A 72,089-nucleotide genomic window follows, 5' to 3' on the forward strand; every position below is an offset into this window, starting at 1 on the left:
CACTTATCTTATCTTCTGTCCTCATCTGAATTGCATATGCACAATGTAAGTGAGAAAAGGTTGTCCCAAACCCAGTATGGGCAGAGTAAGTACTTTTTTCTATCAGAGTACATGGAGGGCTTAATTTTTAAGTGATGTGTGGCCTTTCATGAGGCTATTGTATTAATTTTTCGCATGAGCTACAGGTTTAAGATATCTGTAATCATTGTATGCATTGAAAAGCATACAGTGACCAAATTATGCTGAATTCAAATCCTGGTGACAAACAATCTTGAACATGTGAACAGTCATTACAAATATATCATAGTTATCTCTATGAAGGAGATGTAGTCAAACATGATGTTTAAAGTATCATCTGCAGGCCACTATTCACAAAGATAATCCTGGATTCCATGGGCTGTTCATGGGCACAAAGCTGAATTCCTCTCACCTCGAACCATAAATGTTTGACAGCATGCTATTACGTGCAATGCTGCCTTTCTTGGGTGTTGTTGAGTGCAAACCTTCAGTAATTCAATCAAACTAACAATCTGCCATTGCATTTATATGGCATGACTTGTGCTGCATGTACTGCAGTAAGATCCCCTTCATCAAATATCCATATATAGACATTCCAAGTGCCTCCGTATAGCAATTGTCCATGTTCCTCTCGATCAAGCTGTCATTTGTGTATGAAGCAAATACTGACAGCGTATGTTACTGAAGATACGTTCTGTTCCTAACATTCTCCACATAGATTCATTGGAATTGTGACCAATGGTTCCAAATGCAGCAGGAGTTATCTTTGCTGTGGCAAGGCATCAAAGGCCCAAAGAAATTGAGAAAGACCAAATGTATCAGCAATCCCAGGACTAGCAGCTGCTGAACAGCCTCCACATGGAAAACTCACAGTTAACATAGGATGCAGAGGCGATATTGTGTGCAATCCTAGTCTCCCTCCTATAGGATGTTATGAAACTTGAAAGGGATCAGAAAAGATTTACAAGGATGTTGCCAGGATTGGAGGATTTGAGGTGCAGGGAGAGACTCAATAGGTTGGGGTTGTTTTCCTTGGAGCATCGGAGGCTGAGGGCTGACCTTCTAGAGGTTTATAAAATCATGAGGGGCATGGATAGGATAAATAGACAGGTCTTTTCCCTGGGATGAGTCCAGAACTAGAGGGCATAGGTTTAGGGTGAGAGGGGAAAAATTTAAAAAAGGACCCAAGAGACAACTGCTTCATGCAGAGGGTGGTGCATGCATGGCATGAGCTCGCAGATGAAGTGGTGGAGGCTGGTACAATTACAACATTTAAAAGTCATCTGGATGGGTATATGAATAGGAAGGATTTAGAAGGATATGGGCCAAGTGCTGGCAAATGGGGCTAGATTAGGTTAAGATATCTGGTCGGCATGGGTAAGTGGACTGAAGGGTCTGTTTTCATGCTGTACATCTCTATGACTCTATACTAGGAGGATTAGACTCTATTATCCTCCATGCTACTTTCTCGAGGTGAAAGAGGCACAGAGCTGCCGCAGACTGCGCATGTCCCAGGACACCATGAGAGAAATGTGTTATCTGCTGGAGCAGAGCTGTAGAGGTGGTTAGCCAACCTATCCCAGAAACTATCTGGGTGACAGCCGTGCTACATTTTTACGTAACTGCTGCTTCTAAGGATCCACTGAGGACCTTGGATTCAGCGTGGGATCGCTCAATCCATTCCCTACAAATGTATCAAGGCTGTTACTAATGCAGTTTGGGCCAGATCACACCACTTCATCTTGTTTCCCTGTGATGAGGTCAGTGCTGTCAACTGGGCAGTTGGCTTTGCCAACATGGCTGCATTCTCCAAGGTGCAGAACACCATAGACTATACGCATCATATTGAGAACATATGTCATAACCCAGCAGAGCTTGTGAACAGAAAAGCTTCCATCCATTCCATCAATGTACAAGTTACCTTGATCATCAGTGCCATATCTTGTACAGTTGCACATGTACCCTGGAAACTGTTATAATGCCTATATCCATGAGAATTGTCAAATTCATGCTTCCGATGCCTTAGAAGGAGACCAGATCTACCTTCTATTCCTAATGCCATCAATGTGCCCTACGAAGATTTTCTTTTTTGTTTCCTTTTCATTACACTATTATGAAGGGCTACTCCTAGTTGGCAGCATTTGACCTGGTGACCTGGGTCCCAGCAGAATTGAGTACATTGGCCATTTGGGAATGCATGTCATTGGGATGTGGTGTATCTAAAATGAGAAGAGTTGCAGCAAACTGAATGAGATAACTCACTACAGCTCACTGAGAGAAACCTTCCATGAAGGTCCCCAAGCTGGTATTTAGTTGAGGTTTGATAAATTTCAATTCATTGTTTCTCGTAAAATAATAGGAAAGTAAGAATTTGGAGCAAGAGGAGAAGGCCATGGGCTCCATTGAGTTTGCTCTGCAAATTGATATTACTGTGGCTGATTGTTCATCTCAAATCACCATTTCTTACATTGTCAATGTAGCTCTTGATTTTTTGGTTTACCAAAATCTATCATTTGCGGTCTTGAATATACTTAAGACAGAAAAAGCCAAACAGCCAAAATCTCTGAATGAAGAAATTTCTTCTCATCTATGTCAGTTGATCCCTTATGCTGAGGCAAGGGTCTTTCATTCTGGTGTCTCCAGCTAGTTTAATAGCACCAGTGATTCATGAATAAAATTCTTCACACCTTATTGCCATTGTTAGACATTATCCTATATTAGTGATTTTTGAGAAGATTTATAGGTCAGGTTAACGATAAGTATTTCAGTTAGCTCGCTGAGCTGCAAGATCTATTTTCACACGTTTCGTCATCATACTAGGTAATATCATTAGTGAGAATTTCCGATGACGCACTGGTGGTATGTCCCGCCTCTCTATTTATAGATGTTGGTTTCTTAAGGTGGGTGATGTAATTTCCAGTTCTTTACTCAGACTCCTTGGCATCATGGTAGCACACAAACCTACCATCACACCTAAACAGCGACTAATGAAACTAAAGGATCCATTAGATACTATCAGCAAAACTAAGGTCATTTACAAGATATCATGCAAGTATAAAAAACACATCGGAGAAACAAGCAGGAAACTTGCCACAAGGATACACAAACACCAATCAACCAGCCACAAAAGACATGACCCACTACAACTAGTTTCCATACACACAGACAAGAAGGACACCACTTTGGTCTGGGACAACACACACATCCTAGAACAAGTGAAACAAAGACACGGACAAGAATTTCTAGAGGCATGGCATTCTAACCAGAACTCCATCAAGCAACACATCAATTCAGATCCTATTTACTTTCCCTTGAAAAAAAGAAACGGAAATGAATTCATCCACCTTAAGAAACCAATAGAAAGCAGGAATTTTCAGCATTGCTTCACATAAGGCCCACTGAAGATGTTACCTAGTAAGGTAACGATACGTCTGGAAATGAACCTTGCAGCTCAGCGAGCAAACCTACATCCAAAACCAAGACCTTTCAACAGAGAGGCGGGACTTACCACCAGTGCTTCAGCAGATATTCTCACTGATGATGTTACCTAGTATGATGACAAAATGTCTGAAAACAAATCTTCCAGCTCATTGAGCTAACTTACATACTTATTATCTTATATTTATTAGAATACATTCTTATCCAGAATTCAAGCATATCGCACCATTAGCGGTCTCGTAAGTGTACACACCAAAATTTACTTTCTACTCATCCTAAATTATAAAGGGCCACTCCTCTCTGATATGCACCCACAACTTTTATCTAATTTTTACTGAGTTGCTTTTCTAATTTTAATTAGTTGGTAGAATAACTGGCCTTTTCAACGTAGTACAACATTTAAAATATGTACAATATGTTCACACCTGAACTATACTTAAACAATTTTCTCACTATTCATGGTTCACATTTCAGCATTTTCATTTGCATACCAAAAATCTACCAATCACAAGTTTAAAATTAAGAAATGACACAGCATCGACTGTCATTTGCCCTCACTAATTATCTGTCTCCATGTTATTTGGATCAAAATAACACACACTTACAAAACTGCAATTATATTGCAATTTTGATGTCTTGCTTGTGTAATGCCTGAGTAATCTGTAAAAGTCCTTATTCTTATAATATGTTCTCTTAATACCCAAAAAAATTTTATCATTTCATGCAAAATTTCATGTTATACATGTAATGTCCAACTATATGTAGGATGCCTCAGATCAATGAATTACATGCTCAATTTCCTCTGAAACATTCCAATTTCAGAATGTTCTGTGCAAACAGAGGTCCAATACCTGTTGCTACAGGACTACCACAATTTCAATTTGTCATAAACAATTACAATCAGTTCAACATAAACCTCTCCAAGGAAATAAAATTATACTAAAATTGTGTCATCTAATATTTTGTCTCAACTCGAATATAGTCCAAAACTATCACCAAGTTTCAGACAATTGCCAATAAGAATAATGGAATCAGATCCCCAGATTCCCAGTTTTACACTGGTGTTTGTTTTATTGCTATTCCGCAATTATGAATAGTTGTAAAGAGTCCTGCATAGGACTGGCCATCAGGAATATTAAGATATTGTTAGGTACTGCAAGAATAGTTCTGAAATGCTGTTTATTAACTTTTTTTGTATATAACTACCCCAAAAATTCTCCAAGTCTGCACTTATGTTGCAACTATTTAAGGTTCCACTTAACTGACTCCTTACAGGCTCTTTTTGGACAGTGGAAACAATTCTGTGACTCCTTTCCAATTCTGCTATCATGGACCTCTCACAAATCTGACAGCTTAAGCCTTCTCCATTTCAATAACATGCAAATATTTGACCAACGTCTCCTGGTATGGAATATCACAAATTAAGACACTCTAATGAGGTGACATGTTCCTTGAACTTCTACTCAAACAGAAACATGCTCCTAAACTCAAGTCTGATGTCTCCCGAACTGAATTAAAAAACAATGCTCAATCCTCAACTCTTCTGGACTGAAATCAAACATTCGATGTTTGTCTCACCTATCATAAACTCAGTAATGTTACATCTTTCTATTAACACTACAGTTATCTGCAGTCACTTGTTTTATGACACATGCTGGGTATAAATACCATTCTAGAAGGTCTCTCTGACCTGGTTTTCCTTTAAAGAAAACCTTTCACAGAATTAACTAAGACCAAACTGCCTCTATTTAAAAATCCAAATATAAAAAATACTAATATATATAAATTACATATTCCTCATCACACTTGCCTTCCCATAAAAGAATGAAAATATATCCTGATAGGCATTTCATTTCTGACCAAGAAAAGTCTCAAGAACATTATTTCCATGTTGCATTCTTACATAAAACATATAGCAAGTTAAATAACAACTTTATTCTGCATAATTCTTTTTCCATTTAGGTTCTTTCACACGTACACTTGACAAAGCATCCCCTCCAAGATTTTCTTTGCCAGCCAAATGAATGGTTTTTAAGTTGTACTCTCAGTTCTCATTCTGAAAGACCACTAAAAAAAAATCAAATTTTCGTAGTCTGTTTAAACAAGTAGCTTCCAGGTTGCTGTATTCATAAATTCATAGGGGTGGCATGGTGGCTCAGTGCTTAGCACTGCTGCCTCACAGCACCAGGGTCCCGGGTTCAATTCCAGCCTTCGGTGACTGTGTGGAGTTTGCACATTCTCCCTGTGTCTGCGTGGGTTTCCTCCCATGGTCCAAAGATGTACAGGTCAGGTGAATTGGTCATGCTAAATTTCCCACAGTGTTAGGTGCATTAGTCAGAGGGAAAATGGGTCTGGGTGGGTTACTCTTTGGAGGGTTGGTTGGACTGAAGGGCCTGTTTCCACACTGTAGGGAATCTAAATTACAAAGTGATGCAGATGAATGCAAGACTCATAATCTCTTTCTCCACCAAATATTTCTGTTGACAGGCATTCAATTTCTTCATTCAGCTAGGCTGTTCGATTACCTTTTTTTTGCAGTAAAACAGCATCCACCCCAATGTTTCTGGCATCAACAGTTTGAATGGCTTCTCATAATTCAGTGCTGATAAAACTGATTTGGTTTTCAGCACAATTTACAAGTTGTCAAAGGAATGCTAATATTCTTTGGCCATTCAAATGTCTTGCCTTTTCTTAATCAAATGTTTGTAAAACGAGTGACTGCAGTACTAAAGTTCACAGCAAACTTCAAAGTAAATCCACTCACGTTAACATAATACAAAATAACACTCATTTCCATTTCTCTAGATACTACTTGGCCTTATCTCATTGTATGGCCTAAATAAGCCACTTTTGCTTTGGCAAATTTATTTTTATCAAGACTGAGAACCAAACAGTATCTTAGTCAACAGTCAGGCAATTGTGTAACAATCAAGTAATGTAAATGAATCACAGAATTACAGATTTAATCATACATCAAAGGCCATTTGACCCATCATGTCTGAACTGGCATTTGAGTTAGTGCCAAATCCCTCCTTTTTACCCAAACAGCACATATTACAGGGGAGGCAATGACCTCGTAGTATTATCACCAGTCTATTAGTCCAGTAACTTCGGTAATGTCCTGGTGACCCAGGTTCAAATCCCACCATGGCAAGTGGAGGAATGTGAATTCAATAAAAATCTTGGATTAAGATTCTAATGATAACCATGAAACCATTGCTGACTGTCATTTTTTAAAAATTACAGTTCATTAATGTCCTTTAGGAAAAGAAAATCAGCCATCCTACTCAGTCTGACCTTCATGTGATTGCACACCCACTGCAATGTGGGTGGCTTTCAATTGCCCTCTGGCAATCAGGGATGGGCAAAGAATACTGGCCTCTGGATTAGTGGTTCTGGAAGAGCACAGCAGTTCAGGCAGCATCCAAGGAGCTTCAAAATTGACGTTTTGGGCAAAAGCCCTTCTGTAATTATGGAAGATCAACTGCTCTATGTAGCCAACAAAGAGACAGGCATAGCTGGGGCCCATCCATGTGCCCACGGCTACCCCTTTGGTCTGGTGGAAGTGGGAGGATTCGAAGGAGAAATTGTTAAGGGTGAGGACCAATTCAGCCAAACGAATGAGAGTGTCAGTGGAAGGGTACTGTTGGGGACATCTGGAGAGGAAAAAACAGAAGGCTTGGAGACCCTGGTCATGGCGGATGGAGGTGTAGAGGGATTGGATATCCATGGTGAAGATGAGGCGTTGGGGCTGGGGAAACGGAAGTCTTGGAGGAGGTGGAGGGCGTGGGTGGTGTCTCGAACGTATGTGGGGAGTTCCTGGACTAGGGGGGATAGGACAGTGTCGAGATAGGTAGAGGTGAGTTCAGTGGGGCAGGAGCATGCTGAGACAATGGGTCAGCCAGGGTGGTCAGGCTTGTGGATCTTGGGAAGGAGGTAGAACCGGGCAGTGCAGGGTTCCTGGACTATGAGGTTGGAAGCTGTGGGTGGGAGATCTCCATCTCCCAGACCATACAGAACCTCATCACCCCTCTTCCTACTGCCCCCTCGACCATGACCCCATCCCCCATCACCAAACCATCATCTCCCAGACCATACAGAACCTCATCACCCAAACAGTATCTCAAGAATACTGGCCTGGCCAGTGATGTCCATATCCCACAAATCAATACAAAATGTATATTTAAAAAGTCATCTGATGCTTTCTTGAGTGTCTCAACAGAACCTGTTTCCCCAAACCTCCGGGCAATGCATTCCAGACTCAAACCATTCACTGAGTCATTAAAAAATCCTCACCTCTCATTTGTTTGTTTTGCAAAATAATTCTAAATCCTTTTATAAGTTGTAACAGTCTACTCTGTCTAGACCTTTCAATTTTGAAAATTTCTATCAAAAAATCCCTAGAGCCTTCTCCTATCCAAGGAGAAGTCCCAACCTCTCCAATCTATCCTCATAATTGTACTTTTTCATCCTTAGAACTATTTTGTAAATCTCTTCTGTACTCTCTCCAATGTGTTCACTTCCTTCCTATAGTTTAATGCCCAGAGCTGGACACAATACTCTAGCTGATGTTTCACCAGTGTTTGCATATCCTGCCTGTTCTCATACTTATGCCCCCTTTAATGAAGTCGAGAATACTGAATGTTTTTAACAGCTTTCTCCAAATAATCTGCCACCTTTAATGACTTCTGCATATAATCACCTAGGACTGTGTGCTTCTACACATCCTTTATTTTGTATTGTCTTAGCATTTTCTTCGTAGCAAAATATAGCACCTCATTTATCTATACTGAGCTTCAATGGCCACCTATCTGCTTATTCCAATTCGTCAATGCCCTCTTGATATTCTATGCTGTCTTTCTCATACTTTACAATTCTTCCAAGCTTTGTGTCATCCCCAAACTTTGGCATTGTTCAATATAACAAGATCAAGGCCATTTATTATATCAGGAAAGCAAGGATCCCAATACTGACCCTTGGGAAAGTCCACTACAAACCTTCCTCCAGCTTGAAAAATATTTATCAACCATTACTCTATTTCCCACCATTTAACTAATTTTGGATCCATGCTGTCCCTTTTGTGAAATACTTTCTTGAATATCTTTTGGAAGACATATCAACAGTCTTGCCCTCATCAACTCGGTCACCTCTTCAAGGAACTCCAACAAATTAGTGAGGCATAATTATACTTAACAAATTCACTGACACTTCTGAATTAACCCATGTTTTACTGTGACTAGGATTTTATCCCAAGTAATTGTTTTTAAAAGATTCCCCACCAGTAAAATTACAGTGACTGGTCTGGCCCTACCTTTACAACATTTTCAACATGGGTGTAATATTACCAATTCTTCACGCCTCGGGCACCATCCTAGGGAAACTTAAAATTATTGTCAGTGCCTCTGTAAATTCCTCTCTCAATTCCTTCAATATACTTCGAGGCATCTCACCCAGTCCAGGCCTTCACTTTAAGAGCTGACAAACAATCTTCACAATCAATTTTAAACCCTTTTCGTGGCTGAATTTTCTCTTCTGTTAAAATGGTCTGATTTGACTGAACAACGTAAAATTGTTGACAGAGACAAGTGATTCAATTACATTTTTGTTTAGTCTTTGGAAAGTTCCTGGTGCACTTTTTGTTCCATGACTGCAATGATATAGTCCATGCAGTGCAACAAAAGCTGAAATTTATTTCACTCCTGCAGTCAATGGAACTTGATAAAATCATTTTAGCAGGTCAATCTTAGTAACAAATCAAAAATGTGCAATTCTTCTGATGCAGTCGTCTAAACTTGGAACATGATATGAGCTTGCCTTTGTTACCAAATTGATTTTGTGGTAATCAGTATGGAATCTTTGAGACGTATCCTATTTTGCATCATCATGATAAGTATCAGCTACTATGACTAGGTTTAATAATGTCATTTTCCATTATGAACTTAATCCCTTCCCTCACTAGAGCTAATTTCTCTACATTGATACTGTAAAGTGGTTGCTTTATGGTAACACATCTCCTGTCAAGAATAGTCAAAAACATTTTCCCTGGCCTATTCACACAGATCAATTCATGAGTTTGTAATAGCTCTTGAAAGTTAATTTTATTGCTTTTTCACAGATAGCAAAGTATTTCATCTAACATTTAAGCGCCATATCACACATTATCCAACCTGAATACTGGAGGATCAACTTTAGAATTTTCAATTTGATTCAATCTCCAATTGTTCTGACATTTTTATTTCACTCCCCAGCTCTCTCCCTACCCAATACACTTCTCTCATAACTATCCTCTCAGTCATAATATTTCTGTAACACATTAACATGATATTTATTTTTCCTCCTGTCTGGAGTACTGACTACATGATTCACTTTTTTTTAGTGATGTGGTAAGCTTCAGTGAACAACACTACCTTACTTTTAATGGTTGCCCAGAGGCAATCAATAGTGCTAATTCTTCGTCTCCAGAAACAGAATTTCGCATTTTTTATCTTCTAGTTTTCATTATTTGTTGAACATCTTTCAAATGCTTTTCAGCCAATTCTCAGGTTTTGATTATTTTCATTCTAAAACATAAAACATGAGTTGATAGCATAATATCTGAACTTTATATTATAAGGTTTTCTTTAATTGTTCGTATATGAATGCAAAAGTGCTGTGTCATGGATAACGAGGGAATGGGTAAATTTAATGTATGATTGCTTTTCCCTCTTAAATCTGAGACAGTAACATACTGTTTGATTTACTCTTCTTTTTTACTCCTGTCCTATACATGGTAGGTTGAAGTTGTTCCCCAAACACTAGCTTCTGGACTTAAATTTTGAAATAAACTCACAGCAAAAATCTTTAAGATGAAATCAGTGATAGGGTTTATTAACTAAACATTAAAACATGGAAAGAAACACAGAGAATGCTGGAGAAACTCAACGGGTCTGGCAGCATCCATGGAAAGAAAATGAATTAGTATTTCAAATCTCGTATGATTCTTCTTTGGAATGGAAGAATGTTCTTCTTTTGTTCAGAAACAGAGTGATATTAGACTCAAAATATTAACTCTATTTCTCTCCACAGATGCTGCCAGACCTGTTGAGTTTCTCCAACATTCTATGTGTTGTTTCAGATTTCCAGTGTCTGCAATATTTTGCTTTTATTCAAAATACTGGGCATTGTTGCACGACTTTAGTCACACACACAGGCAAACAAGGTGGAAAGAGAAAAGGAAGGAAAGAGGTTACAACATATAAACTTCTTAAAAGATCAAAGATGTTGGTACTAGGTTAAATAGCTTAGTCCATTGAGTCAGTGAACAATTGGGAGTCTATCATTGGCTGACCTTGCATCAATTACAACATTTAAAAAACATTTGGAAAGTTACATGGATAGGAAAGGCTTAGAAGAATATGGGCCAAATGCAGGTAAATGGGACTAGTTCAGTTTAGGAAACCTGTTTGACATGGATGAGTTGTGCCTAACTGACTATTTCCATGCTATATGATTCTGACTTTAATTCTTGCCAAGATACAGCAGTATCTCTTGTATTCATATAATTAATTCAGTTTGGCAGGCAAAATCCAAGATTCTTTCTGTAGATCAAACTTTCTGAGTGAGATGCAGAGCAGGGCCTTTTAGTTGCTAAGTCTTTGAGTTGTTCTTCTGATAATGTTAAAATAGCAAGTGATGTCAGGACCTAAACCTATATGTTTAAACAATTCAACAAGCACAAATTCCAATCATGTGACAGGCATATTTCTGCTAAACCATTCAGAGAACAAGGTACTTTGAGCACCATCAGTAAAATGTCCATTCAGACTTGACGAGGTGTTGCTTGGAATGCCATTAGCATCTTGTTATCAAGCAGTAGTGGTTTGAACTTTTTTTATGTCATAATATTCATAGGGTCTCAACATCTCTGGTCAGCTTACAGTCACAAAGCAAGCCATAGACTCCAGGAGTTAAAACAGATGTTAATCGACTATCTGGTTTTGATTGCAGAGAGTTGTAGTGTGTTTTGTCAAAATACAAGAGATGTTATTTGGGCAATCCAGCAATTGTGACCATCTGTTTTAACAAAAGATTTAAACAAAAGGATAGCGAAGAAGGTATTTGGTCTGCTTGCCTTTATTTGTCAGTGTATTGAGTATAGGAGTTGGAAGGTCATACTGCAGCTGTAAAAGACATTGGTTGGGCTACTTTTGAAACATTTCATTAAATTCTGGTCTCCCTGCTATAGGAAAGATGTTGTGAAACTTGAAAGGGTCCAGAAAAGATTTCAGAAAACCAGGATGTTGCCAGGGTTGGAGGATTTGAGCTGTAGAGAGAGGCTGAATAGGCTGGGGCTATTTTCCCTAGAGCATCAGAGGCTAAGGGATGTCCTTATAGAAGTTTATAAAATCATAAGGGGCATAGGTAGAGTGAATAGCCGAGGTCCTTTCCCCAGCATAGCAGAGTCCAAAACTAGAGGGCATGGTTTTAAGAGTCTAGATTAGAGTGGTGCTGGAAAAGCACAGCAGATCAGGCAGCATCCGAGGAGCAGGAAAGTTGATGTTTCTGGGAAAAGAGGAATAGAGGCAGGGTGCCTGCAGACTGGACAGATGAATGAGGGGGATGGGGGTGGGGAGAAAGTAGCATAGAGTACAATAGGTGAATGGGGGTGGGGATGGAGGTGATAGGTCAGAGAGGAGGGTGGAGTGGATAGGTGGAAAGGAAAATAGGCAGGTAGGACAGGTCATGGGGACGGTGCTGAGCTGGAATGTTGGAAGTGGGGAAAGTGGAAATGAGGAAACTGGTGAAATCTACATTGATGCCATGGGGTTGAATTGTTCCGAGGCGGAAGATTAGGCATTCTTCCTCCAGGCATTGGGTGGTGAGGGATGGGCGGAGGAGACCCAAGACCTGGATGTCCTCGGCAGAGTTGAAATGTTGGGCCACAGGGCGGTGGGGTTGATTGGTGCGGGTGTCCCGGAAATGTTCCCTAAAGCGCTCTGCTAGGAGGCGTCCACAATGTAGAGGAGACCACATTGGGAGCAACAGATACAACAAATTATATTGGTGGATGTGCAGGTAAAATTTTGATGGATGTGGAAGGCTCCTTTGGGGCCTTGGATGGAGGTGAGGGAGGAGGTGTGGGCACTGGTTTTGCAATTCCTGCAGTGGCAGGGGAGGGTGTCAGGAAGGGAGTGTGAGTTGTTGGGGGGTGTGGACTTGACCAGTTAGTCACGGAGGGAACGGTCTTTGCGGAAAGCGGAAACTGGTGGGGAGGGAAATATATCCCCGGTGTTGAGGTCTGTTTGGAGGTGGCAGAGGTGTCGTCGGATGATGTGGTTTGTGCAAAGGTTGGTAGGGTAGAAGGTGAGCACCAGGGGGATTCTGTCCTTGTTACAGTTGGAGGGATGGGGTTTGAGGGCGGTGGAGGGGGGATGTGGACGAGATGTGTTGGAGGGCATCTTTAACCAGGTGGGAAGGGAAATTGCAGTCTCTAAAGAAGGAGGCCATCTGGTGTGTTCTGTGGTGGAACTGGTCCTACTGGAAGCAGATACGGCAGAGGCAGAGGAATTGGGAATACGGGATGGCATTTTTGCAGGAGGTAGGGTGGGAAGAGGTGTAATCCAGGCAGCTGTGGGAGTCCGTGGGTTTGTAAAAAAATGGCAGTGTCAAGTCAGTCGTCATTAATGGAGATGGAGAGGTCCAGGAAGGGGAGGGACATGTCAGAGATGGTCCAGGTAGAATGTGTTGGTGACATTGATGAATTGCACAACCTCTACCCCTTTGGTCTGGAGGAAGTGGTAGGATGCAAAGGAGAAATTGTTAAGGGTGAGGACCAGTTCAGCCAAACGAATGAGAATGTCGGTGGAAGGGTACTGTTGGGGATGTTGGGAGAGGAAGAAACGGAGGGCTTGGAGGCCCTGGTCATGGAGGATGGAGGTGTAGAGGGATTGGATATCCATGGTGAAGAAGAGGCATTGGAAACGGAAGTCTTGGAGAAGGTGGAGGGCGTGGGTGGTGTCTCAAACTTATGTGGGGAGTTCCTGGACTAGCGGGGATAGAACATGTCGAGGTAGGTAGAGATGAGTTCGGTGGGGCAGAAGCATGCTGAGACAATGGGTCAGCCAGGGTGGTCAGGCTTGTGGATCTTGGGAAGGAGGTAGAATCGGGCGGTGCAGGGTTCCCGGACCATGAGTTTGGAAGCTGTGGGTGGGAGATCTCCTGAGGTGATGAGGTTCTGTATGGTCTGGGAGATGACGGTTTGGTGATGGGGGGGTGGGGTCATGGCCGAGGGGGCGGTAGGAGGAGGTGTCTTCGAGTTGGCGTCTGGCTTCAGCGGTGTAGAGATCAGTACACCAAACTATCACTGCACCCCCGTTATCTGCTGGTTTGATGGTAAGGTTGGGATTGGACCAGAGGGAGTGGAGGGCTGCACGTTGTTAGGGTGAGAGGTTGGAGTGAGGTAAGGGGGTAGACATGTTGAGGCGGTTAATGTCTCGGCAGCAGTTGGAAATGAAGAGATTGAGGGCAGGTAATAGGCCAGCACGGGGTGTCCAGGTGGATGGAGTGTGCTGGAGGCAAGCAAAGGGGTCCTCGGAAGGTGGGCAGTGGTCCTGATTGTAAAAGTAAGCACGGAGGCGGAGACGGCGGAAGAAGTGTTCAACATCACAGCGTATATTAAATTTTTATTGATGCGTGGACGGAGGAGGATAAAGGTGAGGCCTTTGCTGAGGACTGATCGTTCATCCTCAGTGAGGGGGAGGTCAGGGGGAATGGTGAAAACTCGGCAGGGCTGGGAGCTAGGACCTGGTGTAGGTGTGGAGCTTGGAGTGGGGGTGGAGCCTGTAACTGGAGTGGGTGTGGTGGTAGGAAAAATGGGGGTGAAGTCATGAGCAGGGGTGATATTCCCCTCGGGGTTCTTACCTTGGCATAAGCAGGGGTTTTTACCTTGGCATAGTTTTAAGGTGAGAGAGGAAAGATTTAAAATGGACCTCAGGGACAACTTTTTCACACAAACGGTGATGCCTGTATGGAATGAGCTGCCAAAGGAAGTGGTGGAGGCTGATACAATTACAACTTTTAAAAGGCATCTGGAGGGATATATGAATAGGAAGGGTTTGAGGGATATGAGCCAAATGCTGTCAAATTGCACTAATTAATTTAGGTGATCTAGTCTGCAATTGGACTGAAGGGTCCGTTTCCATGCTGTACAGTTCTATAACTGTAAAAGAACCATAAAGACAGAGTCAAACCTTTCCTATTCATGAATTTATCCAAATGCCCTTTAGATATAGTAAATGTACCTGCATCCACCACTTTCTCTGGCACGTGTCAAGAGTGTGGTGCTGGAAAAGCACAGCAGGTCAGGCAGCATCTGAGAAGCAGGAGAATCGATGTTCCAGGCATAAATCCTTCATTTAGGAATAAGGTTTCTGGGCCGGGAGGCTGAGAGATAAATGGGAGGAGAGGATAGGGTTGAGGGTAAGATAACTGAGAATGCGACAGGTAGATAAAGGTGGGGGAGAATGTCATAGATCGGAGAGGAGGGTGAAGAGGATCGATGGGAAAGGTGATGGACGGATCAAGAGGGCAATGCCGAATTGGAGGCTTGGGATAATGTGGGGGGAAAGGAAATGAGGAAACTGGTGAAATCCACATTGACCCCTAGAGGCGTCAGGTGGTAAGGGTTTGGAGATGGAGGAGGCCCAGGACTTGCAAGTCCTTGGTGGAGTGGGAGGGGAAATTCAATGTTATCCCACAAACTAACCAGTCTGTATAAAGATGTTGCCCTCATGTCCTTTTTAAATTTTTCTGCTGTCACCTTCAAAAATATGCCCCCTAGTTTTGAACTTCCCCATCCAAGGGAAAGTCATTCACCTTATCTATGCCTCTCATGATTTTATACACCATACTAAGGTTGCCCCTCAATCTCCTATATGCCAGTGAAAAACGTCCCCGCCTTTCCAATCTACTTTTATATCTCAAATGCTCAATCTCTTCTGAACCCTCCCGATTTAATAATATCCTTCCTATAACAGGGTGACCAGACTGAACACAGTACTCCAGAAGAGGCCTCATCAACATTCTGTACAACCTCAACATCACGTCCTAATTCATATTTCAAAGGTCTCAGCATGCTAAACACCTTCTTAATCACTCTGTCTACTTGTTATGCAATTTCAAAGAATTATGTTCCTGAACTCCCAGGACTCTCTGTTCTATAACACTACCTAGGGCCCTACCATTAACTGTATAAGTCCCGTCCTGGTTAGTATTGCCAAAATATAATGTCTCACATTTATTCAAATTAAACTCCATCTGCCAATCCTCAGACCATTGACCCAATTTATCAAAATTTCCTTTTACTCTTTGATAACCTTCTCCACTCAAGGTTTGGGAGAAGATTTGTAGCTCGGGTGCTCGTTGTTGTAGTTCTGTTCGCCGAGCTGGGAATTTGTCTTGCAAACGTTTCGTCCCCTGTCTAGGTGACATCCTCAGTGCTTGGGAGCCTCCTGTGAAGCGCTTCTGTGCTGTTTCCTCCGGCATTTATAGTGGCCTGTCTCTGCCGCTCCGGTTGTCAGTTCCACCTGTCCGCTGTAGTGGCCAGTATATTATAGACAATAGACAATAGACAATAGATGCAGGAGTAGGCCATTCTGCCCTTCGAGCCTGCACCGCCATTCAATATGATCATGGCTGATCATTCCTAATTAGTATCCTGTTCCAGCCTTATCTCCGTACCCCTTGACTCCACTATCTTTAAGAGCTCTATCCAATTCTTTCTTAAAAGAATCCAGAGACTGGGCCTCCACTGCCCTCTGGGGCAGAGCATTCCACACAGCCACCACTCTCTGGGTGAAGTAGTTTCTCCTCATCTCTGTCCTAAATGGTCTACCCCGTATTTTTAAGTTGTGTCCTCTGGTTCGGCACTCCCCCATCAACGGAAATATGTTCCCTCCTGCCAGAGTGTCCAATCCTTTCATAAGCCTATACGTTTCAATCAGATCCCCTCTCAGTCTTCTAAACTCAAGGGTATACAAGCCCAGTCGCTTCAGTCTTTCCGTGTAAGGCAATCCTGCCATTCCAGGAATTGACCTTGTTGACCTACGCTGCACTCCCTCAATAGCCAGAATGTCTTTCCTCAAATTTGGAGACCAGAACTGTACACAGTACTCCAGGTGTGGTCTCACCAGGGCCCTGTACAGCTGCAGAAGCACCTCTTTGCTTCTATACTCAATCCCTCTTGTTATGAAGGCCAGCATGCTATTAGCCTTCTTCACGACCTGCTGTACCTGCATGCTTGCCTTCATTGACTGGTGGACAAGAACACCCAGATCTCTCTGAACAGCCCCTTTACCTAATTTGATACCATTGAGGTAGTAATCTGCCTTCCTGTTCTTGCCACCAAAGTGGATAACCAGACATTTATCCACATTAAACTGCATCTGCCATGCATCTGCCCACTCACCTAACTTGTCCAGGTCACCCTGTAATCCCCTAACATCCTCATCACATTTTACCCTACCACCTAGCTTTGTGTCATCAGCAAATTTGTTAATGTTATTGCTGATACCATCTTCTATATCATTTACATATATTGTAAAAAGCTGCGGTCCCAGCACGGATCCCTGCGGTACCCCACTGGTCACTGCCTGCCATTTCGAAATGGAGCCGTTAATCACTACCCTTTGTTTCCTATTAGCCAACCAATTCTCTATCCAATCTAGTACTTTGCCCCCAATCCCGTGCGCCCTAATTTTACTCACTAACCTCTTGTGTGGGACTTTATCAAAAGCTTTCTGAAAGTCCAGGTACACTACATCCACTGGATCTCCCTCGTCCATCTTCCGAGTTACATCCTCAAAAAATTCAAGAAGATTAGTCAAGCATGATTTCCCCTTCATAAATCCATGCTGACTCTGTCCTATCCTGTTACTATTATCCAGATGTGCCGTAATTTCATCCTTTATAATAGACTCCAGCATCTTTCCCACCACTGAGGTCAGACTAACTGGTGTATAATTTCCTGCTTTCTCCCGCCCACCCTTCTTAAAAAGTGGCACAACATTAGCCGCCCTCCAATCCTCAGGAACCAACCCCGATTCTATTGAACTCTGGAAAATAATCACCAGCGCATCCACGATTTCCCGAGCCACCTCCTTCAGTACCCTGGGATGCAGGCCATCAGGTCCCGGAGACTTATCAACCTTCAGACCTAACAGTCTCTCCAACACCAAATCCTGGCAAATAGAAATTCCCTTAAGTTCAGGTCCTTCAGCCACTGTTACCTCAGGGAGATTGCTTGTGTCTTCCCCAGTGAACACAGATCTGAAGTACTCATTTAATTCCTCTGCCATTTCTTCGTTCCCAGTAATATATTCCCCTGCTTCTGTCTTCAAGGGCCCAATTTTTGTCCTAACCATTTTTTTGCCTTGGACATACCTAAAAAAGCTTTTACTATCCTCCTTTATATTCTTGGCCAGTTTACCTTCGTACCTCATTTTTTCTCTGCGTATTTCCTTCTTACTAATCCTCTGTTGTTCTTTAAAAGCTTCCCAGTCCTCCGTTTTCCCGCTTATCTTCGCTAAGTTATACTTTTTCTCTTTTAACCTTATATGCTTCTTTACTTCCCTTGTCAGCCACGGCCGCCCATGTCTCCTCCTGGGATCTTTCTTCCTTTTAGGAATGAACTGATCCTGCATCTTCTGCATTATACACAGAAATATCTGCCATTGTTCCTCCACGGTCTTCCCTGTTAAGGTATTATACCATTGAACTTTGGCCAGTTGCTCCCTCATAGCTCCATATTTCCCTTTATTCAACTGGAATATTGTCACTTCAGATTGTACCCACTCCCTCTCAAATTGCAGATTGAAGCTTATTGTATTATGGTCACTACTTCCCAACGGCTCCTTCACTTCGAGGTCACTGACCAATTCTGGTTCGTTACACAATACCAGATCCAGAATCGCCTTATCCCTGGTCGGCTCCAGCACCAGCTGCACTAAAAATCCATCTCTGAGGCACTCCACAAAGTCTCTTTCTTGAGGCCCGATACCATCCTGATTCTCCCAGTCTACCTGCATGTTAAAATCCCCCATAACAACTGTAGTAACATCTTTGCGACAAGCCAATTTCAGCTCCTGATTCAACTTACCTCCAACATCCAGACTACTGTTTGGGGGCCTGTAGATGACTCCCATGAGGGTCTTTTTACCCTTAGTGTTTCGAAGCTCTATCCACACTGACTCTACATCCCCTGACTCTAGGTCCGCCCGCGCAAGGGACTGAATATCCTCCCTTACCAACAAGGCCACCCCACCCCCTCTGCCCGTCAGTCTATCCTTACGATAACACATGTAGCCTTGAATATTCATTTCCCAGGCCCTGTCCCCATGAAGCCACGTCTCAGTTATCCCCACAATATCGTATCTGCCAATTTCCAAAAGAGCCTCAAGCTCATCCACCTTGTGTCTAATGCTTCGTGCATTCATATATAGAATTTTTAATTTGTTACTGCTCTCACCCTTCCCCTCAACCCTTATTTCACTCAACTTTACAGCATGATGCCTTTTCCAGTTTTCTGCCTCCTTGATACAGTTGTCTTTCTTGACTTCTCTTGTTCTAACTACCCCTTCAATTTCCTTTTTAAACATCCAGCTTGTCCCCTCCCCCCCGCTACTTAGTTTAAATGTAGCGGTGTTGCAGCAGAAAACCTGCCTGCCAGAATGCCGATCCCTGTTCTATTAAGGTGCAAGCCATCTCTCTTGTAGAATTTATGGTTACCATAAAATATACCCCAGTGATCCAAGAACTTGAAACCTTGCTTCCTGCACCAGTTCCCCAACCACACGTTCAAGTCCATTATCTCCTGGTTTCTGGCCACACTAGCCCGAGGAACTGGAAGCAAACTGGAGATAACCACCTTGGACGTCCTGCTTTTTAGCCTTCTTCCTAGTTCTGCGAAGTCTCGCTGTAGTATGTTCCTACTCTTCTTCCCGACATCATTTGTGCCGACGTGTACCACCACCTCGGGCTCTTCACCCTCGTCCTTGAGGATGTCCTGCACTCTGTCCGCGATGTCTTTCACTCTAGCACCAGGAAAGCAACACACCATCCTTAAATCCCGTCTGCTGCCTCAAAAACCCCGGTCAGTTCCTCTCACGATGGAGTCCCCTATTACCACGGCTCTATGTGATGTCCGACTCTTCCGCTCTGCTTCTGCGGCAACTTTTGATGGACAAACATGGCCGCCTTGCGAACTGGTAGTGTCATCAGACTCTACTGTTTCCAAAAGCTTCAACTTGTTCCTGACAGGTACTTCTCCCGAATATAGTATATTGGGTCCAGGTCGATGTGTTTGTTGATAGAGTCTGTGGATGAGTGCCATGCCTCTAGGAATTCCCTGGCTGTTCTCTGTTTGGCTTGCCCTATAATGGTAGTGTTGTCCCAGTCGAATTCATGTTGCTTGTCATTTGTGTGTGTGGCTACTAAGGATAGCTGGTCGTGTCGTTTCGTGGCTAGTTGGTGTTCATGGATACGGATCGTTAGCTGTCTTCCTGTTTGTCCTATGTAGTGTTTTGTGCAGTCGTTGCATGGGATTTTATACACTACATTGGTTTTGCTCATGTTGGGTATCGGGTCCTTCGTTCTGGTGAGTTGTTGTCTGAGAGTGGCTGTTGGTTTGTGTGCTGTTATGAGTCCTAGTGGTCGCAGTAGTCTGGCTGTCAGTTCGGAAATGCTCCTGATGTATGGTAGTATGGCTAGTCCTTTGGGTTGCGGCATTTCCTCGTTCCGTTGTCTCTCCCTTAGGCATCTGTTGATGAAATTGCGAGGGTATCCGTTTTTGGCGAATACCTTGTATAGGTGTTCCTCTTCCTCTTTTTGCAGTTCTGGTGTGCTGCAGTGTGTTGTGGCCCTTTTGAATAGTGTCTTGATGCAACTTCGTTTGTGTGTGTTGGGGTGGTTGCTTTCATAGTTTAGGACTTGGTCTGTGTGTGTGGCTTTCCTGTAAACCTTTGTGGTGAATTCTCCGTTCGGTGTCTCTGTACCATCACGTCTAGGAATGGGAGTTGGTTGTCCTTTTCTTCCTCTCTAGTGAATCGGATTCCTGGGAGTGTGGCGTTGATGATCTGGTGTGTGTTCTCTATTTCTGTGTTTTTAATTATTACAAAGGTGTCATCCACATATCTGACCCAGAGTTTGGGTTGAATTTGCGGTAAAACTGTTTGTTCTAACTTTTGCATTACTGCTTCTGCTATGAGTCCAGAGATCGGTGAGCCCATGGGTGTTCCGTTGACTTGTTCGTATATCTGGTTGTTAAATGTGAAGTGTGCTGTGGGGCACAGGTCCAGTAGTTTAAGTATGCGGTCTTTGTTGATAGGTTCAACATCCTGTTGTCTGTTATGTTTGTCCAGCAGGTTGGCTATTGTTTCTCTGGCTTGGGTTTTGTCGATAGAGGTGAAGCAGAAGCAGTAATGCAAAAGTTAGAACAAACAGTCTTACCGCAAATTCAACCCTCCACCACCACCCTCCATCTCCTACCATCAAGCCAATTGTGTAGTTAATTAGCAAGCTCACCCTGAATCTCATATGATGTAACTTTACTGATTAGTATACCGTGTGACTTTACTACTTATCAAAGGCTTTACTAAAGTCCAAGAAACAATCAGGAAGAGAATATCGTTTACATAAAAAAGAAAATTGTGACTTCTCTTCATGCTGTCTAGCAGTTAAAACTGAATCCTGTGGACTTATTAGGAGCATCCCTAATGGCAAAAGGTAACAAAGGAATTCCTTTACCCAATCATTAACATAATCCAGAGGCATTAATGGAAGAGAAAATATTAATTAGAAGTATATATATGAGCATTATAAACTAATCCTATTTTAAAATTAGGTTAGAGAGTGACTTAGAAAATGGAGAAGTTGTATTTGAAGTAATGAAACAAATTCCTACAGAAGGAATTGATTTTTATCTTGGAAACAACCTATCTAATTTAAAACTTTTGACCTCACCAAGGGTGATGGAACAACCAATGGAAGTAACAGAAACTGAAATGTTCCAGGAAGAATATCCTAGATTGTTTCTTGATTGTGTTGTGATGAGAACTCAGGTCCATAGGACTAGAGAGGAAGTAGAAAAGTCTATGAAAGAAAGGAAACAGTTTGGAAATTCTATTGTAAGATAACAATTTTGACAATTTAAATAAAAAGAATAAAGGTTAAAAAAATGAAGCTGACATGTTTAGCTGAGGTGGGGAGAGAGTCAGTGAGGGGAGAAGGGAGAAACTTTGACGGAAAAAGAGATAGTATGGAGGGAAAGCGAGAGATGATGGAGGAGAAGAAGGCAAGAAGCGATGAATGGAATAAGGAGAGGGAAATAAGAGAAAAATGATAGGGAGGTGCAAGATTGAGGTAGAAGTTAAAGCAGAGGAAACAGGTGAGAAACACAGACATACATATATGCACACATTAAATTAAACATGTAGTGTATACACATAAAAACATTTAGAAATAGATGGGTTATGAACCAAAATACCTTCTTAACATTTCTCAACAGTATAAATATTTTGGAAATATGAAACATTTACTACTTTCAAGGTAACATGAGCCATGAGCAATAGTCCCTATAATTTTTATCTTTTGATGGTATATTTGCCCTTCCATTTTAAGTATATCTCAGGCACTTTAATCATGTATTCTGCACATTTTTCAGATTAATTCTACTTAAAAAATATGTAAAGTTGACTGCAACAGAACAAAGGCAAATCTGCTCTCTATTTCAATCCTACTAATTCATCTACCAATACTATTGTCTAGATCTTGTGGTAATAATGGCTGTAAATTTATTGTCACTCTGTCATTACTGCTCTGAAACTGACAGTAACTTCTCAAGTCTGTACATATGCAGATGAATGCAGAAATCCAATGTTGTTGTGAACAATTCCATGTCTCTCCACAGGATGCACTGTTAAAGACCCTGCCAATTGCAGTCAATTAAAAATTACTGAACTAATGACAGCCTGTCTTTTGACACCATTAGTCTGATCTTGTTGAATGAGATGTAACTGCATTTTAACAGTGTGCTAAATTCATAATTACAGTTCAAACCCATCACTGAAAAACAAATTGTATATTTTCAGAAGACCAAAGTTATCTATTTTATTACATAGAACATAGAATCACTACAGTGCTGAAGCAGGTCATTTGGCCAATCAAGTCCACACCAACTCTCCAAACAGCATCCCACCCAGACCGACCTCCCTCATCCCTGTAACTCTTTATTTCCCATGGCTAACTCACCTAGCCTGCGTGTCCCTGGACAACGTAGCATGGCCACTCTCCCTAATCTACGCATATTTGGACTGTGGGAGGAAACCCACACAAACAGAGGGACATCATGCAAACTCAACACAGTCGCCCAGGGCTAGAATCAAACCTTGATCCCTGGTGCTGTGAGGCAGCAGTGCTAACCACTGATCCATCATGCCAATCCAATGAAAGGTTTATTATGGAATTGAGGCTTTATGAGATGGTTATATTTGAAACTGTCTTATAAGTCAAGGTAAAATGGCATTGTGGAGAGGGACTCAGGCTAGTTCTGTTTTGTGATAGGCCTGTGATATATCTGTTCAATGAACAGGGGCCCCAACGCAAGTCTTACAAAAACTAAAGTGCTAATTTTCACATCTAGATACAAAAGCAGAAGCAGCTATCCATCCCTGCAGATTGCCTCTGGGAGTTTGAGGTTGTCAGATCCAAAAGGACCCGCAGCAGGGACCCTTGCTTTGCCAGGCAAAAGTAATTGAGTTTTTTGGGGTTAACTACCCAACCAAAGGATGGTGAAGGCAGAACACCTGCTCAAGAAAATAGGGGTTGTGAAAAGTTACACTATGGATTCACCAGACAGAACCTTACAAATAGGATGTGCTGGATTATTCTCAAAGGACTGAAAAGAGAAGACATGGTTTAAAAGAACACTGGAAGAATCACCTTAGTGAAACAGAGAGAAATCAACTTGTTGAAAAGTTGAAAGGACTTGGACTTTTCAACAAGTTGATTTCTCTCTGTTTCAACTTAACATTATAGGAATTTGTATTTAAATTTTATTGTCACATGTACTCAAGTACAGCAATACAGGGATACAGTGAAAAGTGTACAAAGTCGCCATTCTCTAGCACCATCATAGAATATGAAAGACAGGATTAAAAGCAGAAGCCCAAATTTTTAAAATCCAAAGAAAAGGAAACATCCAGATAACTTTCCCACCTCTGCCATGAGTCCTTGCCATCAGAAAATCAAAGCCACAAAATCCACCTTTCGGTCTGCTAACACTCAGGTGCCCCAAGTCCCCATACAACACCACAGCCAGAATGCCAAATTGTAACCATTTCAATGTGTTTTTAAAAAAACATTTTATGCTTCGGCTATTACTTTAATCTAATGTCCTAAACTCAAGAGCAATTAGGAATGGGCAATAAATGCCAGTAAAGCTCACATTTCATAACAGATCTATTTAAAATATCTACTTCAGTCTCTGTAAAATTTAATTAAAAGTGAAAGATGATCAGTGCATTATACTTTCTAGTTAGTCTTTTGTTGGAATACTTGAATGTGATTAGCTTTTTTTTATGTTTGATGACATCAACTTCATTCGATGTCTAGCATTGATGATGACTTGGCGCAAGAATCAAACTTTGGTCAGAAAAGGGGAAATCCATGCCAAAAAATGGAAATCCACATCACAACAATCATAGCATCTTCCTGGAAAACATTTTTCAACAATAGTGGGTGTCAGCACTTTACAGCAGGCCACAAAATCCAGGTCTTATATTTCTGTATCCACGTAGCCAATGCTTAGCTAAATGCAACATTTTATTTAAAGTGGAGATTATTTTAAAGACTTATGGGTTTCTCCATTTTGCACAAGTTATACTGAAAAAAATGTTGAGCTCCTACTTAGTTAAAAATCACACAACACCAGGTTATAATCCAACAGGTTTAATTGGAAGCACACTAGCTTTTGGAGCACTGCTCCTTCATGTGGTGATTGTGGAGGACACAATTGTAAGGCACAGAATTTATAGCAAAAATTTACAGTGTGATGTAACTGAAATTATACAATGAAAAATACCTTGATTGTCTGTTGAGTTTTTTATCTGTTCGAATACCATGATAGTTTCACTTCTTTCATGTGTAAATCACAAAACCTTTTTTTAAAAGTTGCATTCTCAGGTTAGCTGTAACAATTGGTGTTAGCTAGAAGGAAGAAGGGCTCATGCCCGAAACGTCGATTCTCCTGTACCTTGGATGCTGCCTGACCTGCTGCGCTTTTCCAGCAACACATTTTCAGCAATATGTTGAAGGTGTTAGCCCCATGTGTTCTCTGTCTATGTCATGATGTTTAGATTGATTCTAATCTAAAAAGTGAGATAACAGAGTTTTACATGAATTCATGCAATTTTTGATCAAAGGACAACATAATTCTGTAAGTACCAATTCACCCCACAAAACATATGTGTGCATGTGGGTCTGTGTGTGTGTCTGTCTGGGTTGGGGGTTGTGAGTGTGAGAGAGAGTATATATGTGTGTGTAGTGAGTGTAGAGTGTCTTAAGTCTGTGAGGGGGTGCATGTGTGAGTGTGAGAGTGTGTGTGTGTCTGGGGTGGGGGGTTGTGAGTGTCAATGAGAGAGTGTATATGTGTGTGCATGAGTGTAGAATGGTCTAAGTCTCTGAGTTGATGCCTGTGTGAGTGTGGGAGTGTGTGTGTCTGTAAGGGTGTGTGTAAGGGTGTGTGTGAGTGTCTGTGTGCGTGTCTGTATATATGTGTGTCCGTGTGTATGTGTGTGTATAGGAGTGCCTGTGTGTGTGTGTATAGTGCAATGGTGGTCACCTGTAGTGTGACATGAACCCAAGGTTCCAGTTGAGGTCCTCTCTATGGGTATGAAACTTAGCTATCAGCCTCTGCTCGGCCACTTTTCGGCCTGTCCCGAAATCCGCCTTGAAGGATGGTCACCTAAAGGTCCGAGGTCGAATGTCCTGGACCGCTGAAGTGTTCCCCAACTGGGAGGGAACCCTCCTGTCTGTTCATAGTTGTGCAGTGCCCATTCATCCGTTGCCATAGGCTTTGCTCGGTTTCCCCAATGTACCAGGCCTCAGGGCATCCTTGCCTGCAACATATAAGATAGACAACATTGGCTGAGTCACACGAGTACCTGCCACGTACATGGTAGGTGTCCCCACATGTATTGGTGGTATCCATGTCCACACTCTGACAAGTCTTTCAGCGTCTACCGTTGACAGGGTTGTATGGTGTTGTCTTGAAAGCCTGGCAGCTTGCTACAGACAATGATTTGTTTGAGGTTTGGCGGTTGTTTAAAGACAAGCAGTGGAGGTGTGGGGAAAGTCTTGGCAAGGAGCTCATCCTCATTGATAATGTGTTGCAGGTCACAAAGAACATGGCGTAGTTTTTCAGCTCCTGGGAAGTACTGAACAACAAAGGGTACCCTGTCGGTTGCAGCACGTGTCTGTCTCCTGAGGAGGTCATTACAGTTCCTTGCTGCGGCACGTCGGAACTGGCGGTCGATGAATTGAGCATCGTACCCCGTTCTTGTGAGGGCATCCCTGAGTACTTCCAGGTTCCCGTCACGTTCCCCCTCATCTGAGCAGATCCGGTGTACACGTAGGACTTGTCCATAGGGGATAGCTGTTTTAATATGTTTTGGGTGGAAGCTGGAGAAGTGTAGCATTAATAGGTTGTCTGTGGGTTTGCGGTAGAGTGTGGTGCTGAGGTGTCCATCCTGGATGGAGCTGCACGAGTCCAAGAATGAGACAGATAGTCGAGAGTAGTCCATGGTGAGTTTGATGGTGGGATGAAACTTGTTGATATCACTGTGTAGTTTTATCAGTGACTCCTCGCCATGGGTCCAGAGGAAGAAAATGTCATCAATGTACCTGGTGTATAATGTTGGTTGGAGATCCTGCGTAGAGAAGAAGTCTTGTTCGAACCTGTGCATAAAGATGTTGGCATATTGGGGTGCAAATTTGGTCCCCATAGCTGTTCCATGTGTCTGAATGAAGAATTGGTTGTCAAAGGTGAAGACGTTGTGATCGAGAATAAAGTGGATGAGTTGTTGGATGGTGTTTGGAGATTGGCAGTTGTTGGTGTTGAGTACTGAGGCTGTTGCTGCGATGCCATCATTGTGGGGGATGCTGGTGTAGAGTGCTGAAACATCCATTGTGACGAGGAATGTTCCCAGTTCGACTGGTCCGTGGGTGTTGAGTTTCTGTAAGAAATCCGTAGTGTCCTACGTTCTCCTACTTGTGCATCTCCTATTTTATCTGCAAATACATTTTCAGACATAACAACAGCAATGCAATGCTTTTAAAGATTGATCAGCATTCAGTGTTTATCTAGTGACTGGTCTTTTCTCACTAGTTCACCATACAAAGGTATTCTGCTAAGATAAGTAGGTATGGCAAACATACAAAAATGTTGGAAGTATGACACTTTAGCCCACAATAGCTTAAAATTCTAAGTACTTCATGGTAACTCAAAACATGCTTTGTGAAGCAATTTCTATAGCTGTTGAGAGGAGCTTCTTTCACATGTCTAACAGAATTCAGGAATATGAAATTTTGGCAAGAATAAGTAACATACCATCACAGCAACTTCCCTAAGTATTGGTTTTGGAAATCAGAAAACGAAATATTGCAATGGAAATAACGTACCAGGAACCTGTTTGGAGCACTGACAGATATTCCATAGCATTGCTCCTATTAAATCAGAGGTTATACTGCTTTACAAATCAATATACAATACATCAGCATTATCAGAGCCACTGAAAACAAATTCTGCTTTAACTATCCATTATTTTAGAATTTCTAATTCAGTGACACAATATATTTCTGCATTAAAAACATTCACACTTGCCTTGAACATTATACACGCTGAAAAATGTGTTGCTGGAAAAGCGCAGCAGGTCAGGCAGCATCCAAGGAGCAGGAGAATCGACGTTTCGGGCATAAGCCCTTCTTCAGGAATGAGGAGGGTGCGGCAAGCAGGCTAAGATAAAAGGTAGGGAGGAGGGACTTTAGGGAGGGGCGCTGGGAATGCGATAGGTGGAAGGAGGTTAAGGTGAGGGTGATAGGCTGAAGAGGGGGTGGGGCTGGAGAGGTCAGGAAGAATATTGCAAGTCAAGAAGGTGGTGCTGAGTCCGAGGGTTGGGACTGAGATAAGGTGGGGGGAGGGGAAATGAGGAAGCTGGAGAAATCTGCATTCATCCCTTGTGGTTGGAGGGTTCCTAGGCGGAAGATGAGGTGCGTTTCCTCCAGGCGTCGTGTTGCCATGGTCTGGCGATGGAGGAGGCCAAGGACCTGCATGTGCCTCCTCTCTACTTTTTATCTTAGCCTGCTTGGCACACCCTCCTCATTCCTGAAGAAGGGCTTATGCCCGAAACGTCCATTCTCCTGCTCCTTGGATGCTGCCTGACCTGCTGCGCTTTTCCAGCAACACATTTTTCAGCTCTGATCTCCAGCATCTGCAGTCCTCACTTTCTCCTAGTTGAGCATTATACAATCTACTTCCTCTAAGTATTTAATTTCTTAACTTTAAAAGTACACAGCACGTATTGGAAGGTGATGAGCAAAAGCTTTGTGAATTATGCTCGACATTTGGCATTGAAAAGTAAGAGGGAGCAGACTTTAGTAGCAGATGTAGAGATTTGTGGAGGAACGATGTCAGAAAGGTGCTGATCTTGGTGTTTGCAAAATCAGGTATGCAAAACTTTATTGTAGAGCAGGCTTGTTTCAATCTTCCTGCATTGTTGCCTCCCATTCACTGCCACCTCCTGTCACTCATTCAACCATTAATCCACCCACCCTCCATTCACTCACTCACTCTCCATTCACTCACTCACTTGTTGGGCGGCACGGTGGCACAGTGGTTAACACTGCTGCCTCACAGCGCCAGAGACCCGGGTTCAATTCCCGCCTCAGGCAACTGACTGTGTGGAGTTTGCACGTTCTCCCCGTGTCTGCGTGGGTTTCCTCCGGGTGCTCCGGTTTCCTCCCACAGTCCAAAGATGTGCAGGTCAGGTGAATTGGCCATGCTAAATTGCCCGTAGTGTATGGTAAGGGGTAGATGTAGATGTAGGGAGGATAAGAAAGGGGTATGGGTGGGTTACGCTTCGGCGGGGCGGTGTGGACTTGTTGGGCCGAAGGGCCTGTTTCCATACTGTAAGTAATCTAATCTAATCTTGTTGCTCACTCACAGCCCGAAACTCCATCACTCCCTCATATCTCTCACTTGTTCACCAATGACAGACCTCCTCACAATGATATTTAACCCCAAATACAGCATTCCCAGACAATCATTCACCCACCACCAACCAGCCCCATGTCCTTCCCTCCCCCAACCACACACACTAAACCCAGTTAGCTACATGCACTCGCTTGCACAGGAATGGGGGGCCCAGAGGAGTACAAGCACAACCTTGCACTCAACTGAACACATCTGCTATCCTGGTCTCTGTTTATACTGCAACCACCACTCTTTGTGAGCTCCTGTTCTTCCTCCCTGTCCCAACAAATGAGCATTTCCCACACCACTGCTCCACCTAACTCTCAATTCCCACTCTCCTTGAAAGGCCTGCTTAACACCCATTTCCTCTGCCCTCTGATGGCCTACCCGACTCATTTCTCCTTGCCAAATTCCAACATTCCATTCCTCTGCATAGACATGGCTTCTGATTGAAGGAGCAGCTAATTGTGAAATCCTCCAGTTACACTTATTTGAATCTTGAAATGTTTGGGAGGCCATATGTTGGAAAAGCCTGTCCTACAATCAGTAAGAGGGCCTACCGTACCAGGTTTGTCATTTAGTCAGACTGAGTTATTGAAATAACTTCACGGAGACTGGTATCCATCACCAAGTCACTCTTTATACGTACATGGACTCTGACAAGCTAGCTCACAGCCAGTCCCTAGAGTGTGGAGAATTCCTTAGATCTGTCAGCTAGTGCACCCTGATTAGCCCAGGTTAATACCCCAATCAGGGAACTCGTAACAAAGTTCACCTGGCCAACCTGGTTCCAATCACTACTGTTATCAAATTATCTGCAATAAATATGAAACAAATATTGCGTTCAAAGCCGTGTCTGAAATGGAGAAACATTAAACAGTTATTAAGATTTTAATTTTGGTAAGGCTCACTTCAATAGGATAAGAAAGATAATCTACAGCCTGTTAATGGACAAAATGGCAGAAGATTATCAGGAGCTTTCAAAAATAATTTTGTTTTGTGACAAAACCAGTTTACATTAGGTCCTCTAAGCCTCACTTTAAATCCAAGCCCTAGCTATGTCAATCCATGCCCCTTAGCCGCTCACAATAGTTCTTCATAATCTCTATGCAAATTCATAGCATTTCCATGCCTTTTCACCCAAATTATACACTGTAAAGAACCCAATGAACACTATAGCTAGTAACAATGGCATATGTGGAAATGCTTTTAAAAAAGCTATTCATAACTTTGTTAAAATAATAATGTTTCTACAACCATATAAAAGTGACAATCAATCAGATCTATAAACTGTCAATAAGAGAAGCTGTTATTTATCTTGTGGAAATAAACATTGAGCCAGTGGCAAATAAAGCTATAGTGGAAACAATATTTTCCCTGTGCACCTGTTTCAACAAAGTCAAACCTTAATGGACCTCTGGGCTCTCAGCCAAAAAATATTCACCATTTTCAAAGTCTCCATAACTCAAGAGAGTCTCCATAACTCAGCAGAAATACAGCCCTTTGTAACCTTCTCCCAACTTGCTTTTCAACCTGTGTCCGTATCAGCAACAAATTTATCTACAATGCAATCTGTGGCTTCATGTAATTTATTGATATAGATCATAAAAGATTGTGACCCCAAGACTGAACTCTGCAGCATTCTCTTAGTTGGCTTGTAAACCCAAAATTGATCCATTTATTCCTCCTCTCTGCTTCCTGATAGTTAGCTATTTTTCGATCTTGGTAATTTATAAATCCCAACACCACCAGCTCTTAAGATGTGCTGTAATATTTTATATGGTGATTTATTAAATGTCTTTTGGAAATCCCAAATACCTTACACCTTTTGGTTCTCCTTTACCTAGCTTACTTGTCGCACCTTCACATAACTGATATAAACTTGTCATACAATATTTCCTTATCACAAAACTATGCTGACTCTTCCTAATTTCATTATGATGTTCTAAATTTCCTGCTACTATCACCTTAACAACAACTTTTCGTATTTTCTCCATGACTAACTGTCCCACAGTTTCCTGCTTTCTGTCTCTTTTCTTTAATCAATACAGTTGATAAACATGAAGTTTTCCAAACCACTAGAATTTTCTAGAATCTACCGAATTTTGGGAGATCATAGCTAAGGCATCTACTATATCTGTAAAACATTTATAGAGTCATACTGTCATAGAGATGTCCAGCATGGAAATAGACTCTTTGGTCCGACCCGTCAATGCCGACCAGATGTCCCAACCTAATCTAGTCTACCTGCCAGCACCTGGTCCACATCCCTCCAAACCCTTCCTATTCATATACCCATCCAAATGCCTTTTAAAAGTTGCAATTGTACCAATTTCTTTTAAGATTCTAGGATGCAAGCTATCAGGACCAAGGGACTAGACAAATTTTAAGGCCATTAGTTTTCTGAGCACATTTTTACTAGTTATCATTGTTTTAAGTTCTTCCCTACCTTTAGACTCTTATTTTTTCATAATTTTTGGCATGCTTCCTGTGTCTTCTACTGTAAAGCCAAATACAATAATGCTACCATGATTTTGTCTTTTTTGTAACAATCGCTAGATTTCCCCTTCATGGTGCAAGCTTTTATTTTAAACTTTGGCTACTGTCTTCCTTATATACTTGTGGAAGCTTTTACTGCCAGTTACTTTTTAATTTCTTGCAGGTTTTTTCTCAAACTCCAAGTTTTCCCTTTTCTTTCCTGATTTTTTTCTGATTTCTAATTTTTGACTCAATCTTCTGGGCTACCACTAACCTTGTGCATGTTTTATTTCAATTTTATATCATCCTGAACTTAATTGGTTAGCAACAGGTGGTCAACTATCTTCTTAAATATCTTCAATTGCTTCTCTATTGTTTTTCCTTTTTAACCTGTTTTACTATCTCATGTAATAACTATTATTGTGTTCTTGTAATAGCTTTCATTTAAGTTTTAAAACACTTATTTCAGACGCTCATTTCTCATGATCAAACCAAATGTAAAGCTTTATGACATTATGATCTGATCTTATGACGTTACCTCGATCTTCTTTCCATTACTATTTCTTGGCTCTCCACAAACTGATTCTCCAAATTGTAATTCTGACCACAATGCAGTGTTTCTTCTCCCGGCTTACAAGCAAAAGCTCAAGCAGGAGACCCCTTCATGGATACAGGTCCAGTACTGGTCGGAGGAGGCTGAAGATCAACTCTGGTACTGTCTGGAATCGGCTGATTGGGCCATGTTCAAACAGTCCGCAAGTACCTTAGACGAGTATGCCACCACTGTCACAGACTTTTTCAGCAAGTGTGTGGAGGACTGCATACCAAGGAACTCAATCCAAGTGTTCCCCAACAGGAAACCCGGGATGGATCAGGACATACAGAACCTGCTAAAAACCAGGCGTGAGTTCTTCAGCTCAGGAGACCCATTCAAATATAAGGAATCCAAGTATGACCTTTGCAGAGCCATTAAGACAGCCAAGGACCAAACTAGAAACCCAGACAGACATCCAGTGACTATGGCAAGGACTGAATGATTTTACAGGTTCTAAAAAGAGACAGTGCAAGATAGCAGACACTGACACATCCCTCCCATATCGTCTCAATGCCTTCTATGCTTGCTTTGAGCAGAATTTTGGCAGGTAGGACACCTATTCCGACAAGTACTGATGAACCTATCTCAACAGTCACTGCATCAGAGGTCAGATCAGCTTTCCTTCGTGTGAATCCAAGGAAAGCGATGGGACCAGACGGAGTACCAGACCATGCACTCAGGGCATGCACAGATCAACTGGCAGAGGTCTTTTCTGACATCTTCAACCTTTGCTTGCAGCAGGCCACTGTCCCTGCCTGTTTCAAGAGGGCCAACATCATCCCTGTGCCCAAGAGGTCTCATGCAGCATGACTAAGACCCAGTGGCCCTAACTTCGGTGATCATGAAGTGCTTTGAAAGGTTGGTCATGGCATTAATCAACTCCAATGTCCCCACTACTCTTGACCCACTCCAATTTACCTATTGGACCAACACATCCACGTCAGATGCCATATCACTTGCCCTTCACTCCTCCCGAGAACATCTCGACACCAAGAACAGCTACGTAAGAATCCTACTCATTGACTACAGTTCGGCCATCAACACTATTATCCCCTCAAGACTGATTACCAAACTTAGTTATCTCGGACTAAACCCAACTCTCTGCAACTGGATCCTCAGTTTCCTGACCCACAGGCCACAATCAGTGAAGATTGGGGACAATATTTCATCCTCACTAACACTCAACACTGGAGCCCCCCAGGGGGGTGTACTCAGCCCCCTACTGTACTTGCTGTATACCCATGACTGTGTCACCAAATACCAGACTAATGCCATTTACAGGTTCACTGATGACACCACTATAGTCGGTCGAATCTCAGATGGCGACGAAACAGACTACAGATGGGAGGTGGAAAACCTGGAAAAATGGTGCACTGAGAACAACCTCGCTCTCAATGCCAGCAAAACCAAGGAACTCATTATTGACTTTCGACGGAATGTTACTCTTGCCCCCCTACACATTAACAGCACCGAGGTGGAACGAGTGGAGAGTGTCAAGCTCCTGGGAGTGGTCATCAATAATAAGCTTTCTTTGACTCTTCATGAGGACGCACTGGTTACAGAGAAGGCAGCAGAGAAAATTTGGCATGACAGCGAATACCCTTACCAGCTTTTATAGGTTGCCATCGAGAGCATTCTGTCTGGGTGTATCACTACCTGCTATGACAACTACACCATTCAAGATCGGAGACAGTTACAGCGAGTGGTGAACTTGGCCCATACAACCATAAAGGCCAGCCTCCCATCTACAGAAACCGTCTACCATGCCCGCTGTCAAGGAAAGGCTGCCAGCATTCTCAAAGATCCATCCCACCCTGGCAATGTTTTTCCACAACCTCTACCATCAGGGAGATGGTTCAGAAGCCTGAACACATGCATCAGCCCGTTTCGAAACAGTTTCTTCCCTACTGTTGTTAGAGTACTGAATGAGCTCACAAACTCTTAGCATTCACCTGTTCCTGTGTTTTGGTTTTTGCTGCTGTTAACCTATTATTTACTTACCTACACTATTTAACTATGTGATCTGCCTGTATTGCTTGCAAGACAAAGCTTTTCATTGTGCTTCAGTGCACGTGACAATAAATTCAATTCAATTCAATTTAATTCAAACAAGACAAACAGCAAGAACTTCCTTAATTTTCTTAAAAAAGAGAAGTCAAAGTGAACATAATGGCACCAAAGAAAGCCATTTGCCCTGTCAAGGGATTATTTTCTTTGGTACAGCGGAGCTAGAGAGGAGATTTGATGGCGGTGTACGAAGTTACACAAGATTTAGAGATGGTAGATTAGGAGAAAGTGTTCCCATTAATTGACAGTGCAAAGGACAGGGGACACAAATTTAAGATTTTCATGTATCCGTTCCCCCAGGCAATGATTCTGGGAAAATAATAATGGGCAACCAGAAAACAGCAGAGAATTGAATAAATATTTTGAATCAGCCTTCATGGCAGAAGTCACTAAAAGCATTTGAAAACTACTAAATATTCAAGGTGCAAGAGGGAGAAAGGAAATAACTAAGTAAATAATGATAATAACCTAATAATAAAAAGTATTAGTGAAACTAATGGGTCCAAAGCTTGTTAAGTTCCTTGAATTTGATGGGATACATCCTAGAATATCAAAGGAAGGAGCTACAGAAACAATGAATGCACTGATAGGAATGTTCTAGGAATCCTTAGGTTTTGGAAAAGCCCCAGATGATTAGAAAATTACCAAAGTAACACCTTATTCAAAAAGGGAAGGAATGAAAAAACAGCAAACTAGAAGCCAACTGGTTTAACATCTGTTCTGGGAAAATGACAGTAGCTGTTATAAATGATGTAATAGGAGTGAGTTTAGAAAAATATAACATTCAAGCAGGATCGGCATGGCTTCATGAAGGGGTAATTGTGTCTGTCATATTTATTAGCGTTCTTTGAAGAGGTAACACACAGGATATATTCCAAAAAGGCATTTGCTAAGGCACCACTCAACAGGCTACTTAAGATAAGAACCCATGATGCTTTGAGTAGTATATTAGCAAGGGTACAGGATTTGCCACAATCATTAGTGTTGGGGCTACTATTGTTTACAATATAAATTAATAACTTGGATGAATGAAATGAATGTACTGTAGCCAACTTTGCAGAAGACATAAATATAGCTGTGATGACACAAAATGTCTGCAGCAGACTATAGACAAGTTAGGTGAGTAGGGAAGAACTTAGCAGATGGAATAAATGTGGGAAAATGTGGGGTTATGCACCTTGGCAGGAAGTATAAAAGAACTGAATATCATTTAAATGGAAACAGAGTGTGAAAAACTGCAGCTAAAACAGCTTTGGAAGTTTTTGTGCACAAATCAAAAAAGCTAACATCCAAATTCTGAAGGTAATAGAGAAGCCAAATGGAACGTTGACCTTGAATGGTTCAAATGAAATGTAGTATAAAGTCTTGCTAAGACTGTACAAAGCACTAGTTAGATTACAATTAGAATATTGTGAACCATTTTGCTTTTCTTTTCTAAGGAAAAATATACTGGCATTGGAGGCAGTCTAGAGGAGGTTCTCTATGTTGATCTCGTGTGGAAGGATTTTTTTTAAAGTGAGTGGTTCAATACTTTAGTAGCATGAAAGGAGACCATATTGAAACAAAAAAGATTCTAAGGTACGTCTACAGGGCAAATGCAGGAAGATTGCTTCTCCTCATGAAAGAGTTGTAGAAGCTTGGTGATTAACTTTGTTGAACAACCGCCAAACCTCAAACAGATCGTTGTTCGGAGCAAGCTGCCCGACTGTCAGGACAACTCCACACAACCCTGTCACAGTAGATGCTGCAAGACATGTCAGAGTGTGGACATAGATACCACCATTACGCATAGGGACACCTCCGACCTTGTACATGGCAGGTACTCATGTGACTCAGCCAACGTTGTCTATCTTATACGTTGCAGGCAAGGATGCCTGGAGGCATGGTACATTGGGGAAACCGAGCAAAGGCTACGACAACGGATGAATGGGCACCGCACAACAATCAACAGACAGGAGGGTTCCCTCCCAGCTTGGTGACACTTCAGTGGTCCAGGACATTCAGCCTCGGACCTTCGGGTGACCATCCTCCAACGTGGACTTCGGGACAGGCAGCAGAGAAAAGTGGACGAGCAGAGGCCGATAGCTAAGTTCAGTACCCATAGGGAGGGCCTCAACTGGGACCTTGGGTTCATATCATATTACAGGTGACCACCATTGCACTATACACACACACAGACACCTTTATGCACACACTCTCACACACACACACAGGCACTCCTATACACACGGACACACATACAGACATGCACACAGACACGCACACACACCCTTACAGACACACACACTCCCACACTCACACATGCACCCCCTCACAGACTTAAGACACTCTGCACTCACTACACACACACACATACACTTTCTCACATTCACAACCCCCACCCAGACAGACAGACAGACAGACACACACACACACACACACACACGAAGACCCACATGCACACATATATTTTGTGGGGTGAATTTGTACTTGCAGGGTTACGTTATACTTTGCTCAAAAACTGCATGCATTCATGTAGAACTGAGCTCATAAACTGTATGAATTTATGTAAAACTCCTGTTATCTCACTTTTTAGATTAGAATCAATCTAAACATCATGGCATAGACAGAGAACACAGGGGGCCAACACCTTCAACATATTGTCTAGCTATCACCATTGTTAACAGCTAACCCGAGAATGCAACATTTTTAAAAAAAGGTTTTGTGATTTACACATGAAAGAAGTGAAACTTTCACTGTATTCTAACAGATGAAAGGCTTAACAGATAATCAATTTTTCAATGTAAAATTTCAGTTACATCACACTGTAAATTTTTGCTATGAATTCTGTATTAGGATTGAGCCCTCCACTATCACCTGATGAAGGAGCGTCGCTCCTAAAACTAGTGTGCTTCCAATTAAACCTGTTGTGTGATTTTTAACTTTGTACACCCCAGTCCAACACCGGCATCTCCAAATCATAACTTTGTTGAAGACAGACATAAACAAATTTGTAACTAGAAAGGAAGTCCAGGGTTATAGGGAAAAGGCAGGAAAGTGGAGTAAAGGATTATCAGATTAGCCACAATCTCATTGAATGACAGAGCAGACAATGGTCGACTGGCCCACATCAGCTCCTACTCCTTATGGCCTTATGGTTTGAGTTAATTAAGAAAAATCAGCAGGATTTATAAAAGGTAGATAATTCTTAAGTAATCTAATTGCAATCTTTGATAAAGTTACAGAGAAAGGTAAGGAAAGGACTACAATGCATGTTGTCCTCAGATTTTAAGCAAATGTTTGACAAATTACCATATAAAAGATTGGTTAAGAAAATTGAGCATGTGGAATAGGAGATTCAGTGTCAATTCAGTTAAAAAATGTGTTGTTAGCTCAGAAATATGTCATGATAAAAGGGTTATATGTATATTTCAATATGCAAATCAGATGTTGGCAGAGGGGATGACAGAAGATACATACTTTGCAACACAGTTGTATAGATGGCAGCAACAAAGGGACCTGCAGGTGTAGCCGAGTAGATATTTGTAGATATTAGTGTTGGAACGTATAAACAGATTGCTTAACAAATCATTTGGCACCTTATGCTTTATAAATGCAAGTGCTGAGTACAAAAGGAAGGAAGTTCTGCTGAACCTTAATAAAGCACTCGGTAAGCCAAACTAAAATACTGGATACAGTTTTGATCACTAAACTTAAGGAACATTGACAGGCTGCACAGAGTATTCACCAGACCATTTACATTATATGGCAGTTTAGGTTAAGTGGAGGTTAAAGGAGCTGGGATTATTTTCCTTGGTGCAAAGGAGCAGGAGGGGAGATTTGATGGCAGTGTACAAAATTACAAAAGATTTAGAGTTGGTAGCTGAGGAAATATTGTTCCCATTAATTGATAGTACAAAGGACTGGGGACACAAATTTAAGATTTTCAACAAGAGATTCAAAGTTTTTGCAGGAGTAAACATTAAAAACCACAAATGTCTTGTCCCATAGCGTGAAAGAAATGGAGGTAATCAGTCTTTTCTACATGAAACTAGATGGCCGCTTGAGGAAATAAACTTGGAGGGCTACATGATTAGATTGGAGAAATGGAATGGATTGCATTGCTGTATAGAGTGTCAACCTAAACTTGACAGGGCAAATGGCTTTCTTTGGTGCCATTACAAGTGTATGAAATCTATGTTATATGTCAGATTGTTAAAGATAGACAGACAACAGAAAAAGAATGTAAATCAACCCAAAGTACATAGAGGTGGTGGGTGAATTCACCCCTAAAGCCACCACAATGCCCAGGAAAATTCAATCACATCTAACAATTGAGAGAAAGGTTGTTCCTGTAAGTAGTCTTAGAGTCATACAACATGGAAACTGACCCTTCAGTCCAGCTAGTCCATGCCAACCATGTTCCCAAACTAAACTAGTCCCACTTGCCTGTGTTTGGCCCTTATCCCTCTAAACCTTTCCTATTCATGTACTTATGCAAATGTATTTTCAATGTTGTAACTGTACCTGCATCCACTATTTCATCTGGCAGTTCATTCTACATATGAACCACATTCTGTGTAAAAGAAGTTACACCTCGTGTCCTTTTTAAATCTTTCTCCTCTCACCTAAAATATATACCCCTAGCTTTTAACTCCCCCATCCTAAGGAAAAGTCCTTTGCCATTCATCTTATCTATGCTCCTCATGATTTTATAAACCTCTATAGAGTCACCCCTCAATCTCCTATGTTCCACAGAAAGAAGTCCCAGCCTATCCAGCCTATCTTGATAACTCAAACACTGAATTCCCAGCAATCCCTGTAAATCTTTACTGAACTCTCTCCAATTTAATAATATCATTCCTACTGCAGGGCAACCAGAACTGTACATGGTACTCCAGAAGCAGCCTCATCAACGTCCTGTACAACCTCAACATGACATCCCAACTCCAAAACTCAAAAGTCTGAGCAACGAAGGCAAGCGTGCTAATTGCCTTCTTAACTATCTTTTCTATACGTGATGCAAATTTCAAGAATTATATACCTGAACCCTGAGATCTCTCTGTTCTGTTAGGATCTCTCCAACCACAGGCTGCTTTTCACAGTAAGCTGATTAGCAGAAACAGGAGAGAAGCAGCTAGTTAATGGAGCAGTAGTATGAAGATTAATTGCAGCAATCTCAAAGGTCAGAAGAAGTTGGATTGTTGAGTGCAAAGGTAGCAAGAGGCAGTGAAACAGGAAACAAAGCTAATGGGTGGGGCTGAGGAGGTCAGACTGGAACCCAGGTAGTGACGTTGCCAGGCCAGGCTGAGTGACGCCCTGGGCTGTGAAGTCCAAGATCTTGGAGAGTGGAACTGGTGAGATCATGGGCTCAGATGGAAGAAGCAGGACTGGTATGACAGTGGAGAGGAGTGTGAGAGGTGAGGTTGGCAAGGCCAAGAGAACAAGGCTGGGGGAAGGCTGCCATGGTCATTTATATGTATTTAAATTTATCATAAAATTATCAAGATTGCTTACATTATTTAACTTGTGTCTTTGTGAGATAAACTGTAATTTCAGTTGTCAAACATCCAATCAAATGTCTGTGTATTTTCCATATATTACACATCTCCAAAATATGGAGCATTAAAACTTTTTTTAAAATGTACTTATACACAAGCTGATTACAATTCCAATGTTCCCATATTGATACTTACTAAAGATGATGAACACTAGTGTCATTTCCATTATGTTGATGTAAGATAAAGCTACACTATGATATACAAAAATAACCTGTACATTTAAAATGAAATCATCCATTTGCAGATTTCCTTGTAAGAACTCTGAACAAAAGCTTTCAACTCACTTCATTAATGTAAATTCTTCAGTTTTTGACTCATAGGTAAAATATTAAGACATGATTATACATATTTATGAGTGCAATTGGAATTCAAACATTTGTATGCCATCCCCTTCGTATTATTCTTTAGCAGCAGCTCATATGTTTGCCATGGCATACAATATTCCAGGTTGACCTGTAGAATATGTTAAAGATTGTTTTTTTTTAACAACATAAAGAACAATTTAAATGTATCAACATACAGCTACCCTGATTATAAATGACACACAAAACAATTTACTTGGCATACAAGCTCTAATGCAATGATGAGTTGGAAAGTCTCTAAACCACATTATCACCATCTGTTCCTAGCATACAAAAGTAATAAAAAAGGAAGCATATATCATCCAAGTTATAATCAGGGACAAAATTAACCAGTATTTGGAAAATATGTGTATATAAAGAAAAGTTAGCAGCGGTTTTTTTTATTGGAAAATTATGTTTGACGAACGTGCTTCAGTTCTTTGATGAAACTGCAGTGAAGGTTTACAAGTGTGATGAGTGACTTCCAAAAGGTATTTTATGAAGCAAAACGTAATAGGCTTGTAAGCAAAATTAAAGTTGATGCATTAAATGGACAGAGACTGCCTTACTACAAAACCGACTACCAGATGGTAAACAGCAAATGATTGTTTGTCAGACTCAAAGGAAATGAAGAGTGATGTTCCTGAGAGGTCAATTTTAGGACCAGTTTTTTTTTGTATATAATCACTTGACTTGGCATATTATATAGGGTATACTTTCAACCAGGACCCAAAAGTAAAAAATGTAGCAAATATGAAAGATTTTCATATATTTGGATGGAAAGAATGGGGAGAGAAAACATCATCCAAGTGTTAGAATTCTAAAGTGAGTTATATAACAAAAAAAAAGTAACATACATATATAAATCTCAGAATGCGAGAAGTTAGAAGGCTGATTAAAAAAACATATGGAATCTTTTGACTTTATTAACAGAATACTTAAAAAGTTATGCTAAACCTTTATTAAAAATGATTAAGTCTCAACTGAAATATTGTGTTCAATTCTGGGCACCAAATTTTAGTAAGAATGTGCAAAGCCTTGGAGAGGCTGTAGAGGGGTTTTACTAGAATGGTACCATACAGAAGGCACTTCAGTTAAATATGGAGAGTGGAAGTGCATTTTTGCTGAAGTAAAAATGGTGCAGGTAAGGTGGCAACTGTATCCAGTGACAGATGGGTCAGTACCTAGAGGACACTGACTTTAGATGATTGGCAAAAGAACCAGTGGCAATCTAAGGAAACTCTTTTTTAAATTCAGTCAGCTGTAATGGTCTGGAATGCAATGACTGAAGGGGCAATGGAAACAGAGTCAGTCATAACTTTCAAAAAGAAACTGGATGTGTTCTTGAAAAGAAAAGATTTACAGCTCTATGAGAATTTGGGAGAACAGTGCAAATAAGTGGGTAGCTCTGCTAAAGAACCGTTACAGGCATGATGAGCCAAATGGTCTTAGTCTGTCCTATGTCATTCAATTATACTGTGAAACTGTTTGTGGAAGCATTATTTTGAATCTGTAGCTTAGAGCTACCATTAATTACATTATGAGTTCGTAATCAGAACATCAAATTAATTTTAACAGCTTGAGAATGCAGCTTTTGATCTTGCGTTCCTTTCAGGATGTTTGTTTGTGGCAATCTTTACTAAGGATTCAGTAGCATGCATTCTTCTAAGATACTCCACCCAATACTGAGCCTGAAATGCAAAAAGTGGATTGCCTGAGCACTAAATTCTGTCACTTTTTTGCAATGTCAACTTAATGACTGTTACTCTGAAAGTCATTTCATATCAAGTCCCAAAGTTAAAAGACTCTGCAGTTTGCCTTCAGTAATGCAGAATCTAGGTTTCTGCTTTAATCCCAAGATGTTAGAAATGAACTGCAGCAAAAATCTTTGCAACTACAATAATGAAGCCATGATCCTAATGTTCACACTTACTTCTGAGTTACTGCTAAACTATCAAAATTTCCAGAGATATGCATCTAATTATTTTTTTCCACGTGCTATAAGTCAAATTAGAACCTGCAAATAATCAATCTCTACAGAAGTGGACTTCAACCTTCAAAAGGGTACGAACAAACTCTAATACTAATGAGGAACTATCATACTCAATGACTATTTCCAATCTATGCTTGACATGTACAATTCCATCTGGCAAGTATTTAATTAATATACTGTTATGACAAAATACATGCAAGCCTTTACATAAGCAGGAGATGCTGGAATGAGAGATAATCAATGGTAAATTAAATATAATTTTCAAAAGCACTATCACCGCAGAAACTACTAAAGGGCAAAAGTCCAATATGCCTGAATATGTAATTATTGAATTATTTAGCCACACATAAATCTGGTTGCACTGCAGCTATAACAATAGTAAATCAGCTCTGAACTACTGAGCGGAAAACTTACAAAAGACATGGTTAATCGGCAAACAAGCAACAGATAACCATGCTTACTTATCATGTCAAATGTACAAATTAAATCTTAGAAAAAGCAGTGTCATTAAATAACCTGGAACTCTGTGACACCTTAAAGCCAAATATGCATCACAAGGCACTTTACAGGAACGATAACAAATAAAGTGAATTATGGCAGATAACCAAACATTTGGTCAAAGAAGTAGATTTTAGAGAGAGTCTTAAAGCAGGAAAATGAGGTACAGCGTTGGAGTACTGGGGGAAGGGAATTCCAGACTCTTGGTAGAATTTAGCTAGCATAAAGTGTGTCCCATGACAACTAAAACTAAATGCCCAAGAGGTCCGAATTAGATGAATGCAGGTAGCTTAGAGGCTTGTATGACAAAGCAGAATTGGCTAAATAAAATTTAGGAACGTGGTCCCACTAAAGCTATTAAGTTGAAATGCCCTTACATTTAAAACAATCTTTTGGGGGGTGGGGAGGTGAACTTACTCTGTTACTGACAACACATCTCTGTGCAAAGTCCTAGCCATTCTCTGGGAGAGTAGCACTCAAAGAGAATGAAGATGGAAAATAGAAAATCAGCATCTTCCGGACTACCAGGGATCACTTGCTGTCAACAAACGAACATCAACTGTCACTCTCCCGCGCGTGCAGACCGCGTGACTTCCGATTCCCGTTTTACCGCACGCGCCGGCCACGTGCCCGGGGGCATAGGGGCACGATGGAACCAATTTCATAACTGGACATATTTAATACATCGGACAAAGGCCGGTCCCACAGAACGTGCGCATTTAAATGTGCTCATCCGGCAAAGTGCATCTGAATGCAAAAGTCCTTACGCTGACCACACATTGCCAACACGGTTCGACTCACCCGGGGATCAATTAGCGGCCTCCCAGTGCGCTACTCTGTACCCTAATATTGTTGACACCTTTCAAACTGAGTATAACATTTTCAAAATAAATATCGTTCTACCTTTGTTCATTGAAGATCTCAATGCAAAAATGCATCGCTGTTACACTTGCACATTCTTCTATTCATCTTTGCTGTTGTGTGGAGTATCATGAATATTGCAGTCTCCTTATATGGAATCCTGAATTTAAAATGCAGGATTTTCGGGTTGCCCAAGGGAATAGTGCTAGCCCATCCTATCATTACTAAGTCTGCGTGAAGGAACTGGAAGCTTTTACGGAGGCAAGGTTTCTATTTCGACGGCGGATATTGGTGATAAGGCTGCTCCTGCCATTTACATCTCTTCTATACATAAACATTGTGTATTATCCAATCTCACTCTTTTTTCCCTTGCATTATCATCCCTCCAACCCACTATTCACGCTTTCCTCAGCCTTCAGTTCTTCAGCCCAACTCCTCACACTCGTTCTTTTGCCTTGCTTTTTCTAAGAACTCCCAGTTCCAACGAAAAGTCATTGACCCTTACAGTCTCCCATATTTAACTCCGTTTCTCCCGCCCTGTATACTGTGAGGGCTACTGAGTGTTTACAGCATTTTCTGCTTTAATTTGAGATTTCTAACATCCGCGGAACGTTGCTGTTGCACTGCATTGTGTTTGTAAGAAATCTGTTTGAATTTCTGTCGATTGGTTTCATTACATCATTGACACCCATAAAACTAGTACTTGACGAAGGTTGTTTGATGCACGTTGCTAGGTGCAACCTCAAAAGGCACGCGATAAATCTCCATGAACATTGACCAGAACACCTACTGCTAGCTTGTCATTTTGTTTCTCCCTCGGCATCGGTACATTTTCAAGAGAGAGATGTAACACATGCCAGAACAAATTAGACACGACTCATAAAAGAGTTGGTGAGTTTGCAGAAAATGCTAGCCCCTTTAGCTCACATTCTGATTTCCAGGGGCATCTGTGGTACAGATCACAACCTTCGCAACAGCTCCTGAAATGTGGCCAGAGAGAAATAGAGCAATGCAAGCGGATATTAAGTATTTCACACCTCTGTTTGAGGACGAAAAAGAAATGAAAACTTCAGGGATAACACAAATGTTTTTTGTTTGCCATTCCGAAGCCTGAGTTTAACACACTTAAATCGTCAAACAGCCTGGAAACCAGCGCTGGCTCCTCAAAAGTAGAAATAGGATAGGGGTACAGTGGGGGTGTAAAAGGATATGGGTTACAAACCACTTTGAGACACCAACTCCGCGGTCGGGTTGTCTGTTTGAGGCAGAAGAAGACCGCGGGCGCTAGGGCCGGGTATGGGAGCTGCTCTGTGGCGGGGTCGGATGTTGTTTCCACTGCTCCGAGCTCCTGAGCCGAGAAGCTACTGCCGCTCAATGGTTCCATATTTTCCATTGCAATATTCCCGCTGCTGCCGCTACACAAGTCTCCATTGTCAGTCTCGACGTCGGTCGGGGACGTGCCAGTAAGCGGCACCCGGACATCCTCGTTCCCCAGAGGCTGAGCCGATTGTCTCCTGTCGCCATCAGTCATGATAGCTTGGAACTGGGAAATCTGATCAAAGAAGATATGATTCGAAATAGTGATGAGCGTGCCCACAGTAGCAAAGTATTCTTTGAGACATCACACAAACAACAGTAAAAAGAGATTCAGAACTTTCTGTCTTAACACCCAGAGCCAGTCAAATGTGGACTTGCGTTTCCTTAAACAGGCAATGTCCAGGCGATGTTCTGCTTTTTGAATTCCCATATCATTCCACATGTGCACTTGTCAGTGGACTACAAACTTCTCAGATAAAGCCTGGTTAAGTAGCTCCCACCACTGAAAGCTTCTCCATTATTTTACATCGCGATATTGTAAGTGGTGGGCCCCACTTAAAGTCTGGAGTTGCGAATTGTGCAACGAGATTAAAGCAAACACGCTCAGCTCTACTTGTCTATGAATTCAGCAAAGAAACGATGTTGAAAAATAACATGACGCTTTCCAATTTACAAGGGATGCTGACAATGTTTTTGAAACAAGCTCTCACAACCCTTCAAGTGGCGAACGCTCTGTCTTACCTTAATGTCGGTGAGCGATGTGTTCCCATAAGTATAACCTTTGTCTTTCGATGATATTAAATGGAGACTGCCCCCACGGTCACATCTGCTGGTTGCCCCTCCATCCTATTTCCTGTCTGTCTCTGATGCATGTATGTGAGGTTAAACCAACGGTTAAAGGAACAAGGGAGAAAATAGATGGTGTTGTTGATCAGGACCTGCAGAGAGCACGATCTCAATCTGGGTACAATTCGGATTGCGCTCAAGAAGAGAAGCAGATCGATGTCAGTTAAGAGCCGGAGTCACGCAGTCCTCCCTGTCACCTCATCTCCCAACACCAGGAAAGTTGTGTTCCAGCCGGAGGAACAAACAGACGACACGTGACTCTGTGATCGGAACTTTGGGTGGGGGTTGTCTGCGGAGGAGGTGGGAGCGAAATCAGTAAATATGATTCGAAATCAGCACGGAATCCATAGGTTTTGAAGCTCCATCTGTAGACTTGCTACATTATCAAGTAGAGGTCCGCGTATGGAGGTTGCATGTTTTCTACTCGCTTTATCCCTTTCGGGGGCATATTTCTTTACCGTATTTTTGTTGACGTCGCAAACGTTAGTGTTTTAAAGGGTTGCCTCCAGGTGTGCTGATGAATGCCCGGGAGATCCAGCTGTACAATAGCAATTTCCTCGATCGCAGTCTCTAAAGGTTTATTTTTAAAAAATAGAACCCCAGTTCACATGCCTGTTTGTTTTATTTCTTCTTCAACCGGGTACCCCTGCCCAAACAAGTTCAACCCCCCACAAGATAAATCATTGAGCAAGTGAGCGATTTTCTTCTCGCCCAGGTTTCACTGTCTTTCCCAGTGGGGTTGGAAGCACAGAGTTTAAGCGCCTCTCAGTTAGACTCCTGCTATTACTTTTGTTTTTCGTGCAAGGAATGGTCTGGAAAGAACGGCTGTTGCCTGGGTATAGCGGTTATTCCGACGTAAATAACTCAATTTCCATTTAATAACAAACGCCGTTTCTTGCATGCACCTCAAAGGAGGAAGCAGTTTGAAACCAATGACTGGAGTTTCTCATTACAGTATTTAGATTTAATGTATTTTATTGTCTCGTGTACTTAGATATTATGGCGAGAAACCATAACCTCCCCTCCCCAAAACAAAACTTGCGCCTTGATCAGTTTCATTCCAATGTGGAAATAAATGAGTTGTGCATTCTATGTTAGATGTGTAAAATGATCGAATCCGCAAACTTAAATGTCGCCAGCGACTGCGTTCCTTCGTCTCTTGTCTTAATTTTATTGTTACGTTTCCGGAGCTCGTCAGAGAACGGTTTTCCTTTGTGTAAATCTGCCAACGGAGGTAACATTAACCCGGTACGCAGTGAAGTTGATCACGTTTCTGGCGGGGTAAGGTAGGTCTGTGGGCCGATGTCCTGTCAAAGAATGGTGTCATTGAAGTGTTCTGGCACAGAAAGGGCCATTCGGCCCGCGGTCACAGTGCTTGATCTCTTCAAAAGTAGAACACGGGGCAACGATAATGTATCAAGATGGCTACGGCGTTAACCAGAGCCGAAGAAGTCACAGAATATTCAGTGAACTATAACATTCATAGACCTGAAATTCAAAGACTTACAGAAAAACTGCGCAAATTGTGTGCCTGTGCACCCCCTCCGACAAACACTATTATGGACCATGCGAATGGGGTTTGGAGACAGTGTGAGATATATTTACACATTTGTAATATGTTCATCAACTGTCCCTGTTGGTGTTCCGTTGACAATTGCAATGGGTTTATGTTTTGCCATTGGACAGGTACCCAATTCCTATCACAGCAACCTCAGTAAGACGTGAAGAGAGACTTACAGGGAACAGCCAACGATGATTGTGAGGTGCGCGATGAGTATTTATGTGAAAGCACCGCTGCGTTGCTAAGACAGCGTGGGCAGGTTAATGGACGGAATGTTGCTGGAAGGCAATCACATCGCGACATGAGTATGACATGGGCGTGATTGGTTACAGGAAAATTTCCTTCAAAATGCTACTTTCGTGGTAAAAGAAACTCCCAAGTAGACAGTAATAAATAAAAAACTGGAAATGCATGGCAGGGCTGGCAGGATCTGTGGAGAGAGAAACAGAGTTAATATTTCAACTGGAGGAACTTCGGTTAGAACCGGAAACTCTGGCTGTTTCTCTCTCTAGTTGTTGCCAAATCTGCTAAGTATTTCAAATATTTTCCTCTTTAAGAAAAGCGTCAGAAGCAATTTGCGTTAGTTCCACAATTATTACTTGTGTATTACCAGATTCCTCTGTTAAAAACGCATTTGAAGGCTGGCAAGAGTCCCTCAATTTATTTCGAGAACCCAAATTTAAACGCGCTGTCATGGTTTGAATTGGGTTGCAACACCTGCTAAAGACATAGATTAAAGGTGGCTTCGGGTCCTAATGCAAGTAGAAACGGGTAGGCGGACAAGGACTCTCTTATTCAACACGTGAAGACCATTTACAAATGTTTTGTGAAATCACTGGTCCGGTCTCCATCAACACATTTTCCAAGAGGAAGTTTCCTTTTTTATATTTTAAAGCTGTTTCTGGCCGATTAACATCACCATAAATGTCACGAATTCGCTATTTGTGCACCGAAGCTGCGGAACAACAATCATTAATACGCCTGAGTGCCTTTAAAATGGTAAAACTTCCCACCTGGCGCTGTACAAGCACATCCTCAAACAAAATTGGACATTGCCATATAAGAAGACGTGAGAGCAGATGATCTGAAGTTTAATTAAACAGGTAGGTTTAAAGGAACTTCTTAAAAATGGAAAAGGAAGCTTTCAGGTTTCAAGATCAATTTTCAGTTTATTGTATTGGTAGCTAAAGGCAATGATAGAGTGATTAAAACCGTTGGGGGGGAGGGGGGGGATGGAGGTGGTGGTGGAGGGGGTGCGGTTCAAGAGGGCGAAATGACACAGGACATTATATGGACACAAAGGGGGACACCATGAGAGGTTTGAAAACAATGAGAATCTAAAAATCGAGCAAGTATGCAAAAGGTAAAACATGAGAGGTCAACTTGAACTACATTGGAATGGTCACGTAACGAGGTACAAAGGCCCCAGCAGTGGATGAGTTGAGGCAGGGATAGAGTCAGGCAATGTTAATGAAATGGAAATAGTTGGACTTATGACGTCATGGTTTGGCTTTGTGGCCAGAATTCATCTCAAAGTCAAATAGAGAACAAAGAACAAATAAAGTTTACAGCCCAGGAACAGGCCCTTCCACCCTCCAAGCCTGAGCCAATCCAAATCCACTGTCTAAATCTATCCCCCAATTCCTAAGCATCTGTATCCCCACCTACTCATGCATCTGTCCAGATGCACCTTAAATGAATCCACCATACCTGCCTCTATTACCTCTGCTGGCAATGCATTCCAGGTGCCTACCTCCCTCTGTGTAAAGTAATTGCCGCATGTATCCCCCTAAAACCGTTCACTTCTGGCCTTGAACGCATGACCTCTTGTTATTGAATCCCTCACCCTGGGAAAAAGCTTATCTCTCTATCCATCCTGTCTATGCCCTTCATAATTTTGTAGACCTCAATCAGGTCCCCCATCAATCTCCTTTTTTCTAATGAAAACAATCCTAACCTACTTATCCTCTCTTCATAGCTAGCACCTTCCATACCAGGTAACATCCTTGTAAACCTTCTCTGCAGCCTCTCCAGAACATCCACATCCTTTTGGTAATGTGGCGACCAGAATTCTAAATGCGGCCAAACCAAAGGCTTACACAATTTTAACATGACCTGCTAGCTCTTATACTCAATACCCCGTCTGATGAAACAAGCATATCATATGCCTTCTTGACCACTCTATCCAACTGTGCAGCCACCTTCAGGACCTGAACTCCCAGATCTCATCAACTTTTCCCAAGGCTCTTCCACTGATAGTATAGTTTGCTGTAGAATTAGACTTCCCAAAATGCATCACCTCATATTTGCCTGGACTGAACCTTATCTGCCACTTCTCCGTCCAACTCTCCAGTCTATCTATATTCTCATGTATTCTTTGACAGGCCCCTATGCTTTCTGCTACACCACCAATCTTTGTGTCATCTGTAAACTTACTGATCAGACCAGCAATGCTATCTTCCAGATCATTTATGTATATCACAAACAACAGTGGCCCCAGCACTGATCCCTGTGGAACGCCACTAGTCACCTTTCTCCATTTTGAGAAATTCCCATTAATACTCAGCAACCAGTTGCTGTCTGTCTTCTGTTGCTTTTTCCACCCTGCACACGATGTGACTTCACTTTCTCCATTAGTTGACCATGAGGAACCTTATCAAACGCCTTACTAAAATCCATGTATATGACATCTACAGCCCTTCCTTCATCTATCAACTTGTTCACTTCTTTAAAGAACTCTATGAGGTTGGTGAGACATGATCTCTCCCACACAAAACCATGTTGCCTATCACTGATAAGCCAATTCCTTTTCCAAATATAAATAGATTTTATCCCTCAGTATCTTCTCCAGCAACTTTCCCACCAATGACATCAGGTTCACTGGTCTGTAGTTACCCGGAATATCCCTACCACCCTTCTTGTACAGGGGGACAACATTAGCAACCCTCTAGTCCTCCGGCACCTCACCTGTGTTTAAGGATGCTACAAAGGTATCTGTCAGGGCCCCAGCTATTTCCTCTCTCGCCTCCCTCAGTAACCTGGGACAGATCCCATCCAGTCCTGGGGATTTGTCCACCTTAATATCCTTTAGCCTACCCAACACATGTTCCCTCCTTATGTCAACGTGATCCAGAATAAACAAAATTCTATTTCTAATCTCAACATTAATCATGTCCCTCTCCTCAGTGAATGCTGATGCAAAGTAATCATTGAGAATCTCACCCATTTTCTCAGGTTCGACACGCAACCTTCCTTCCTTATCCTTTAGTGGACCAACCCTTTCTCTAGTTACCCTCTTGCTTCTTATATATGAATAAAAGGCCTTGGGATTCTCCTTAATTTTGCTCACTAAAGTTATTTCATGACACCTTTTAGCCCACTTGATTCCTTGTTTAAGATTGGTCCTTCTCTCCCGATATTCCTCCAAGGCCTGTTCTTAGCTACCTGGACCTTATATATGCTTCCCTTTTCCTCTTGGCTAGTTGCACGATTTCTCCTGTCATCCACGGTTCACTAATCTTGCCTTTCCTATCCCTTGTTTTCAAAGGGACATGCCTATCCTGCACTATCTTCAACCTATCTTTAAAAGCCTCCCACATATCAAATGCGAACTTCACGTCAAATAACTGCTTCCAATCCACAATTCCCAGCTCCTGCCAAATTTTGATATAATTGGCCTTGGCCCAGTTTAGTATTCTTCTCTTAGGACAACTCTCATCTTTGTCTACAAGTATTCTAAAACTTACAGAATTGTGGTCACTATTCCCAAAGAAGTACCTCACCGCAACTTCTACGACCCGGCCTGGCTCATTCCCCAATACCAGGTCCAATATAGCCCCTTCCCTCGTCGACCTATTAACATACTGCACAAATATGACATCAGACTCTTAAACAGTCAAGATGACCTTCAGAAGAATAAAATTGATGCCAAAGGGGAAGAACATTTAGTTGGGGAACCAGATACAAAGTCTTTCATCTTTGTAGTATTTGGTTGAGGAAATGTTTGTCATTCAGCATCGCATGTTGCACAAATAGCCAAACCATTTAGAGCCTATGACAGGGTTGAGACAGATGGTGCTATGGTAAAGCTGAGTATTATCAGTTTATATTGGGGGATTGGCACTATGATATCAGATGGTGTTGCTGATGTGATGTGAAATTGGAGGTCAAAGATAGATCTTTGCAAAGCATTAGAGATATGAAGAGGGAAGTGCAGAAGAGGGAAGTGATTCTCTGGTAATGATCAGGTGGAAGATAATGAACCAAATAGATGCAGTTCCATGCATCTGGTCCATAGTGCAGATCATTGGATGTTATGGCTATTTGGCAAAGGCTGCAGCACAGATCAAGAAGAATGAATAGGATGGCTTACCTTTCTCACAGTATTGTAACATATAATTGATAACTTGGATTAGAGCCATTTCAATACTGTGGTGTGATGTGTAAATCTGGATTCAAGCACAGAGTACTGGGAAAGGTAGCAAAATAATTAATTAATGTTGCACAAGTGATAAATAAAACTGACTTTAGAATTATTTAGCAGTCATGCTTGAAGCTTTTGCAGTCAGTTTCCAGCTCTGTTGAAGGGGAGATAGATGGTTAACACTATATGCTGTCTTTCCAGATAAAAGTCATCACTGTCAATTGGTCAAATTCATCTATATCAGCAAAATACAATCTGGTCTGTTGGTTTTGTAGAAAATGGGTTAATCATGGTGAAGAATGTTCTCACTGGTAAAGGGAATATTACTCAAGTTGGGAAATAGACACCAAATCTATTTAATTCTCTGAGCCATGCCTGCATGGGTATTGCGATAAGGAGCATGCCAATTTATCATGAGAAAATATTTTTGCTCTTTTCAGGAAATTATATCAATTTCAGGGGCTTAGTACATATGAATTCTCGGGGAGTCCACATATATTTGAAATAAATATCAAAGGATGCTGATCTACTTCATACTGAGCATTAAGGGAATATGCTATCATGTGCAATATGACCTTGAGACAAGATGCAAGAAGAGAATTTTGTGTCAGTATTCATTCTGGGTCTTGCAATAGTTTCCATTGATAGATTTTATACAAGTCTTGACATGATGGACAGAAGTTTGCTGTTTTTCTAAATCATGATTTGTGAAACCTCAATTGCCAAGTCATATATGAGGAAAAGAGGTGGCAGTTAATTCATTATTGAATTTTCCATATCAAAATGTATGTTAGCATCATTAATATGTAAAGAACTGCAAGAATTTACTTATTCCGAAGGTCAAGCTCTCATTAGTTTCTAAGCAGCCATGCAAGTTCAGGACTAAAGCTGTTAATATTTTTTCTTCAAATGAACTTTGAGAAGACTGAGGACATTATTCTTTGAACCCTTGCATAAACTATAATTCCTTGCCTCTAACTCCATTTCTTTCCAATAACTTACTCAAACTAAACTTTGTGAATAAGCCTGATACTTCATTAGACCCAGAACTGAGCTTCAAATTTCATATCTGACTTACACCAATACTTACACTTTCATCTTCATTAGAGCATTCAACTCCATTGTCCCTGAAACCTTTATTATCTGGTTATCAACTTGGAACTAAATCTCCCCAATAGCAAGCCCAGCACAGAGAAGAGAATGAGGCCAATATGGAGGGCAGAACAAGCCCAACACGGGGGAAAGCAAGCTCCATGCAAGGGAGAGCAAGGCCAATGTAGCAGATACTGAGCCCAGTACAGAGGCGAATGATCCCTGAGGCAACATCAGAGACGTAGGCCCAATGGCTAAAGATGGCACCTGAGGATCAGAGACTTCGTCGTTGGTTGGGTCCAGCACTGACAGCTGCAAAGCGGTGGCAAAACAGCACCACAGCAACATCCACCATGGTGATAGACTCCAATATTAGTATACACAGTGCAAGTGATGGCAAAAGTGAATTGACCCAGAGCAAAGGATGGTGACTTCAGTGTTAGTTGGGTCTGCTGAGGCAGTAGTGGTTCTGTGCTGGCTCAGAACTCAAATATAGATGGAATTCTCTTTAAGCTATATCTTTCTATTTTCTCCTGTTATCAAAATAGTGCGGGATTGTGGCGACAAATGAAAGCTTTTAACTAAATTTTATTGTATTTCAATGTAAAATACACATGACAATAAAATCATTCATTAATCCTTTTGTTTGTCTCCCATCTTTTTTTCTCCATAGCATTCAATTTGATTTTAAAAAGTCCTGCACCATGTGCTTCTCACCCCCCATCTCATATTTTCACAGTCCTATCCATCTGATTCTTTCCACCTTCCCAAGTATCAAATTTAAAACTTTTGCCCCATTTTTCTCTGACTTTTGTGCATACTAGTTCTGAAACTGATACCTTTATCACACTGTTAGCAGATTAGACTGCATCCTCCTTCTTCATGGTCTTGGATCATCCACTTTCTATAAACTCAGTTACAGATATTTTCTAATCAATGCATTCAGAGTTGTTATTACATACCTCTGGAGCAAATGAGACTTGAATCCATGTTGCCTGGATTAGAGGTAAGCGTTGCAGCCATTGCACCACAAGAGTCCTCTGGTGAGGCAGCCTAGTTCTATGCAATTTCTCAATCCAAACTCCTCCTCACTTTTAATAACTTTATGAAAACTAGTATTTCAAGAAACTTATGACTTCATTTCTTGGTTCTCCCATTATGACAAATTTCATCTCTTTATTTACTTTTTCTAGAAATCCATTCTCCCCAGTTAACCCCCACATCTCTAACTCCCATCCCTCACTCCCATCCATCTTTGTTAATGAATGTCATAGAGTCAGGACTCGAGCACATTGTGTAACTATTCCGTCCCACAGATGGAAAGGACTCAAAGACGCTTTTTACTTGATAAGAATATGGGATTTCTCTCTGAATTCGGGGCCAATGTTCTCTCTCTGTCCAGCACCATGTGCCTCAAAGTGCCAGGGACCTGGGTTCGATTCTGCCGTTGGGCGATTAGCTATGTGGTGTTTGCACATTCTCCCCGTGTCTGTGTGAGTCTCCTCCGGGTGTTCTGGTTTCCTTCCACAGTCCAAAGACGTGTAAGTTAGATGGATTGTCCATGCTAAATTGCCCATAACGTCCAGAGATGTGCACACTAGGTGGGTTAGCCATGGCAAATGCAGGGTTAGAGGGATAGGGTAGACGCGTTGGTTTGGATGAGCTTCTGACCAGAGGGTCGGTGTTGACTCGATGGGCCGAATGGCCTGTTTCTACACTGTAGGGATTCTATGAAAACTAAAGCAGGTCACCTGTTTTGCGGGAACTTGCTGTGTACAAAGCAGCTGCCGCACAGTCTACATTACGACTGTTCCCAGAACTCCCTGGCGTTGTGAAAGGTTCTGTTCCATTGGCTTTGCTATTGGCCTTGATAGCCCTTCAATTCCAGGCTTGCAGTCTACAACTTAGGGACTTCCGACTTCGCAGAATTCTTGTATTGACCCGAGAAAATCAAGTTCTTTATTATGATTTACACTTGCATTAACTCTGACAATGAATACTTAAAACCTAAGAAGCATATCCCGGAACATTGAAGGTGCTAATTTCAGGCTCGGTATTCATCAGCCCGCCACACATTTAAAACCAAATTTGGATTCTTGTTTCATGGTTATTTATTTATATTTATAAACAAATTTCATTGCAATGAATAAAAATCTGTAATATCTTGCCAACGTTGATGGTGATAAAATACGATATCTAGCAGTGGAACCGTAAGCACGAAATAGCGCCCTTTTAGAAGTGGTACACTTTACAATTAAAGTGAACACATACTGTGCGCATCACAGCATAAAACGACAGAAAGGGGGCATTTTAGCATTTATTTGCAACTTGCTGAATAGCACCGCTGCATCAGGCAGTATTTTTTCAATTAACCTAGATGGCTTAACACCACAACATTCAAAGTATTTAAAATTTCAATTTGAAGGGACATTAATATGATTTAAAGTTATGTAATTATATCTAAAGTTGGTTTTTATGTAAATCGGCTGCGAAAACTCTGTGAAATAGGGAGAAAGTGGAGATTTTCGGAATTCCTATCTTTGGGATACGGTAGATAACATAATGCTGGAATGCAAAATGCATACACGTATGCGTCCCTCAAGCACGTTGCCAAGGGGATAACAGATTTTAAGAGAGTTTCCTCCTACTGATACGAGCACGGACACCAGTCCGGTATAAACAAAATGTTGCAAGTCCAAAATGTTGCCAATGATTGCAACCCCGTAACTACTATCATCAGTACTGGGGGGCGGGGGGATAGTCGTATTTATTCCTGAAGGTGTTTTTTTGAAAGATGCAAGTTTTGATAGAGTTACTCCATAACAGAAATTGGATTTTTCTTCTAAATCGAACCAGCCTCGAACCTCTAAATTTTCAGAGAATTTCATGCGAGAATGAATTTGTAATTTCTGAATGTGTCTGCATTGTAATACACTTTCACCATTCAAAGCTTTACTTCTTCTGGATTCCTTATGTAAAAAAACAATTATCTTCAGGCAATAATTTTCTTTTCAAACTCGCCTCCTGGGAACAGTTTTTAACCCCGGACCCAGTTACAGCTCGTCACCAATCACATTTCCAGAGGCTACTCAGGTAAAGGGATTCCTCGGCGATCAGCTTTTGTCTCCCGTTGTGTTGAACAATGGGTAAGGACGGGAAACGCCTTCAGCCTATAAACGCCAACAATATGGATTTAATTTATTTACTGAAGTTGGAAGGGGGAATGGAAAACTAAATCAATCAGCATGGTCACCCTGATATTGGAAGTAGTTGTTTTTACCTGTTAGTCACAATGCTAGTGTTGTTTGTGGCATATATAATGCCAGACCATGCTGGCAAGCCCCAGGTGGACAGAGGAAGAGGTTCATGATACCCCTCAAGGCCTTACTGGCTAAGTGCTACAATCCCACAGACACCTGGGAATCACTGTCCCAGGACTGCCCAAAAGGGAAGAGGAGCATCCAGGATGGCATTGAGCATCTCAAGACTTGCTGTCAGGAAAAAGCAGAAGCCAGGTGAAAACAGCAAAAGGAGCATGCTGCCACACTAATGCCCCACTGACCCCTCCCACCCCCACCTTCTGCCCCAAATGTGACAGAGGCTGCAGTAGCTGCATCGGTCTGGGCAGCCACCTACAGAATCGCCCTGAGAGGGGAAGAAGCATCCTCATCTGTGAGGCACCGTCAATAATGATATAATGTGAGGAGTGAGGAAGACACAGACTGATGTACCCTTTATAGTTTACCCTGCCAACTCTATACTCCTCAGGATTAGGTGAATTCAAATGAATTATGTGGAGATGACTGAAGATAACTTTTATTTAGCTTTTGATATTTGCCCCATCAAAAGTGCCTCTGGAAACCCTAAAACCTGCTTTGAAATTTCTTCCACAATCTGCCACACTTTTAAAAGTCTGAAATGTTTTTGTAGGTTTGTGTGCCTCTTTGTCTACCCTATAATGCATATTTTAAATTTAAAATAAAATCAGTATGCTAAACTGAAAACAAATTAAATAACAGGAACTGGAATTTTATCTAAAAAGGACACTGGGGTGAGAGAGAAAAAGCAATGATTGCCTTCCAGGCTGATTCTGGAAGTAAGATCACACATAGTGCAATTTACAGCATGTCTCCATTCCACATTTGTTTGTCATTCTCAGGATTTTGGAGCTGAATCTAAATTATTTTAATAGAAAGGCCTTTCAGGTGCCTAACATGTCCAATGCACACTCTGTTACACCTGGGGCAGTTAGTGTTTGGGGAAATGGGAGGGTGGGATCTCTGGGTTGCCTCCACTCCTTCTTCGTGGATGTTTGACTTCAGTTTGGCATTAGCCCTGAGGGGCTTATGCCCAAAATGTTGATTCTCCTGCTCCTCAGATGCTGCCTGACCTGCTGTGCTTTTCCAGCATCACAATCTCAACTCTGATCTCTAGCATCTGCAGTCCTCACTTTCTACCATTAGCCCTGAGCATCCAGATATACAAATCCTTCCTGGATGCTTTCCCTTCACTTTATGAAGTCTTGGCCCAGGGTTTCCAGGTGTCCATGGAGATATTGCACTTTGTCAAGGAAATTTCCAGAGTGTCCTTGAAGATTTTGGTCTGCCCCTTGTAGTGTAGAAGTTCCAAGCAGAGCACTGGTTTCAGAAGTCTAACATCAGGTATTTGGACAATGCGGCCATTCCAGCAGAAATGCTCAAGCATGAACAATGCTCCAATGCCAAGTCTGTTTGTCTAAGCAAGGTCACTGATGTTGGGGAACTTTCTTGCCATTGGATTTGCAGGATTTGTGGAGGCAGGTGGTGCCTTTCTAAGGTTTTGAAATGCTTGTTGTATATAGTCCACATGTCCATTGTATATTAGGCATAATTCAGGAGTAAGCTGGAATGCTGCAAGTTGTAATACAGAAACTCACTGAGGTACAGAAACACACAAGGGCACCTTACAAACCGGTGACCTCTGTCATCTGAAGAAAAGGGTACTTGGAGGGTAAGTATCACTGATGCTGTGTAGACTATGAGTTTGATAGCAGGTTTGAAGTTCTGGTCTTCAAACACTCACTTTCCTCAGTCCACTGAAAACTGTACTGGCACAGTGAATGTTGCATTGAACCTCTTCAGCCGTGCCTCTTAAAGAATGTAAAATGGTCAACATGGTCCAAAGCCTCATCATAGATTTTGATAATTAGGGGTAGCGATTTGATGTGTTGAGGATAGGTTGATAGAGGATCTTCGTCTCACAAGTAAGGCAAGGCCCATGCTTTTGTACACCTTAGTGAAGGTTTTGATGATGGCTTGGAGGTCAGCACCATGCCACACAAGTTCCAGATAATGAGCCTCTCTAACAAGAGAGAATCAAATTACCTTACCTTGACATTCAATTCGATTACCATCACTAAGTTCTCCAATATCACCATCCTGGGGTTACCATTGTCAAAAAATAATTGAACTGGACTAGCCATATGCACACCATTGCTAAAAACAGCACTTCAGAGATTTGGATTCTGTCGTGATTAACCTATTTCCTAACTTCCTTAAGTCTGTCCTTTATATATAAGGCACAGTTCAGGAGTGAACTGGAATGCTGCAAGATGTGTGCAGAAACTTGCCAAGTCTGCAACAGGAGCACCTTATAAACCAGTGACTTCTATTACCTGAAGGACAAAGGCAATAGATGCATGGAAACTCTACAACTTGCAAGATTGTCTCTAAGCTACATACAATGCTAACATGAAACAATTTTGCCATTCCATCACTATCACTGGGTCAAATTTCTGGAATGCGCGAACAACACAGTGGATGTATGTAAGCTTCATGGACTGTATTCATGAAGGCCTACACCGCCGCATTATAAGGAAAAGTATGGATGGATAATGACTGATTGCATACACAGCAACACCTATGAATGGATATAAAATAAAATATGTAAAATATGGGTATTGAAGTTACATTTTCATGGTTGCTTAAGTGTCTTCATAATGCTGCCAAATTGTGCCTTTGAAATGTCTGAAATCAAGCACCCAGTGAGAAAAAGCTCCTTAATGTCTCCAATCTCACATCTGATTTGTATCTAAAGGTGTAATCTGTTAGAAAAGGAATTTATCCATCTGGAAAAGTGCATTACAGTCCATCAAAGTCCTGTCAGTGTACTACAATCCACATAGCTTCAAATATTTTTCCAGGAATTTATCTAACTCTTGTTTGCTGGTTAAGTTAATCCCCAATAGCCTCCCTCATTAGTGCCTTCATACACTCACCATAGTCTGTGTAATGTCTATATTGTATTTTCACTCCATTTTCCTTATGAAAAAATCATAGGGGAATTATAACATGAAGTTTAATTTTTAAATTATAGACTCGGATAAAAGTAGTGTAAAGGGAAATGAGAGCGAAGATTTCTGGAGTATGTTCAAGAGAAGTTTTTACATTGGTATGTTTCTGGTCCAATGAGAAAAAAAACACCATTTGACCTGGTCTTTAGCATGAGGTAGGCCAATCAAATCATGAATGGATGAATATTTGTGATAATTGTATTATAAGAAATAGGCTGACTATGGAAAAAGACAAAAACAACACAGTTAGAATAATTAACTGGGAGAAAGCCAACCTCAATAGGGTAAGAGCAGATCTGAATTAAATAAATTGAAGTGAAAGGTTCACAGGAAAAAATTTAGCTGAACAATGGGTCACCTGCAAAGTAGAGATATTAAGGTATAATCAACTTATAATCCTTCAAAAGTGAGAGGTACAGCAAACAAATCCAGAGCTCCCTGGATGACAAAAGAGAAGAAAATTAAGGTAATGAAGGAAAAGTATTTATGACAGATGTCGGGGAGAAATACAACTGATGTGTGGGTGCCGGTGTTGGTCTGGCTATGACAAAGTCAAAAATCACACGACATCGGATTTTTTGAAACCACAAGCTTTCAGAGCCCCTGGTCCTACCTCAGGCAGAGACCAGGCTGAAAATAAAAGGTTCAAAGAAAAAGTGAAAAATTCAAATAAGTCAAGCAAAGAGGGAACATGAATAAAAATCAGCAGCTAACATAAAAGAGAATTCCAAAATCTTCAATAGGCATATCTATAGTAAAATGTTGGTAAAGGGAAGAACAGGGCTGATTAGGGACCAAAAATGGCAATTATAGATGGCAAAGGCATAGGTGATATATTAATGAATATTTGCATCTTGTTTACCAAGGAAGTAGAGGAAGAAATTAACACATGAGAAGGTTTTAACGGGATTAGGTAGAGGTATTGGAGAGTGCATGCTCTAAGAGGCATATGCAATTTCTGTTTGCTTTATTTCAGTTTTGGTGTTGTTGAATGTAAATTAATGTTTTGAAGCAAGTTAAGGCTTTCTTGTATGTGATTTTCAAATGTGAACAATGATAAGATGCTTAGGCTACGGTGTTGAAAAATGTAGCACTGGAAAAGCACAGCAAGTCAGGCATTATTTCCTAAACTGTTATGGTGTTCTGCAGTCATGCTGTGCCCAGCTGGTGCAATTCTAACTTGATTTTCCCACTCAGTATAAGTGGAAATACCCACCCCTGCCAGGGTATCCTAACATCCACACTGCTGCCACCATGTTTGAACACAGCTGTGCACACAATCAAGCATTGGCAATCCAGAATGGCTCTTCACTGTGCACGTAGCAGCCATCCACAACTCAACATTTCTAATGACACATAGGTGGCACAGCTGACACTTCCTTATGCATACAACTGCATTTTCTACTTCCATTTCTGTTTAAGAACCAGGCCACACATTCTACCTGCATGTAGCCACCTTTTCTAGGTTACTGCTATTCTTTCCTATTGCCCACTGTAACCTAAGGAGAAAGTGAGGACTGCAGATGCTGGAGAGTCAGAGCCGAAAAATGTGATGCTGGAAAAGCACAGCAGGTCAGGCAGCATCTGAGGAGCAGGAGAGTCAACGTTTCGGGCATAAGCCCTTCATCAGGGATATTCAAGAACATGGTGGCAGCAACGTGGATGTTGGGACACCCTGGCAGAGGTGAGTATTTCCACCTATACTGTGTGGGAAAATCAAGTTAGAATTGCACCAGCTGGGTACTGTAACAGCATGACAGCATAATACCATAACAGTTTAGGAAATAGTGCAAGAAAACCCATTAAGTCTTGCAGATAGGAATCCCCCAAAACCCTAAAAGAAACACTTAATTGATTTCTGATTTAAAAAATCACATCAATAAATAGGGACAAAATTAATAGTCACATGGATAAATGGGAATTAGTTAATGAAAGTCAGCATGGATTTCTTGGAGAACCATGTCGGTTATTAAGTCTCGGAGATTTGAAGGTGGTTATGGTTAGAATTGTCCCATTTGATATAATATTTCCAATTTATACAACATTATTTCCCTGTCTGGTCATTGCAAGAATATGTATAAAAGTGTCCACATTAATTTTATTCTTGTTCTTTGTTTTCACTCCCTTACTTTCCTAATTTTAATATACTAATTTTTATTCTCTGGCCTATATTGGTTTCATAAGTAAAAGAAGATGTTCACTTTTTCTTATTGATCTTAAACCATTATGGATATGCGTTTTTGCCCACATCAGTGTTCTACTGTACTCCTTTTTACCTAGCACGTGGTAATTTTGAATTGCCACCTTCATTCAAAAAGCCTCCCCAATTTATTAACTCATTTCTCAAAAGTTCCTTTTCCAATATTGATTTTATGTAGCAATGCCTTCCTTTTCTGGTGTGCAAGCCTGGTATTTAGCAATGTATTTTGGTGACTGTTTACAAGTGTGTTCTCTTGTTTTAATTTGCTCCTGCCTTTTGGGATAATGCAAAACATGAAGTTCAATATAATTTCCTCCTTGCAGATTTGCTGGAAAAATCTTCAAACATGTGTCTCCTGATGCCCATGACAGCATTTTATGACAGGATTTACTAAACTCAGTTACATGTGATAACCGAGTCAAACAGCACAGGAGAAAGGCATTGGGCTAATTATGCCTGCTTGGAGTGAAAATTGCAATGATTTCAAACTTCTTGGGATATCTGAAGGATCTACACTTTCTCACTGTTTCCTACATCACAATAACAGGTATATATCAAAAGCACTTCACTGGTCACAAAGCACTTTGGGAAATTTTGAAGTCATGCTAGGCATTATATCCATGTAAGTTTTCTTTAACTTTAATCCAATTTATTGAATACAATAAACATTGTACAGTTTAAAAAGCCCATTCTGCAGATGGTTATGCTTCGTACAAGCCTAGATCTTTTCGACCCTTCCAAACAGCATGATTTTATTGCTTTCTCCTTCATGAGTTTTCCAGTTTCCTCTTCAACTATTTTTTTGTGGCACCAAGTTACACCTTCAACAATGCTGCTTTTATATAATTCTAAGGAAGAATATACGCCTTAAGTATTACCTTTCCTTTTCTCTGTGCAGGTGGATAATAGATTGGAGAAGAACAGATTTTGAGGGGCTGAGATCAGAACTTGAGAACACAAACTAGGCAACAATATTGAGAAACAACAACACAGAGCAACAATAGCAAGCATATAAAAAGGCAACAATCAGACAGCAGGGAATGTATGATCACAAAAAGGAAAGAGCAAATTAAATTCAATGAGACTTTATGGATGTGCAAAGACATAACTGATGATAATAAGTTAGGAAAGAAGCATTTACTGAGTACATAAACAGCAGAAGAATGTATGATAGAAGCATATGGAATGTGTAGGACAGAAGTCAAACACCACCGCTGTTCACAATTTACATGAACAATCCAGACATTGAAATTAAAAACACAATTCCTAAATGTGGAGATGACACCCTATTGGGAATATTAGTTAATGCAGAAAATGTCTGCAAATCACAGGAGGACATTAATAAGCTTGCAGAATGGCCAAATAGATATTAAACTAAGTTCAATACAAATAAAGTGAAATCATATATTTTGATAAAATAGTGAAGTTATTTACTATTAGGAAGCTGCATTTAGATGGATTAGAGGACCAAAGGGAGCTTAGAGTACAAATACATGAATCACTAAAAGTTGTACCACAGTTTAGCAAGGTAATTTTAAAAAGTAAACAAGAACTATATAGACTTCGCACATAGGCTTAGCATTAAAAAATAAAGAAGCTATGCTCAATCTGTACTGAACCTTATTGGGACCACACTTAGACAACAGCATGAGTTTGAGTTACCAGACTATAAAAAGGATATGAAGATACTGGAGAGGATGCCAAGAAGATTTACAAGGATGTTACCCAAGGAAATGCGTGGGTGTACGTATTGGGAAGAATTGGCAAGCTGGGTTTCTTTTCTATCAAAAAAGAAAAGCTGACAGGTATCTTAAGAGATGTCTATAGAATTGTGTAAGGTCTTGGTGAAGTGAATAAAGAGACAATGTTTCTTCTTGCAGGGAAGTGTACAACTAAAGAATGCCAACATAAGATGGTCATCAAAATCCAAAAGGGAATTCTGAAAAACCTTTTCCCAAAGGAACTCACTGCCATGGGGAATGGTTGAAGTGAATAGCATGGATACATTTAAGGGAAAGCCAGACAAGCACATAGGGAAGATGTTTATGATGGTACGTTAAGAGGAGAAAAAATGGGAGGAATCAAAAGTGGAGCATAAATTCTGGTATGGACAAGTGAGGCTGAATGGCCAGTTTCTGTGCCATTTTTTAAGATTAGATTAGATGAGATTCTTATCCTATGTAATCCTATGTAAAGTGCTAATGAAACTACTGTGTATTTTCAGTATTTCTATTTTATTTCCTATTTTCTTGCATATATGGCATTACAGTTTCTATCCCAATCATTTCAAAAGATAACTTGCCAGTGTGAATGTATTCTTAAATATTTTGAGCTAGATTGAAAAATAATATTAAAAACTGCAGAATTTTAGCCCTTTCGATATTTAACTATTGTTTTTCTCAAATGCTAAGGACTGTATTTTCAGCCTCGCTTTTATTTTTGCTTTAGAAAACACCCTAAGTATTCCTTTCTTTCCAGAAATTTAAACCAGCATTGTTTGTTAGCAGATGGTTTTCTGTTGTGTTCACGCTAAGCAAACATACCTGATGGAAATTGAAAAATGAAAGGAATTACTTTGGTATTCTTTGTGAAATAACTGTATCTACATTTGTCATATAGCTGATATATTCACAAAGTCTGCTTTAATCCAAACAAAATTCATGCCACACAAAATAGAACTTATTTTCTTGTGTAACATAAAACAATAGATAAAGAGTGCTCATAACACCGGTGCTAGGATCTCGCACCACGGTTATGAATGTGGGTATTTGCATAAAGTTATAAAATGATCATCATTTTTGAAGTTTTTTTTGTTTATATTTTGTGTTTCTGTTATTTTACTGGTCACCATAAGATATTTGTTGGCATGATTAAGTTGCTCTTTGGGCAGAAACGCTTTCCTTGATGCCCTGAAGAGGGCAGCACGCCATTTCCCTCTCACACTTCCAGCAGCTTGCAATGCGAAACAATGTCAACATTAGGGGGGCAATAACAATTCTGACTAACAATGGCCAGCTCTTCTTACCTTACCACATCAAATCTTCCGTTGTGAATGCTTTAGTATTGAAATCTTATTGATCTTTTCCTTGTTATGTATAGAGTAAACAAGAATAAACAATGGGTTATTCTTGGTTAATCTGGTCACGAGAGAGATGTGAATATTTCTATCATTCCTTCATTATTTGGTATCCTCAAATGAATAGAATATCTAATATGGTGGAAGCAGTTCTAAAACTGATGGAGATGTAATCAAGATTTGGCAAAGAGAAGAGCTAACTGGATTGATAAATGCAGAGGAAGACTACGTCATCAAGTTGCAAAAGATGAACCAATAAGAAAGTACAGTGCAAAAATAAGTGACCATTGTCAGCAAGCATGATTGCACGTATATTCAAGGTAGTGCCTCATCCTAAATTAGAAGCCTGAAGACCATTAGAGTCACAGAGTCATACAGCACGGAAGCAAACCTTTCATTCCAACTTGTCCGTGCTGACCAGATAACCAAAATTAACCCATTTGCCTGCATTTGGCCCATATCCCTCTAAACGCTTCCTATTCATGTAGATGCCTTTTAAATATTGTAATTGTACCAGCGTTCACCATCTTCTCTGGCAGCTCATTCTATATATGCACCACCTTCTGTGTGAAAAAGTTGGCGCTAAGGTCTTTCTTAAATATTTCCCATCTCACCTTAAACATATGCCCTCTAGCTTTGGATTCCCCTACCCTGAGATAAAAACATTGTCTATTTACCCTATCCATGCCCCTCATGATTTTATAAACCTCTATAAGGTCACCTACAGCCTCTGACGCTCCACTTGGTGAAAGAATAAAAATGGCCGTCAATAATTGGTAGTAGGGTTTGATAAAGGAAGTAGAAAAATAATATAGAGGAGCATGCTAAAGATTAAGAGCTATGATGTTCATAACATAATCTGTATATTGAACTAAGAATTCATAATGGATATTGCACAAACAGAAATTGGTCTTTCACATATGTTACGGTAGATAATGTTCTGAATCCAAAGTTGAAAGAGATAAATTTGCAAGTAATATAACTGAACATCCAAATTTTTCTCCTGAATGAGTTGTAATTCTAATATAACATGAAAAAAGAGAGGGCGTTGGATTTTAACTTAATGGAGCAGATATTCTGCTTCAGCAGAACTGGGCTAATCGTTGACATGGTTGACGCCTTGACTCTTGATGGACTAACTGAGCTATTTCAAAGATCTGCTAGAAATGGGGGATTATTTGTTATTTTCTATCGCCAAACTCCCAGTGAAACTTACAGTATACTTAAGGAAAGAAAGATTTGGAATTTGGTGCTTTAGCCTAAGTAATCATCTCATTTCTGAGGCATTCTGGATTTCCAAATTTTTAAGATCCTTCTAGTACTGCTGGGGTGTTTGAAGAAAAATCCAATTGATCAGGGGATGTCATTGTTGCACGGTAATACAGGATTGGGTGAATTGCATTGCCATTCTTACTCCTGATAAAAAATTCAGCAAACCTAAAAATGCACATGCAAGGCATGGACCTGATCTCCATCCCACTCAATTTAACATTTAACATGAGTTCCTTAAACTCACGTCTTCCACAATTTTCTGCTTCTGGAGTTTTCTTCGAAGTAACTCAGGACATTTTTCCCAACTGTAACTGATTTGGAGTCTGTTATTAACAGCAGTTGAGCTGCAATAGATCTGTCTCTTTGAGAAACCTAAACCTGTACCTTACTCTGGATTATTCTAATTTTCTGAGTTTCTGGACTCCTATTACTGGACAACAGCAGGCTTTTCTCTTTTTTGTTTTCTAATGCATTGAATAGTCCAACTCAAAGCTTGTGCTTCTAAATAAGCAAATATCTTGATGTTTCTACGCCATTCACAGAACTCTAAAATTGAGCTAAAGCCATGTCTTCTCCTTTTTCACACATACATTTTAGAAATGCCAATTTCAAGCAATATATAATTCATTTACTTCAGAATCCGAGTTCTCAACATTAATAAAAACTTTGAAAATTCATCATGTAATTTGAAGTTCTACCTCCAAATTTGGTCTCCAACAAGTGAACAGACGCCATATTGTCTGTAGATTCAGTTAGTCATTAAAATATAATACCAACCTTTGTGGATTTTCTTCACTGTGCTGGTGGAAGTATCAAACCCTTTGATCTGCGAGTTCAATACCATGACCAGCTTTTTGGGTAATCTTTGCAACTAACTGAGCACAGCCTTAGCACAGGAAATTCAGATGAGATTCAATAATACACGTTCTCATGATTAGCATTAGTATTAGTTCTGCACTTCTAGCTGCTGTATAAAATCCTGAGGCAAAGTAAAAATCTCATTGGGAGCAATTTTAACATTCCTCACATGGTTTCAGGTTCATGGGATGGGATGGAACACTGGATTTGCAATCCATCCATTAGGACTCTCCATTTCATTAAGTGGAACGTAGAATTTCAGAATGTGTTCTCCCAACCCAGTTTTCTGACTGGAAGATTTTAAAAATTGCTTCCAGTGTATTTCTTTCTCCTCATCCATGTATTTTGTCTCTGGCAAACAGAGTCTGAGGGCAAAGGACATTTAAAATAAAATCCCTTAAATTGTGATTTGCTTTATGGGAATGTTTTAATACGATAGATAAGTCTGCCAAACTTAATATACTTCGCACATCACTATAATTCTAAGCAACTAAAACTATTGTAATCTAAAAGGTTTGCCATCATTAGCATGATGACTAAAAGCTACAGTAAGTTTGATGATGTAATGCTTTGTTGAAAAATGTGGTGCTGGAAAAACACAGCAGGACAGGCAGCATCCGAGGAGCAGGAGAATTGACGTATTGGGCATAAGCCCTTCTTCCAGCACCATATTTTTAAACTCTGGTCTCCAGCATCTGCAGTCCTCACTTTCTCCCCAATGTAATGCTTTGGCCTGGCTTTTGCCAGTAGTAAAGTGAAACTGACAGGATTTGCTGTCCTTACTCCTAAATTCCTAAACTGACAGCAATAACCTGGAATCAGCATATGTGCAGTTAAATGCAGAAATTCAGAAATTGCTGTCAGTGATTCTATGTTGCTCCAGAAGGTGCACTGTTCAGGTCCTCTATACACCCAGGACTGCAATTAACTGGAAACCACTGGCCTGCTGAGAAGCTCTACTCTTGTGCATTTGTTCTCCTTGCAAAGCCCTTGAAAAAGGTTTTCCTGCTGAATGAATTGTAGCTGGATTTTTAACAGCATACTAAATTCATAATTATGGCTAAGCAGCATCACTTGCTATAAAAAACATTTTTTTTTTATTTGTGGATTGCCAAATCTCTCCATTACAAACATAAACTACAGAGAAACTAAAATGTCGATTTTACTTATGATAGTTTAGCTTCAGTTTTAATCTCATGATATTGTTTGGTATTTATTTTGCTTTCTGTAAAATTTGAACATTTTCATCAAATGATTGTGGCCTTTTTATCAATGTTTTTTCTCTCCTGTTTTTCCATTTTGAAAATATTCAATGTGATTTGTTGTTCATCCTGTGAGATTACATCACTGCTGTTGGATGTTTGGAGATTCCCTGGACTTGGCACAGATTTAAGCTGATGTTAGGAAAAGGGATATCTTTGCTAAAGACAACACTAACTCTTTGTGGGCAGTTTACTTCAAAGTTGAATGTGGTCACCATTGTTCGTTTGCTGACTGCAAACCAGATCATTAGCAGTTCCTGTGTTACATATTTTACCAATTTTTCTTTGGAATGAATGTCTCATATTTTTATAAGTGTTATGTTAATTTGTTTTCTTCCTCAATATTGGTATTCTGTGTCAGAATTCAATGTTCTTAAACTTGATTCCTAAATGTAAAGAATCTTGATAAACACAGAAATTTGTACAAATGTTAACAAGCTCTAACTTTCTGTAAATTTGGCTGCAATGCAAATGAGGACATGAATTTTCATCATTGTCTCTGGTACTAAATTAAAGAGGCCTCCATTCATATAATAAATTATGCATACCTTTCAATACAGAAATATAAAGCCTAAGGCTTCTTTGAAGGGGATGTGATGGCCTAGTGATATTATTGCTGGGCTATTAATTGTGAGACCCTGGCAATTTTCTGGGGACCTGAGTCCAAATTCTGCCATGTGGAATTTGAGATCAATAAGAATCTAGAATTAAGAGTCTAATGATGACCATGGCATTGTCAATTGTCAGAATAAATCCATTTGATTCATTAATGTCTGTTAAGGAAGGAAACTGCAGTCCTTATCTGGGCTGGCCTATATGTGACAACAAACCCATGTAGTTAACTCTTAACTGCCCTCTGGGATTATTAGGGCAATTAGAGATAGGCATAAATGTACCTAGCCAGTGATGCCTTCATTCTGTTAAATGAATAAAACAAAGTAGAGAATGAGAGTTCAGTCTCTAGCTGTTGAATTGTTTTTCAGGCAACTCTGCATTAATAGCCAGATTTTAAAAGCATGTTCAGTCTAAGAATATTTTTTGACACACAACTGTCATTGAGTTATAAAAAATGGGTAGTTGGATACAATGGTGACATGTTGAAAATACTGTATGTTGTGATGTTCTGGTGAACAGCTATTGAACACCAAAGGCAGATATGTGCATTTAGACATCTGATTGAACATCAAGTACAATATCAAGTCATCCCTTCCCCTGACCCCAAGGGATCTGAAAGATGCAACAGACTTGGTGGATCAATTATTCATCAGAAATTTTAGTAAATATTTTATTTAACCAGGACTAAACATGTCTGTAAATTGTGGCAAATGTGATTTTAAGATAAACAAGGCACTTTCTGAACTTTTATAGATGATCCAAAGCAAGGGGGTTTTCAGAATGTCAGAAGAAACATCAAAACAAGATGAGCATATGGCATTGTCTGACACAGCTTAAACAAACTCATTCTGCAAGTTGAAGATTTTTTTTGGCAACAGCCTCCAAACTCTAGTTGTAACAACTTAAAGCTGCCTAAGGGTTTACAGGAAAATTTGCAAAGCAGACAAATTGCAGTTAGATAAATCACTCACACTGCCCATTAGCTACATTTTTATGTCAACATGTGCACTATGTAAAGTACTCAGTCTTGCAAGAGCAAGCTTAAGTCATTTTGGATGATAAGTATCCCCAAAGCTCAATCTTAAGTATAGTAACTAACTATGAAGTAATTTACAATTCATCTCAATTTATAGCAAAATGTGGCTAACTGCCCTCTGGAATGGATTAGGAAAACATACAGTTTTATCAAAGGAATACAGAAATTTTGAAAAGGAAGAAAGCTGGATGGTCTACCCAATAAGGGCCTATATACTGGAAATGACAACAGCATAATCTACCCAGCTGACCCAGCAAGTCTTCATCTATCAATATCAATACTATCCCATATTTAGAGAGTTTAGATATATCAAATAACAAATTGACATAATCAGATTAAACAAATCATACATCACAGCCAAAGTCCCAGACTTCCCTATTCCCATTCCTGGGCATGAAGCACCACAGGGTCAAACCCACCAAAAGTGACAGCACAGTTGTATACAATTGAAAAGGAGTTTTCATGGGAGTTCCAAATGTTGAGAACTTCATGGACCCCTTTCAGTCTTGTGGCAAAAGGGTAAAATGGAAAAGAAATCTCCAACTGGTTATCTAGTTTTCCACCCTGTTGATCATAACTTGGAAGAAGCCTTGAGCGGCAAGAATGTATTCTGGATGGCGATCTTCAATGCTATCACTAAGTGTGGCTCAGTATCACCATTACTGACCAAAGCTGATAACTTCTGAAGGCTATATCAGCCAGATTGGACTTGTGGTGAGGGAACCACCAGGAGAGAAAAATCTACTTAATCTTGTTTTCAATAATCTGTTGCAGATGCACCAGTCCATGAAAGTTTTAATGTAAGTGATCATATCACTGCCCTTGTGGAGGTGAAGTCTCATCTTCACATTAAGAATACCATCCAGCATGTATGTGGCACTATTACGTTGGTAACTTGAATTGATTCAGGACAAATCAAAACTGGGCAGCCACAAAGTATTGGGCATCACTAACAGTGGCAGAATTATATTGAATCACAATCTGTAAACCTGCTACCTGACATATCCTTCACTCTACCAATACCATCAAGTGAAGAAACCAACCTGGGTCAATGAGGAAGGGAATGGAGGATGATAGGAGCAGCACCATGCATACCAAAATGAGACACTTGCCTGTTAAAATTACAAAACAGAACAACATGCATTCTGAATAGCAGTAGCAAAATGTGATAGATTTAAACAATTCTTCAATTAATGGTTCAGACCAAAGCCCTATTGCCACATCCAATTGTGAACAGTGGCAAACAATGAACAACTAAGCAGAGGAAGAGGCTTCATAAGTATTCCCATTTTCAATAATGGGGAACTCCATTAATTGCCAAATAGATGATCCATCCCAATTTTCTTTTGAATTCTCAAAAATCACAGATGCCACAGTCTTCAACCATTTTGATTCACTCCACAAGATATCAAGAAATAGCTGCAGGAACTAGATACATTAAACATTTGGGTGCTGACACCATCCTGACAGTAGTTCTGAAGGTTTGTACTTGGGACTAGCCAGTTTCTGTGTAAACTGTTGCAATACAGCTACACCGCAGGTATCTCCCCAACCAAGTGGAAAATTGGCTAGGCATGTCCTGTTAACAAACTGCAGGGTAAATCCAATTCTGTCATTTTGTGCCCCATCAGTCTATTTTCAACTATCAGAAAAGCGATGGAAAGTGATGTCAGCAATATTGTCAACAAGCATCAATTACAAGCTCACCGATGCACATTTGAGTTGTGCCAGGGCCACTTGGCTCCTGAATATATTGCAGTCTTGTTCAAAACATGGCCAAAAGAGTTGACTTCAAGAGTCGAGGTGAGAATGACAACATTCAACTGAATGCAGCTTCAAGGAGCCCCAGCAAAACTGGAGTCAATGGGAATCAGGAGCATACCTCTCCATCATTGGAATCATTGCTAGTCCAAAGGAAGATGATTGTGGATCATCAAGTACAATCACCTCAGCCCAGGACATTGCTGCAGGATAGTGTCATAGGTCCAAACAGCTTCAGTTGCTTCTTCAATGACTTTGCCTTCGTCATAAGATCAGAAGTGGGAATGTTCCCTCTTGATTGCATAGAGTTCATTAGGAGTTGCAATTCCTCAGATATTAGAGTAGCCTGTGTTCAAGTGCAGGAATAAGTGTGTAGGGCTTATCACACAGCTTTATGTACAATGGTGTTGGCTGAATATCTTCTGGTGTATATCTTCTGGTTAATTTTGAGTGAGTCGTATGGAGGGGAACTAAAAATGGCATCCTAAGCAAACATACTATGATGACAGCTGAACAGGATAGTTTACATTTTGTTTCTGTGAGGCTAAAATAGCTTTATCTCATTCAGGATTTCATGCAGGCGATCAGATAGCATGTAATTTGTGAGCATTATCAAAGATGTGTACAGGACAATGAATGGGAGGAGCAGTGGTGAAGAGTTGTGTCAATGGCTGTTTTGCAGAGGTTCTCTAAGTTAGTACAATTCTAGATGGAATACCTGGTTGAGGAGGAATATACTTGTTCACTTTTGTTATTCAGCATGACCCTCCTTTCTTTAATGGGAGCAAGACTGTCTATTTATCGTTCTTCTGGTCCATATGTATTCATGTTTTAAAAGAGCCAATTTAACCAAACTTTCTTGAGTTAACAAAGGAATGAGTTTACTGTTAACAAAATGCAAGAAGAAATAATCACACAGCACACAGGCACACAGATTAGATATACAAAGTGCGTCTAAATAAAAGATAACAGTTTCAAAAAGATATACAAGTTAGTTTCTAAGTCATGTATGAAGAGTAGATAGCAGATATTGCAACTATTACATTGAATGTTTCCAGTAACATTAACGTTGATAGTTAAAAATTACATTTTGAGGTTCTTGACTTTACAGGTTGATCCTTTTGTTCTGGTTCCTCTCAACAGGGGCTGGCTGGCAGCAATCAGAATGATGGAAACACTTTCCCTTTCCTTTCCTGCATTGCAGGGCTGTTCTCAAATTGTAACTGTTATTGCACTCTAAGACATCAGACCACTAATATACGTATTCCAGTGTTGAAGCTTGTTTTTAAACGCTGTCCCTGTATGTTATCGAGAGGGAAAAATACAAATAT

At 40.8% G+C, this 72,089-nt stretch overlaps 1 protein-coding gene across 2 annotated transcripts; it reads right to left on the minus strand.

The window, feature by feature from the left end:
- Positions 1-24,471: 24,471 nt before the first annotated feature.
- LOC140464612 (uncharacterized) lies at positions 24,472-44,432 on the minus strand. Of its 2 annotated transcripts, XR_011954946.1 has the most exons (3): positions 44,331-44,432; positions 25,328-26,775; positions 24,472-24,854 (listed from the first exon to the last, which is right to left on the minus strand). XR_011954946.1 is itself a non-coding variant. In XM_072559910.1 (2 exons), exon 2 carries the CDS (start codon positions 26,670-26,672, stop codon positions 25,725-25,727), a length of 948 nt encoding a protein of 315 aa, XP_072416011.1. In that variant the 5' UTR covers positions 26,673-26,775; positions 44,331-44,432; the 3' UTR covers positions 24,472-25,724. The 2 variants fall into 2 exon arrangements, 1 of the variants encoding a protein (XP_072416011.1); XM_072559910.1 differs by having other exon boundaries at positions 24,472-26,775.
- Positions 44,433-72,089: the final 27,657 nt, after the last annotated feature.

This window comes from Chiloscyllium punctatum, chromosome 40 (assembly GCF_047496795.1).
Source record: "Chiloscyllium punctatum isolate Juve2018m chromosome 40, sChiPun1.3, whole genome shotgun sequence".
NCBI classification, from domain to species: Eukaryota; Metazoa; Chordata; class Chondrichthyes; order Orectolobiformes; family Hemiscylliidae; genus Chiloscyllium; species Chiloscyllium punctatum.

Bases quoted from the DNA above. Each gene is read 5' to 3' on its own strand.
- LOC140464612 (XM_072559910.1), bottom strand. From the start codon at position 26,672: ATGGATGTTTCAGCACTCTACACCAGCATCCCCCACAATGATGGCATC.